This window comes from Carassius auratus, chromosome 16, assembly GCF_003368295.1.
Source record: "Carassius auratus strain Wakin chromosome 16, ASM336829v1, whole genome shotgun sequence".
Taxonomy (NCBI): domain Eukaryota; kingdom Metazoa; phylum Chordata; class Actinopteri; order Cypriniformes; family Cyprinidae; genus Carassius; species Carassius auratus.
The window spans coordinates 16,656,457-16,717,404 of record NC_039258.1 but is presented as its reverse complement, the minus strand read 5'-3'; the positions used below and the strand labels follow the sequence as shown (position 1 = coordinate 16,717,404).

Genomic DNA, 60,948 nt, shown 5'->3' with positions numbered 1-60,948 from the left:
AAAAGTATACAATCATCAAATGTCAAACAGGGGGAGACCCTGTATGGTTGTAACATGGGGAAAGTTGTCACAACACCATTTCCACCTATCAGGGATAATCTCATTTCATTATTTACGCCCTTCCACCCAATCTTATATGATTGTTTGTCAAGGCTGTAAATATGTATATGGATATTTTATAAAGAAAAAAAAAATGATTTTGAATTTTATTTCCTGTCCAAAACTATATTTTACTTAATACTTAAACAGTTGCAGATAAAATAATTTACCTTATTACAATAAATAGTTGATTCTCAGGCAAAATGTGATGCATTTTTAAACTGCTAATTTGCTAAACTGCTAATGCAGCTAATTAAACATTGGATGACAGGTGTGGGGAAAGTTGTGACACATTTTAGCATTTCCTAACAGAGATCTTTCATGTTGTCAATATGGAACTTTTTTTTTTGTTTTTTTGTTTTTTTTGCAGCTCAAAGCCAAAGGAAGTGTGTGTAGAATGTGCCATATGCAGTTTCTGGATCCACCAAGTCACCACCATTGTGACTGACTGAGAAAATTCATAGATATAGTCACAATCTCAAACACAATTTTACCCAGTTTTTTGTTAGATCTACATATTCTTTACTTGGTAGATTGGAGTTGAGTGTTCAGTTAGCATAAATACGGTTAAGGAGGTTTGTTCTTGTAGTAGGATACACACACACACACACACACACAAACACACACGTTTGTTTTTGTGAAAAGTGGGTTCATCCCATAGGCGTAATGGTTTTTATACTGTACAAACTGTATATTAAGGCCTACACCAACCCTACACCTAACCCTAACCCTTACAGGAAACTTTGTACATTTTTACTTTCTCAAAAAAACTCATTCTGTATGATTTATAAGTGTTTTGAAAAATGGGGACATGGGTAATGTCCTCATAAGTCACCCTCTCCTTGTAATACCTGTGTCATACCCATGTCATTATACAGAGTTGTGTCCTGATATGTCACAAAAACAAGAGCGCACACACACACACACACACACACACACACACACACATACACCTGCATCAAACAGAAAGTGGATTGGAGATGTGGTCATTCGTAGAAAGTGCGAGTTTGTTTTGTATTGTTCTTTTAGATGCTTTCAATAAACCTGATTTTGAAGCAAACTTTATGAGGTGGCTGTTGTTTTTACTTCTTTTGTCTGACTTTTACAATTTACCCCTTTATGTGTTACAACGGTAGTGGGGTAGATTGTAACAGAGGCACTCGATGTATTTGACATCAACGTATAAGGGCTTTTAATTTGTGCCTTTTGTAGAAAACATAAAGTATATGGATACTTGTATAATTTTGAGCACTCCAGCTCAAAAATTCAGCGAGTCACAGATGTTGAAATAAAAAGTTTTACAACCATACCCGGCCTCCCCTAGTAGCCTTGTCACTGTTTTTTCTTTCTTTCTTATTAAGACTAAACTTACTCTTACAAATTACACCAACTAGTGTTACAACTGCAAAAAGATATGTTACAGTAGTCCTTAATCCCATAATAATGTCATCTTATGAAAGATCATGACCCAATACAATTACTAATGTTCTGTGTCACCCAGTACCACAACATAGCCTCACTTCTGCATTTTAAAATGGACGTCTTGGTTATGGTTTCAACCTAAACTTCCTAACACCGAACCACCTGTTTCACAGAAACATTGGAAAACAAATTAGAGCCATGGAGCAAATCTACACCAATTTTTTTTAGAGGGAATTTGCTCATTAATCAAACATGGCCCAAATAAAATAAGGTAGGTGCATGTATTGTTATGCCATTAAATAATTCAGTTGTTGCGGTAACATCTTTCCAATATGCCCATTTATTTGTATGCACAGATATTAACACACCTTATATGTTTAAAATGGTTTTATTGTAACAAATATTAAAAGCAAACAATTACGAACACAACAAACAAGTACATGCTTTTTAAGAAGTAGCATTACAAATATAGCTTTGACTATTACAAAATGTAAACCATCACTACCGAAGTCAACAGGAAAGCAAACACATTTATCACAGTAGTTTTAGTCCCCGAGCTCCCCTTAGAGCCGCAGTCCAGCTGGTTATTGCTTGGTGCTGTGTTTTCAGGGTTTCCTTCGAAATGAACAGGTTGACAGGCATCTCCTATCTGCTCACAGGCGAGGATGATGTGTTTGGTCTCATTGCGGATGTTTTTGATCCCACACAAGCCTTCATTGACATCGATCCGCACCGTTACGAAGGAGAATTTCTCTTTACTGATACACAGGTTACCGGACAGGGTCTTACCCCCGGCTTTAGTACACACATTTTCCACTCGCTGTTTCTCGCTGGCACGGAAGAACGACTGCGTCGGTCTGCTACACGTATGAATTTTCCTCAGGAAAGTTTCCCAAGCGTTATTGTCCCACGTTTTAGGGACGTCCTCGGGAATATGGCGCTTGAGGAAAACATTATGAGCGTTGTTGTACTTCGCTGGCATACAAGGCTTAGAGTTCGGATCCACTGAGAGACTTTGAGGCAAAACAAAAGCCACAAGTAGCAAAAAAGCATTCATTTTGAAGACCTGTTGTGAAGAAAGAGAAAAGGCAGAAATTCCTCAAAAATATCCTGCTTTGGAGACGCAGTTCCAAAGCTCAGGTCCTCTCAAAGTCATTTAAAAATAGCATGCTATATGGGCTTAACCACAGCTCTGCTGGCGTCTGTGGCATGCGTGTGGTTCTCTTTCTGAAATCATGCCACTCTAGATATGTTAATATGAAAGATGACATTGGGTGACACTTACCGACATGCTGAGCTGCAGACCTACGTGCTGGTGTCTATGTTTGTGAAGTTCTTCTTTTGAACAGTAGGCTATATTTTCGCTTCCTTTAGCTAAACGAAGTCGTGTTTTTTTTCTTTCTGTCTGGTGTGTATTTCTCTCTTTGAGTTTCAATCTTCAATTCTATGACCAAAATACTGTGACTTGTTATGACACGTCAGCCTTTTTAGCTCCCTCAGTTTTGCTGGTGAGCCAATATTACAACCAGAGGATTATGACTCATATGGTCCTGTTGGAAGACATTTAGAGCAATTAGCTTATCCTACTATCTTTACTGATGTCTTAAGAAAACATTGAATCTACTGGGCTATTTGATAGAAAGTTTGATTTTACAATTACTGTATATGTATAATAAAATGTCATTTTATTTAATCGTAACATAAGTTCACATCATGAACTGTCTTCGTTTTTTATTTCTCTGAGGTCCACTTATTACGTTATCAAGTTTTTACATAAAAAACATAGCTAATGTAATTTAGAAGTAATAAACTATCTTCTGTCCTATTTTAACCCCCCTTTATCAAAATGCTGTTTGAATAGGTGTGGCAGATTGTACTTAAACACCCACTGTGAATAGTTGTGTATGTTTGAGAGTGTGCATTTCAATATATTAGAATGTTGTGTAAAAGTTCATTTATGTTAGTAATTCAACTCAAATTGTGAAACTTGTGTATTAAATCAATTCAGTGCACAGACTGAGGTAGTTTAAGTCTTTGGTTCTTTTTGTGATTGTGATGATTTTTTCTCACATTTAACAAAAACCCACTAATTCAATCTCAACAAATTTGAGTACTTCATAAGACCAATAATAATGATAATAATAATAAAAAATTTAGTGAATTGTTGGCCTTCTGGAAAGTATGTTCATTTACTGTACATGTACTCAATATTTGGTAGGGGCTCCTTTTGCATTATTTACTGCCTCAAATTGGCGTGGCATGGAGGTGATCAGTTTGAGGTTTCTTTGACAGTGGCCTTCAACTCATCTGCATTTTTTGGTCTCTTGTTTCTCATTTTCCTCTTGACAATACCCCATAGATTCTTTGAGAGATTGCTGGCCAGTCAAGCACACCAACACCATGGTCATTTACCAACTTTTGGTGCTTTTGGTAGTGTGGGTAGGAAAAATCCAAATCCTGCTGGAAAATTAAATCAGCATCTTCAAAAAGCTGGTCAGCAGAAGGAAGCATGAAGTGCTCCAAACATTTCTTGGTAAACGGGTGCAGTGACATAATGGACCAACACTAGCAGATGACACTGCACCCTAAATCATCATAGACTGTAGAAACTTAACACCTGACTTCAAGCAACTTGGGCTATGAGCTTCTCCACCCTTCCTCCAGACTCTAGGACCTTGTTATCCAAATGAAATACAAAACTTTCTCTCATCTGAAAAGAGGACTTTGGACCACTGGGAAACAGTCCAGTCCAAAGATAAACTGCAGTGCTTTACAACCATAGGACAGGAAGAACTAAATAAACTTATCACTGTATCTAAACCAACAACATGTTTATTAGATCCTGTACCCAGTAAATTACTGAAAGAGCTGTTATCTGTAGCCGAAGAACCGCTTCTCAATATCATTAACTCGTCGTTATCTTTAGGTCACGTCCCAAAACCATTCAAGCTGGCGGTTATCAAACCTCTTATTAAGAAACCAAAACTAGATCCTAGTGTACTGGCAAATTATAGGCCTATTTCAAATCTTCCATTTATGTCTAAAATTTTAGAAAAAGTTGTGTCTGCTCAATTGAGCACCTTCCTGCATAAAAATGATCTGTATGAAGAATTTCAGTCAGGTTTTAGACCCCACCATAGCACAGAAACTGCACTTGTTAAAATTACAAATGACCTGCTCCTTGCGTCAGACCAAGGCTGCATCTCATTTCTAGTCTTACTTGATCTTAGTGCTGCGTTCGACACCATAGATCATGACATACTCATAGATTGATTACAAAACTATACAGGTATTCAAGGGCAGGCTCTAAGATGGTTTAGATCCTACCTGTCCGATTGCTACCATTTTGTTTACTTAAATGGGGAGTCATCTTATTTATCATCAGTAAAATATGGAGTGCCACAAGGATCCGTCCTAGGTCCTAAATCCTAAAATCCTGTCAAATGTGCACAAACTACTAGCTACTACTAAATATTGTAGAAACATAATTTTCTGTAAAGTTGCTTTGTAACGATTTGTTTTGTAAAAAGCGCTATACAAATAAACTTGAATAAACTTGAATTCTTAGCTCAGGTAAGACGCCTCTGACATTGTCAGTGGTTCAGCAAATTCCTTGACACTTCTGTGTGTGGTGGCTCTTGATGCCTTGACCCCTGCCTCAGTGAAGGCATTCCATTCCTTGTGAAGTTCACTCAAATTTTTTAATCAAGTTTGCTTGACTATCCTCATAAGGCTGCTGTTCTCTCAGTTGGTTGAGCATCTTTTTTTCCACACTTTTTCCTTCCACTCAACTTTCTGTTAACATGCTTGGATACAGCACTCTGTGAACAGCCAGCTTCTTTGGCAATGAATGTTTGTGGCTTACCCTCCTTGTGAAGAGTGTCAATGATTGTCTTCTGGACAACTGTCAGATCAGCAGTCTTTCCCATGATTGTGTAGCCTAGTGAACCAAACTGAGAGACCATTTTTAAAGGCTCAGGAAACCTTTGCAGGTGTTTTGAGTTGATTAGCTGATTGACATGTCACCATATTCTAATTTGCTGAAATTTTTAGTTGTGGGTTTTTGTTAAATGTGAGCCAAAATCATCACAATAAAAAGAACCATAGACTTAAACTACCTCAGTCTGTGTGCATTGAATTTATTTAATACACCAATTTCACAATTTGAGTTGAATTATTGAAATAAATGAACTTTTCCATGACATTCTAATTTATTGAATGCAAACACTGTGTTTCCACAACTTGGCACTGCACTTTACTTTAGAGCCATTTTTATCATTTGGTTTGTGCTTGATCTGCTTGTTCCCCTCTCGTAAACAATGCATGCAGATCTGTGGGCAGGGCTAAACAGACAGCGATATCAGAGTAGGCATTGATCTTCTTTTGCGGAGGCGGTGTTATCCACACTACTAATAGATCATAGAGTAGAACATTCCTAAAGCTGTAGTTTTGGCAGAGTGCCTTAAATATAAGCTGTTTTAAGACTAACAACAAAGTTTTGAAACTTACTGGATGTTTTTATGTTACAATGACCTCTTATTATGTCAAAAGATCAATGGAATTTTGGTTTCTCAGTTCATGACCCCTTTAAATCCATAACTGCGTATTTTCTAACTTATTTCATTGTAAAATCTAAGTATTGCAAATAAATCCTAAATCTTTGTGGAGTATCAGTTTAGATGTGTAAGATGTGCTCGCTTCTCTCTCCTGACACTAGTGTAGTGTTGCTGCTAATTGGTGGCACTTTATACTGCATGTCCTGTGAAACTTACAAGGTGCGATCAGGATTTAGAAATACAAAAATAAAAGTAAAATATACCAGACAAATAATTTGACTTAACAGCTCAAAGTCATCAAAACCATAAAGTTGGGTTTCTTATTAGAATATATCCATTTATGAATGTGAAGTTGTAACAAATAATCAAAGAAAAATTTTATTGTGTTCTGAATAAGAAAGCTTGCTGCTGAAACATGATAGTAAGAAAGTTGTTTAATGTATATGATATTTATTCATATTTTCAACATCAGCAATTTCATCAACCCACAGAATAAGAAAAAAAAAAAAAGAATATATAAAACTTCTGCAGGTCATTTGTCTACTGTTACATTACAGCCAGGGAAACACTTCCTCATAAAACAAATTGCTATTCAGTTTACTGCAGTCTGGTTTGTTGTTATCTGGTTTATCTTTTTTTGTATTTGCCTCAAAATGATCAGGGAGACATTTGTTGGCAAATTTATCACAGGCAAGAATGACATGCTGTTTTTGAAGGTTGACATTTTTGATTATTTTCTTCTTACTGTCAAGCTTAACAGTGATGAAGGAAAAAGGCTTCTTGCTGATGCAAAGGTTGTCCTTAAACATCTTTCCTCCTGACGAACACACAGCTTCCACATTGTCTTTCTCACTGAAGGGAAAGAATGACTGAATCGTTCTGTTCCAGGTGTTGATTCTATTAATAAACTTCTTCCAGTTTTCTTTTTTCAGATCGGTTGGTGTGTCATTGCGTACATGCCTTTTAAGGAAAGTGTTGTAACTAAACTTGTTTTCTGCTTTAGTGCAGGGTCGAGGTGGGTGCAGCATGTCTGGTTCACTCACACAGGCGTGGAGTGTGAGAGTCAAGATGACCAAGAATGACAGCAAGGTCTGACGACGCTTGTATAAATGCAAAAAAAAAGCTCAATCAATCAATCAATCAGTCAATAAATAGTTATGCATTGTAGAAATTACAAATGTCCACTAACTTCCAAGCCAGCTTTGATCATTTAACTTATAAAAATTATCTTATGACACACAGCCTACAGATCCATTCAATGCATAATAAGAAACAGCACATTACCATATTGTGAGAGGTGACAGTCCCAGCAGATGCAGACAGAGCTTCACTTCTGCTAGATTATATGATCGCTTATATAGCTGGTGGTCTTGCATGAGACAGAGCAGATCAACAGGAAGTGGGACACCACCTTTCCTTTTTATTAAGCATCTGTCTTTCATTAACTCTCTCAGTTCAATTCATTTGATATGTAATATAGCCATATGCACATTACACATACAGTAACCTGAGACCTCATGTGATTCAAGATTGCTTTAAAAATAAACCATTAGCCTTTTGCATTGCATTGAGCAAGCATTAAGATGCATTGAACTTTCAGATCTCACTATCAATATTTTGACATTAGTGAAAGTTCTTCATTCATTCTGATACGTATTGAAAGCTACAACATGACAACAATAGTATTTGACATAGGGGATTACATATTTCATATCTGATGTAGTACACATGTATAACAGCTAATGTATTTAGGTTTTTGACTTCTTTGCTGATTTACAACTGTCTGTGGTTTGGGTAGTTAAATGGTAATAAGGGCATCAGGAAGTGGGCAATTATTATTCAACTGTGAAGCATCTTGTTTATTATACACTCTTAATTAATTTAAAATGTCATCTTGATATTTATTTTTGACAAATATAAAGTGTGTGCAGACTTTATACAAAATAAATGGAAGTGATCAATGAGTTTTATAAATCATGGAAAGTTATGACCGACCAATTTTATAATACAAATCATGAAACAAGTACCTAGTAACATGTCTGTGGCCGATGGAAATACGTGACCAGACACTTTTTTTTTTTTTTTTTTTCCTTTTTAGAACCACAACCAGGTGTCAAAACGTAAAGGTGCATACTGCATGAGGTGTTTCTCCACTGAGTCAAAGTAAAACTAAGCTCAGTCAGGATAACCACAATGTGAGATGAACAATTGGTGCCATCAGTCAAAATGTGGTTAGAAACTTGCAGCCCCACAGTTTCTTTTTTTTTCAACTAAATTATAATTCTTTCCTCCTAGTTCATATTTATATTATATTTATTATGCATTATTTCTTATTTTGCTCAGTTTTATCCCTGGTGTTCAAAGTTCTGTAAAAATGTAAGTCACAAACTGAACATTTTCTGTGCTTGTCTAATCTACAATTCAGTCTGCAACTGCATCAGTTCAAGCTCTGCTGCATAAATTTAAATAACTGGTGATAAAGCTTAGAAAAGAAACATCTTTATGCTTTGTTTTGTGCTATATGGGTTTATATTTCAAACTGGTTAAATATTAGTTTTAACATGTTTTACCACTTCTTTTAAAAACAAAAGCCACAATGCTTCATTTTAAAGTGTGAAAAGAAGCTTAGCCACATCCTTCTGGACAAACGGCAAACATTATTTTCCCACAGCACACCTACCTATATAAACCCGAACCTGAGTCAAAGCACTGACAAACATCTGACCGGACACAAGGACGTTTCAAATTATGGTAATATGTTTTTCATAATTGTCTTATATGTATGTTGTTTTTATGGTATGATTATTATTATTATTATTGCTGGTAAATATTGGTAGAACGAGTCTCTCCATTGTTGTTGAATTGTCATTTAGTAGTCATTAAAATAGCTTTGAACTTTTTAATGATGACAAAATCTGTCAAATCTGCATTAAACATTATTTTTTTTTGCATTTACACAAACATCCTCAGATCCTAAAAATGCTGTCATTTGTGATCATCTTGACTGTGGTGCTCCACACTAGTCTGAGTGAGCTGGACATGTGGTACCCATCTAAGCCCTGCACTGAAGCAGAGAACCAGAATGCGTATGACACTTTTCTGAAGCGCCACCTACGTAAGGACGCACCAAATGATCCGCGCAAACTAAGAGAATGGCAGAAGTTCATTACCAAAATCAACACCTGGAACAGGCCGATTCAGTCATTCTTTCCCTTCAGAGAAGCAAGAAAGGTGTTAGCTGTGTGTTCGTCAGGAGGAAAAATGTATGAAGGGAACCTCTGCATCAGCAAGAACCGTTTCACCTTCTTCACTGCTGAGATCACAGATAAGAAGCAAGTCAAGAGAGTCAAGGTTCAGGAAAAACATGTTATTATTGGCTGTGGTAAAATTCAAAATAAATGTCTACCTATTCATTTTGAGGCAAATGTAAATGATGATTTACCAGATAATAACAAACCTGACTGCAGCAGAGAAATGGCAAATTCAACCTTTACTACTTTTGAGGAGCTGTTTCACATCTAGACGCATGACCTGCAGAATTCAGGTCTCTGGTGTGACTTTGTAGCATTGTTCTTTTATTTCTTTGTAACCAATGTTGAAACTACAGTAATGCAAGGATGTCTGCTGACATATAGAATGCATTCTGTATGTATACACACAAACACCTATATTGCTTTCTATGCTGTTGCTTCATTATTTCTTTCATTTAAATAAAAATTGAAATGCATAATAAACACGTGTCCTTCATGTTTTCTCACATATTATACTATATTTTATTTAACCTCATTTAAATTCTTATATGGGTTACTATCCGTTTTAAAATTGAACCACAAGAAAAAAAAATTACAATAAGAAAAGTGATACAATGTAACATGCATTTTAAAATGGTATTAATTTGCTTTGCAAAAACATTTTTGATTACTTTTCTGACCCGTATGTGTCATATTTCTTATTCATATTCTGTAGTTTTTAGTGGAAAATTGCACAACATAATTTAATCATACATCAAAAAAATTAGATTTTATTTTTATAACCTGAAGGGAACGTTCCCTGTAGGTTATTTTTAGTTGTCATAACCATGTAGACCACTGATGAGCCAGTTCCCCAGCCAGTGATGAGCGGGTGTCTGCGGTCACCCGCGGTTACGAGTCATCCAAAAATATTTTTTATGATAATCGGGTTGCGGTCGGTCGGGTCGTTTGAAATAAAGTGGTCAATTAAACCTTTGTAATTTATATAGTACTATACAATTTTGAAATACATAGGCCTAAACTTTATTGGCTGAATAACTGGCGCGGTTATAGAGTGACCACCTGTCCGTGAAAAGGGCAATGAGGTGGGTGCTATGGCACATGTGTTCTGGACCCTGGCGGATGGTATGGGATATAATGATGTGGCCCTTAAAGACATTTTCAGCACCGGTCTGGATGACCCGGTACCTCGTATAGAAATGGATCAGTTAGAACCATTTGGTTTCTGGGAATTTGTGTTCTACTTGCAGCATTGGCTTCCATGGGATGCCCCAGCCACTCCTGTGTCTCCCGGTGGGATGGCCGATTCTGAACCGGGGTCTGCAAACAGGAGGACCACCAGCCCAGCACCACTGCACAGTATGGTCGCCAGCCCAGCACCACAGCACAAGGTGGTCGCCAGCCGAGCGCCACAGCACAAGGTGGTCGCCAGCCGAGCGCCACAGCACAAGTTGACCGCCAGGCCAACGCCATGGTGCAAGATGGTCGCCAGCCCAGCGCCACTGCACAGTATGGTCACCAGCCCAGCTCCACAGCACAAGATGGTCGCTGGCCCAGTGCCACAGCACAAGTTGACCGCCGGCCCAGCGCCACTGAACAAGATGGCTGCCTGCCCAGCGCCACAGAACAAGGTGGTCACCATCCCAACGCCATGGTGCAAGATGGCCGCCAGCCCAGCACCACAGTACAAGGTAGTCGCCAGTCCAGCGTCATGGCGCAAGATGGTCACCAGTCCAGCGCCACTGCCCAAGGTGGCCGCCGGCCCAGCGCCACTGCCCAAGATGGCCGCCGGCCCAACGCCACTGCCCAAGATGGCCACCGGCCCAACACCACTGCCCAAGATGACAGCCACGGTTGACCCTCCAGAGTCGAGTCAGGTTCCCGTTGACCCTCCAGAGTGAACCTCCAGAGTCAGGTCAGGTCACCGTTGACACTCCAGAGTCAGGTCAGGTCACCGTTGACACTCCAGAGTCAAGTCAAGTCACCGGTGATCTTCATGGGCAAAATCAAGTCACTAGTGTTCTTCATGGGCAAAGTCAAGTCACCATTGATCTTCCTGAATCCAGTCTAAACACCACGGAACTACCAGAGTCTCTCCACGTCTCGGCCGAACTCTCTGAGCACACGACTGATCCTGTTGTGGCCACGGCGGCCACCCTTAACTTGTTCCTGTTCTCTGTTTCAGACTTTCCTAACCAGACTTGCTCTCCTGTGTCATCAATCCCACTGTGGTGGTCTTCTGCGCCACCTTGGTGGGCTTCTGCCTCGACTGCACGGATGTGGTGGTCTGCTGTGCGTGCCCGGGTGGGCTTCTGTCCCGACTGCACGAATGTGGTGGTCTTCTGCGCCGCCCTGGTGGGCTTCTGTCTCGACCGCACAGATGTGGTGGTCTTCTGCGCCACCTTGGTGGGCTTCTGTCTCAACCGCATGGATGTGGTGGTCTTCTGCGCCGCCCTGGTAGGCTTCTGTCTCAACCGCATGGATGTGGTGGTCTTCTGCGCCGCCCTGGTGGGCTTCTGTCTCAACCGCATGGATGTGGTGGTCTTCTGCGCAGCCCTGGTGGGCTTATGTCTTGACCGCACGGATGTGGTGGTCTTCTGCGCCGCCCTGGTGGGCTTCTGTCTCGACCGCACGGATGTGGTGGTCTTCTGCGCCACCCGGGTGGGCTTCTGTCTCGACCATTAATTACTCTCTATAGCTCCTTTTACACTGCACGTCGGACCCGCAATATTTCCGGAACATTGCCGGGTCGCCTTCTTTGTGAAAGCAACCACGTCCCGGAATTGATTACCGAATTGAACCCGGGTCGGGGACCTAGTAACATTGGGGGTTTCGACCCGGGACGAGCGCTGTGTGAACAAAAGCCAGATCTAATTCCATGTCGAAGTGATGACGCGCGTTATCGCGCAACTCTTTTACCGGCTGTTTTGAAGGAAGATCAACATTCGCGACGAAAACATATGTGCAAACTGTAATGAAGCTCAGTCACTCACTTTCCGCGTTGACGCCGAGACCGTTTCTGACCAGTCACAGCTGTTCCATCACTTGTATTGCTCTTTCATAACGGGTAACAGCATAACCAATTTCAACTCAGCTTGTTTCAGTGACAAGTGACCGTTTGATAGATCAATAAAAAAAATTCACAGAGGAATCCTATTAGAATGTTTATAGTGGTGTGGTGGAAATTCTAAAATCTAAAATTTTCTTGTTGAGAAGAGAACAGCATAACAGCAGATTATACATGCCTACAGTATATCAGAAAAATAGCATAGCTGATTGAAACCTTTTAGTTTCCTTTCAACTACAAAGTTCATCAAGTTTTATTCTCATTTTCACACTTCTTAGTTCATGTAATTTGCACTGCCCTAAAGTTCTTTTACTTCTTAACTCACTTTGTTCTGAAACATTGTTTTTCACATTTCTTCTAAATTTTCTTCCTCTGTACTTCAATTAAACCAAAACTTAAAGGGGTCATGTCGTGAGATATTTTGAAAGCGTGCAATATAATTGAAAAATGAAGTCATTTTCAATTTGCAAAAAAATACTCCCCACTTTACAGTTATACCGTAATGGAGATTTTAATAAAAATTACATTTTCCACATTAAGCAATAGTATAACAACATTTAATGTTTTTTTTATATTTCCAATCGAACAACATACAAGGCAGCAACCAATGGCTTTACAGTGATTCGTTTTAAAGTTAAGTTGCAATGGGTCTTCTTGAATTGTAGACCTTCACACCATTTTGCACAGATGAACGTGCATGTTTGGTCAGGAGAGCTCCAGTGGTCTGCTTCTCTCCACAGAGATCTCTGTTCAGGAAACAACAATCAGTTGGGGGTCATGCCTATAAATTTATTTATTTACTTTTTTCTCTCAAAACTGAATATATGGTCTATGTCAGCAAAACAAAAAAGCAGATTCAAATAGTTCCATTGTCAATATACTTACTGTATGTAGGGTTCAATGTCATCTTGTGTCCATTTTTCTCTCAGGCTGAAGAGGCTGTTGAATCGCTCCAGTGTATCCTCAGGCAGATCTTCTATCCGCAGCAGTGAGATGGTCTCTGGTTTAGAGCTTCGGTCTAACAGAGCTAAACCCTGAATATAACATGAATATAATATTGCATTCTAGGAGTGTGAAACAGTGCCAAAAATATCAATGTTTTCAAAGATTTTGTTGAATTAAATGATATTTTGCTGAGTATGTTTTTTGTGCAGGTACCATGGCTGGTTAAAGCCTGTCAGCTGATCCCTGAAGCTCTTAATATTCTATGCGGTGATTAGTTCACAGCAGTGATGGAAAGGAGCAATATTTACCAACTTAAATTTATTTCCAGGGCCATTTTGATCTATATAAGGATGGTTTTATCTATATAAGGCCAAGGTAACACAGAAGCTGCATCAGAAGTGGCATTAATACATTTACAAAGTTTTAAATATGAAATTACTTTTTTCTTTAAATACGAAACTAAAAAGTACAGTAGGTGGCGGCAAGTTACTGTCTCAATGAGTTAGTTGAGAGAGGGAGTCATTCATTCAAACAGCTCCTTCAAATGGCTGATCCATTCAGGAATGAAGCATGTGACTGTCTTTACTGAATGGGTTAATTAATTAAAAATCATTAGGGCAAAATTGCCTGTGCACATCTTGAATACGATGAACTGGGTTACTAAACTAAACTCACCCGTAGCTGATCAAGTCTAGCGCTCATTCCCTCAGGAACGCTCTGCTGCCAAACCTCCTGGAACTCTGACAGATTGAACTTTACAGCGTTTTGCAAGAGTAGCTGAGCTGTGGCTCTACATACTTTGTCCTCATCCAGTGCATACATCACCTGGTCATCTAAAAGGAATGAATACATACAAACATGTGAAAGAAAAAAAATGTCTCTATTATGTATGGTAACCCTTGTTCCGTGAAGGAGGGAACAGAGACGTCACATCAGATGACCGACGAATTGGGATCCCTTTCAGTCGGTCACTCTCAACGTCACATCGGATGATTGCATTAGGGCTGTCAAAAATTTACTTAAAAATTTTTTTTCACTAAAGAGCAGAGCCTGTGACCAGAGGCTGCTCAGAGGTGGTAGGAGCTGTGGTGATGAGACGCAGAGATGTATAGTAACGAAGTAGAACTACTTCACTACTGTACTTAAGTACTAAAAGGCGGTATCTGTACTTTACTAGAGTATTATTGTTTTCTCCTACTTCCACTTTTACTTTTTAGTACATATTATCGCTGAGTTTAATACTTTTACTCCGATATTTTTTTTTATCATTACTCGTTACAATTATAAAAATTTTACGAATCATTCCATTACAAACCCACATTACCACTGCCAGAACTTTAGATGGCAGGTTTGATGAAGCTGGCACATCATTGAGCGAATCAAGCGAGACTGCGCGTGCTGACTGAACTGCTGTGAAGAGAAAGATGAACACCGAGCCGAGCCAGATAATGACTCGTTCACGAGTCAAGAACCGGTTGCATCGGTTTTCGGATCACCAGTAGTTCTTTCTGACAGTTCGATTCAATAAACCGGTTCAAGAAAACAGTTCACCAGTTCTTTTGCGCTCGAAGTAATGGCGTCATTGGCGTTGACTGCAAGCCTTCGGTTTACTGTTGAGAGATTACTTCTGGCAGCTGATGGAGGACATGGTGCCAGCACTGGAGACTCTCAAATGTGAAAAGTTACTGTCATGTCTGCAGATACTGAAGTATCCATATCCAACACGTACCCAATCACATTCAGTCTGATCAACACGCATCTCAAGACAGCAGATGGAGACAGCAGCAGAGTGGCGGAAGTCAAATCTAAAGTGCCCACATCATTGGGTGAACAGCTGAAGGTAAGCTATGGTCATTATTTAATTAAACTCTTAATTGACATCTCATTTGAGCTATATATACAGACACAACACAAATGGCACCAATGGAACTACAAGCGTACCCGCAGTGGGGCAGCGAGGAAGAAAACAGGGACCCAGCCCAGGTGTCACATTGGCGGTCATGCCTCCATCTCCATTCCACACATGACCGTAAGGCCAGTCCGGGGAGTGACAGAAGTAGGGTGCCGCCAGAGGGAACCCTAGAGCTTTTTCGCATTTGGCTCCCAAACTCTGGAATAGCCTTCCTGATAATGTTTTGCGTTCAGAGACACTCGCTTGGTTTAAATCTAAATCAAAAAGGAAATGGAGTCTGGTTCGCAACTCTCACAATAGGAGAATGACTCGTCTATGAAAGCCACCTCAGCGTGCTTAATGCCCAGACACGAGGAAGCGATCGTGACCATCACCCCGTGCCAAATAACGACCACATCCAGAAACGCATCTTTAAAAAGACATTCCACCTGTGAATGCGGTTTTAGAAATGCTCTTTTAATGTGTTAAAGCGCACAGGGGAGACGGCTGCCCACAACACACACACGGGGTAGTGCAGCCTGCTGTGTACGACCCACTTTGGGTGAGTGACGTCAAGAGTGACCAACTGAAAGGGACCTCAATTCATCGGTCATCCAATGTGACATTGAGTGTGAATGACTGAAAGGCAACAGGGTCCATTATCAATCAAATTTATAATGCACAGTCAGTATAAAAAAACCTAACCTTCATTACTGTAGCGTCTTCCGTAACAGTTCAGACAGTGTTCTATCATGGCTCTGATTGAAGAAGTAAAATGTAGAGCGTTGATCAATGAACTGCTGTTTTTTTAATCAATAATTCTCTAATATTTCATCATAACTCACACTGGCTCAAGGGATCCTAGTTCTTCTAAACAAACACTGAGAGGAACTTTGCTGAAAGACCAAGACTCGGAGTCCACCAGCTGGGTCACGTGACCCAGGAGCTTCATCTCATAATCAAAATCCAGGATCCTCCAAAAACCTACAAACACAGGTCTGAGTTTAACAACTCACTTCACCTATAGCAAAATAAAATATCCTCATAATAGAATATTAATTAATATTAAGAATATTATGCATTTATTAATCATTTGAAATACATTAGAACATTTTGCATTAACTTGATCTTCCAATATATTCTAATGAATAAACTGAAACATTTGCTTATTTAGTTTTCATAAAAGAAAACTGAAAATTATGAAACCATTCGCTACTAATTACTCAGTAAAAATGTCTGATTTCAACAGAAGTACATCTGAAATAATTTAAGTAATATTGTATTTATTCTATTGTCAAATATTTTTTATTAATAGAAAATTGTACATCAGATTATAAAAATAATAGTAAAAATATTTATTAATAAACAGCAACATTTTTTATAATTAAATTTTAATTCTAGAAATAAAATAATTAAAAATATAAAAACTTTAAAACAATGACTAGGTTAAACAACAATAATAATATTAATAACAATAACATCCAGCAACAACAATTCTCTAGGACCCAATTCTGAAGATCAAATTTAAATTAATTTCTGAATTGACAAATTCCCCAAAAGTTTTCACATCCAATACATATTTTAAAAAATATAGAGAATAATACACTGTTTTAGGGGTCACTCTTCCAAATATTTTATTTATACGTTTAAAAAACAACAACAACAAGATAAGCTCACCGTCAATTTCACAAGCATGGACATTTTGAAGATGCGCCTCGATTTCTTCTCTGCTTGCTTGTATTCTTTCAAGAAGGTCACCCATAGTGTACTAACAAATAAAAAAAGAAAAACATTTGATGTGACTTTTGGGCAAGATGAATAAGCTCCATTACATATTTCAAAGCTTTAAAAGTACAAGCACTGTTAACATTTTGGTAAAGTAAACATACACCCAACACAACTAAATCGCACATATTTTGAGTGCAGGCTAATAACCACTAACTCTTTCTTAACAGCAGTGCTATACCTTCGGTCCTGGCGCCTCCTCCTGCATGCCCACCGCTGGACCATCATATGGATTCTCCATCAGAAGTTTCTTCAGCTTCTTTAACCTTGGCCTCTGCCTTCTCAGCTCCCAGTAACAATTTGAAAGACCCCAAATCTGGAAAATAAAAATATGATTTGACAAATGCACATAATCGGCATTAAACTATTCAGCAATACAAATCCCATCTTCAGGAATGACTTCTCCTGTGACCTGTGCGTGCATGAGTTGAGGAGACGCCGAGATGTCAGGCAGCTGATCTGGAGTTTTACATCCCGGTAAAAACAGCAGCAGATTCGACGTGTCTGCAATTTTCAAGTCGTAGGTCTTGTCTTCACTGCACAGAACTGCATGCTCGTCTTTATCACCTCTGATTATTAAACTAATGAGAAACACAGACATTACGATGAATGATTCCAAAAGACCATGCACTACAACGTTTTATTTAAAAAATAAAATGCAGTTCGTTTCGGGATAAATTAATACTGAGATGGTAAGTTGCTCTTTCAGCTTAAAATAAAGTTATAATAGCTACCTCTTGCCTGCTTCGATGTGTTTGCAAAGCGTATCATCCAGCTCCATGAGACAATAATCGCCAGACGACACATTGTCTCCGAAAGAAAGACAGTAAGTGACGGGCTGCAGGTCTTCTTCCTTTACTTTAGCGATTTGTAGTGTGGCTTGAGCCTCTTCTAATGTCCTCATGCTGTCAAAAGTAGTTTTATCCAAGTCTACTCAACATAAAGGCGTATGCTGTTGTCAGCGCTCAACTTTCCCGCGGTATTTTTGCCGGAAGATAAGGTTGATTGACAGTAGTAAGAGCCAATGAAAGTTACACTGTTATAATAGTGTGTAAACGTTACTTGTCCACTAGATGGCGCTTCATGACATGATTTCATTTACTGGCCTGTTCTTTTCTGTTATTGTATTGATGCCCACAAAAATGTGCGGTGCTCTTCACAAGTCACATGTGTCATGTCCTCAAGAGGCGTTTCTGTTTTCTTAAAACATAATGTCCCATATTTTATTTCAAGAATGTTGTCCTTGGTAAACGTACACTTACTTTAGAAAAGCTTTAATTGTGCACTTTTTTTGTTGTTGTTGTGGTGAACATGACCACAGCTGTGGACTGTTTTGTAATTTTTAGTAATAAAATAAAATAAAAAGAAAACAATTAAAGAAACAAATACGTCAGCAATTAAATAAATAAAACCACACACAAATTATCACACAATAAACACGCAGCATAATAAAATGGTTTATGCTTATCTCACTCACTTTTCATAAAAGAAATGCAACAATTTATATTCTTATCTCTGCATAAACAATTGTAGAGTTTTAGATTTCAGAATTAAAAAAAGTATACTAATACACAATTAAATATATTTTTTATTTGTTTTACATATAAAATTAAACCATTTACTGTATTTTTATTGTTAATTGTATTTCTCATGCATCTGTTATACAATGTTATACAATTATTTTAAAAGCAAAAAAATCCTTATTTTAAAATGCTAAAATATGCAAAGCACTTTGAATTACCACTGTGTATGAAATGTGCTATATAAAATGTATTTATATTTCTATTTATTAATATATGCATATGTTTTAATGTCTTTCACATAACACAACGTACAAGGTGTATAAACCCATGTTTTGAAGAAACATCAGCATATTTTGTTGCATTTTAATCTTAGATGAAAACAGGTTTGCTGGGTGTTTAAAGTGAATATTTAGGAGTACAGTCATGGGCTCCAGGCTCCGCCCCTCGTGGTGAACTCCCCCTATGAGGATGGTCAAGTTGACTCGCCCTGCAACATGGACAGTAAGTAACGTGCTTTCAGAGGAATGGTAAACAATTCACAATTGCATGAAGAAAACGAAGTCTGTCTTAACGAACAATCTGCTGTTTGAAGCTTCGGTGTGATTTATTGTAAGGCTTTGCGGTTCATGCATTTAAACACATGCCTGGATGTAGGCTACTGAGGGCACTTGATGGCACACAAAGACTCAAGTTATTTCGAGTGGTTTTGATCTGTGATCAACTAAACAGTGATGCTCTGTAAGCATCATTTCGGATCAGTCTGACGTTTCTGCATCGATACAAATAAGGTAAACAATGTTTTCTCCCTGTGTGTTTATTTCGATGTTCTTACATCATGGAGACTGATTTGAATCTTTTGAATAACATTTTGCATGTGTAACCATTTAACATGCCATTGTGTTGTTTTCACTCATTTCATTCAACTGGGCAGTTCTTCTACCTTAAGTTAAATATTAATGCTGTCATAACAGTCATCACGCCTATCCCGATCTGCGATATGAGAGGAGGGCGTGTTCAATACACCCAATACAAACTCAAGCACGCTGTGCGTGTCAGTTCATTTCACCAACAGAGCGTTTTTCTCCTCCGAGCGCTGATTTAACACATTTGTTTTTATATTTAGCTCGGCTGTCAGAGATGGACGGGATCGGGAACACCATGCAGAAGAAGGCTGCCGAGCTGGAGCGCATGGCCGAAGTCCTCGTTACAGGAGAACAGTTACGGTAGGTGTGGCTTCTTGACACCCCAATTTCACCGACGCGACTCGTCAAAACCAGAAGGCTCTTATTTAAATGAATGGAACTGCAAGCGCGTTGTCGCGTCGCCATCAAATGTGCCACTGTGGCTATTTAAACAATGAATCCAGAATAGAGTGCCATGTGTACATTTTACTTCTTTATTACACATTTGGGATTGGAATATAGGTTTAGTACTTAAAGACGGGCGTTTGGCACAGCTATTTGTGACATTGGACCACAAAACCAGTCATCAGAGTAATTTAAATAAATATATAAGCTTTTCATTGATGTATGGTTTGTTAGGATAGGACAAAATATGGCTGAGATACAATTATTTGAAAATCTGGAATTTGAGGTTGCAAAAAATAAAAATTAATAAAAATACTGAGAAAATCGCTTTTAAAATAGTCAAAATTAACCTCTTAGCAAAGCATATTACCAAGCAAAATTATGTTTTGATATATTTACGGTAGGAAATTTACAACATATTTTCATGGAACGTGATGTTTACTTTATATCCTAATGATTTTTGGCATAAAAGAAAAATCTATAACTTTGACCCATACAGTGTATTGTTGGCTATTGCTACAAAAATACCCGTACTACTTATGACTGGTTTTGTGCCCCAGGGTCACATTTATTTGTCATTGCACAATATTTCAATTTTATTATTATTATTATTTTGTATGTTTTATTTATTTTGTAAATGCGTGATACAGATTGTGAATTATTCATATATGAAAAAATTGATTAAGGATTCTGACATTCATTTTGTAAAATTCAAATGTACACGGATAAATAATTTATGACAAACACTGTACTTCTTCCCAGTGGCATGTGGTGGACTTCTTCAGTCATTTAGATGGTTTAATCAAAAAAGAAAATTTAAGAAGATATTTTGAAGAATGTTGGTAACCAAACAGTTGCTATTAGCCATTGACTTCTAGTATGGAAAAAATCTTGAAGTCAGTAGCTACCAACAACTGTCTGATTACCTGCATTCATCTTCTACTTTTTTCCTTCAAAAAAAAAAAGAAAAAAAAAGAATTGCATATATATATATATATATATATATATATATATATATATATATATATATATACACACACCACATGCATAATTATTAGACAAATTGATATTCTGATCAGATTTTTTTCCAAGCATATTTCACCAGTTTCAAACCACAATCTTAATAACTAATATTTATTCTGTATTTAATAATTTATACAGTAAGTGATATATAATTCTCCATGAAGACTGGAAGTGGAAAACTCCATATATTCAGGTGTGCAGAATTATTAGGCATATTTTCTTTTACAGTTAAAACGAGCCAAAAAAAGATACAATATTATTAAATCCCCATGAGAAATATGCAAAACTAATGAAATACAGAAATTGCAAAGTGGTGACCATTGGACAGCCAAATGCTTACTGGGTCAGCGAGATCAAAAAAACAAGTGGAGAAGAAAAGACAGGTTAACTGCAAAAATAAATTGCATTTAGGAGCTCATTTTTAGTCAATCCTGCAAAACAGATTTTTCTGGATAGGAAATGGAATGAAAATGTTCACTTAAAACTCACTGCCAGATTCTGGAAGATCAATTCTTCAAACAGTGGTACAAGAGGATGTGGTGCTGGAACTTCAAGAGTCACTTACTTAAGGCATTTTTGCAGGTAACAGGTGTCTTTTCTTCTCAACCTGTTTTTTCTGACCCCGCTGTCCCAGTGAGCATTTTGTAGTCCCAATAGTCATGTGTTGACTTTGAATATACTTTCTGTATTGCATTAGTTTAGAATATTTCTCATGGGGATTTAATAATTTTTGAAATCTCAGTCTGAGTTAAACCTTTTTTTTTGGCTCATTTTATCAGTAAAAGAAAATTATAATGTGCCTAATAATTCTGCACACCTGAATAGAAGGAGTTTCTCACTCCCAGCCTTAATGGACAATGATTAAATACCAAATCAATAGTAGTTATTAAGATCAATGTGGTTTGGAACTGGTAAAATGTGCTTGGCGCAAAAAAATTTGAATCAACGTGCTTAATAATTAAGCATGCTATGTATATTTTGTGTTCAACAGAAGAAAGAAATTCATACAGATCTGGAACTACATGAGAGTAAGTAAACGATGGCTTTGTGGGTCAACTATACCTTTAAGAAGAATACAGACCAAAAGTACTGGCCATCCAGCCTCAGGGCATTTCTGTGAAATAGGACAAACTGTTTGGAAAATATATGGATGGGGATGGATAGTGAATATGTTTTTCTTTGTTTAAGTATTGGTTGTGAGAATGAACTCTATAAATCTGCTGGGGAGAGTCATATATACCATTAAAAAAATGTATTTTTGTTTGCAGTTGATCACAATCATGGTGACTTTTTATGCATTATGTGACTGATTGGTGAAAATGCTTGTGCCTCTGTCCTTTTCCAGACAACTTCTCTGTTCGCAGTGAACTGTGACAGTGATAGTGAATGAAGCAGAAAGGTGTCATTGAAGCACAAAGTCAATACATCTGATTAATGATTTCTGTACAAGACAAGATGCAGTATTTCACAGTAACGCTTATTATTTGAGCCTTATTTATGAGGTGTTTTATTGTGTCTTGTACAGGATTTCAGCTTTAGTTTCAGGTGCGTATTATAATAATAATAATAATACCGTAATAATAATAGTAATAATAATGTTAAGGGATCTCTAACAGACCTCCTGGAGGTAAAGATTTAAAAAAGATTTTATTTCCTAGTTGTGTGGGAATATCAGTATCACAGGACTGGTTCTGTTGTCGTAAGTCACAGTGAACCAGTTTTATCTCTCGATTGCTGGTATCGCTTCCATCTTGCTATGTAAAGGTGCCTCAGGTTTGTATAATCAGTAATCAGGCAGTGACAGCAGCTGTTCCCAGCTCAGGTGTGCTGGATTCAGCCGTCAGGTTAGCTCTGCTCTGGTTTGTTGTTCGTAATCAAAACAGAACTGAGTTCAGTTTGCAAACAGGTTTAAATGAGAATACATTTAGAGGGTTTTTATCTGGAGAGGTAGTGACATAATAATCAGAAGCATTACAAAAAAAGTAATATATTGTAAATTAAGATATAATAGTGAAAAAACACTTAATGATTGTCCAACAGCATAAAAAGTTTATCACTCCCTTAGTTATTATTGTAGTTTTATATTTTTAAGGTAGTTTTATTTATTTTATTTTCAGTTTATTTTTATTTAATTTTTTAGTTTAGTTTTCATTTGTTTTCACTGTAATGCTGTTTGGTTTAGTTTAATTATGTTTTAGTATTTAAGGGTACCAAGATACTAATTTAAAATGGCAAATTACACATTTATTCTTAATTAATTAAAAAAAAGGTGTAATGGTATAATTAAAAAAAAACATTTTTTTATGGCATTTTCATTATTAATGCAGGTGAGGTGTAAAGGCAGCTTCGCATTAAGATCGATAAATATGAAGATAGCATCTATATCAGTATCTATGCCAACACACAATATTTTTCGGTTTACTATGAGCGCACGCTGCAGTTTTGTCGCCTGTCACTTTAAATACACAAGCTCTTTAAAACATGATAGATTCTGACTGGCTGTTGAATATTTTTATAACCATATTGTTCCTTTGAGTCATCATGGTTAGTCATAGTGTGGACCAATGCTATTCTTTTTCATTTAGAACAATTCTGAAAACTATATATTTATTCTTATAGTTATCGGCCTTGGTGTGAACTAGCCTTAAATTGATACATTTTTATAGTATATCATGTGTCAAAAATTTTATTTGGGACTGTTTTTGTTTTATTTTATCATGTAAATCTATAAGTTATGTTAGTCTTTATTTTTATTACTATGTTTTATTTTCATTCATGATAATAACGCTGTATCCCAATCAAATTACATGGATATGACTTCATATAAAACATGAAAGGATAATTAATTTGAACCAGTTAGTCCATTAGTTCCACATGACTGCAAACCACATAAACATTAATTTGCTTCCTCATTTTAGTCGTCCCCCACATGCCACTGGAATACACCAGGCGTAGCTGACATTTCGCTCAGGCAATTATATGGTAATGTTGTACCACATGTCTCCCATTGCTCTATTGTTTGGTGTCAAAAAGTGCCAAAGTGCACTTTAATGGTATGAACTAGTGGCTGCACACTGCTACAGTCATGTGAGTCTTCAGTCGCTCGTCAGCCCCGTGCTGTTGTGTCAACTGCTGCATGACTGCTTGCAACTGATACTATAATCCAGAATATGTAGCTATCAGTGTTAGGACAAGATATGATGGACACAGTTATGGGGTGCATAAGCTTTGCCTGCACACTCTGAGCACTTTTTATGGTTTACTGTAGTTTCTGTTCTTGTGGTTTCGAACTAATTGTTTCTACAACTCTTAAAGAGACAGTTCACCACAAATGAACGATCTCTCATTGTCTGCTTATCCTCATGTTGTTCCAAAGCTGTATGACAAAAAAAAAAAAAGAAGATATTTGAACTTTTTTTTATCTGTGTAATGAAAAGCCAGCACGTCTGAATACATTTCAAAGCCCTTTGACATTCATTGTATGGACAAAAACTGTTCTTCTGTATGTGATTCACAGAAGAAAGTAAGTCTTGAGGTTGTAAAAAATACATATCTTTTTTTGATTGAAATGAACAAATAAAACTCTTGCAGGTTTTAAGTGGAGGTGTGCTGTTCTATGAAGAGAAGAAATGAAAGTGGCCAAGGTTTGGCCGGGTTGTCATAAATTCCTTAATCTAAGTCAGAGGATTAAGTGAAAGGTGCAGTAAAACTATTGCATAAGTTTAGATGACATAATAAAGATAAATACAATTAGGCAAATCCAATCCAGTTATGATAATAACCAATAATAAAGCCGCATGTTGGATCTTGAATTTGGACAAACTCAAGGTTAGTCTAAACACATTACACATTTGAGGTGAGGTGAACTGAAATATGAATATCCATTTTATATTTGGCTCATTCTATATCAGTTGTAGGTTTTCCTATCCTGAACTTTTCTACTTTTTAAGACGAATCATAAAGTTATTTTAGGCTAGATGGATTGACCCAGGAAAGATAAAGCTCTGTAAATGTAGGTATGGAGGTCAGCTTTAAAAACGGTGTCAGGAAGTTTCAGGTTTATCTGTTGCTGGTTATTTAATGCTGGTTGCTAAATGGAGATTTCACACCAAAATGTGGGAAGACGGTGGTTGATCTGATTTATTTCCTGTTTTCCAGGCTACGGCTCCATGAGGCTAAGGTGATTAAAGACAGGAGGCATCATCTCCGCACCTATCCAAATTGCTTTGTGGCCAAGGAGATCGTTGATTGGCTAATTGAGCACAAAGAAGCGTCTGACAGAGATACGTCCATCAAGATCATGCAGAAACTTCTTGACCAGAGCATCATTCATCATGGTGGGTTTGTCCACCACATACTGTATTTATTCCACTATATTAAAGGGAATGTTCACCGGAAAAGGAACATTATATCATTATTTACTCGTGTTATTACATACCTGTATAAAGATTATCCTGGCTGCTGTTTTCGATGCAATCAAAGTGAATGAGGACTGAGGCTATTAAGCTCCAAAAAATGAAAAATAAAGTCTGTAGAAGTATCATAAAAGTGCTCCATTAGAATTGTGCACTGCATTATAAGTGTTCTGAAGCTGTTCAATAGCTAAGTTGATGAACAGACTGAAATTTAAGTCATTCTTCACATCATTTGGCGACAATGTACCAGTTTCGTCCATTTTTGATCTTTGGCAAAGGGGGAATGTCAATGAATAACTGCTTAAATTTCCATCGGTATTAGAGTTTCAAAGTAATATTGACTGCTTTTAGGATATTTTTAGGGTATTTGTTGTTCTCATTTCTGAGCCTATACAGGCCAGGTCCCCATTCACTTATATGGAAAATATAACATTATATGGAAAAGAGCAGCAAGGATAAATGACACAAACGGAATTTTCATTTTTGAGTTCATTTTATGTGCAAAAGTATGACATCGCTGTTACAGTGTCGATGAAGCCAGTTTGATCTTTCAATCATTGCTTGTAGCAGTGTGTATTGTTAACTTTTCAGCTGCACTGAACTTACACCAAACCTGTTTTGAATCTGTTTGTCCTCACAGTTTGTGATGAGCACAAGGAGTTCAAAGATATGAAGCTGTTCTACCGTTTCAGGAAGGACGACGGAACCTTTCCACTGGACAGCGAAGCCAAAGTCTTTATGAGAGGCCAGCGGATATATGAGAAGTAAGCGCTTTAATGCGTGATTGCCATTCTGAGAGGTTATTGAATTATTAATAGTTTACTATTTGTTCTGATGTCCATTTGTTAAACGTTAACATTATCATGTTTTACCTCTGATTCTTATTCATTATTGAGGTAGAGGTTGTTAAAAACCAGGCAAGGTAGTTGCATTTCTACTCTTCCTCTCTAGGATGTGACTGGTGTTGTTGTTCATGTGTGACACAAGTCTGTACAGATTGATTTTGAGCATTTGGAGTCTGTCCGGTAAATGAACAGTGTCCATAGAAACACAGGTTTCAAGCAGATCGAGCATGCTGTGTTCCAGCTGGTCACATTAAGAAGTAGCTGCTTAACCTGCAAGTTGTTGCTTTTGCTGATGTAGCTCAGCACAAAACCACACTCTCTATGTTTACTGTAAAGAGAGAAAATACTTCCTTTTGGTTTATTGTTTACTGAACTTTTTTTTTTTTAGTTGATTTAATATTCATTTTATTTGATTAGTTTTCCAGTCTTGTTTTTGTCTTGAACTAGTCTTGTCTTGAGCTAAGTATTATTATTATTTTTTTATATATTGTAAAAAGAATTTGCATGTTATGTACACTCAAAATAATTGACAGTAAAACAGTTTTCATTCAAAAATTTTATAAATAGTAAAAAAAGGCAAATAACACATTGGATTAAACATGACATTTTAAGGTGAAACAAATTAAATAGTATTTAATTGCAACACATACTTCAATAATCTTTGTTATATTTACAGCATCATTTTTTTTTTACAATGTACTGTTATCCACTGTACATGACTCAACAGTTAGACAGTTATTTGTTTAACTGTTTATTAAATTAAATTAATTTCTAGTAATTTAGTCATTAATAACATATGTAAGTAATAAGTAATTCCTCAAAGATAAGGAGGAACTTCATAACATTTATTTTGTAAATATAGAAGCTGCATTTCATAGTTTTTTTTGGGTCGGATCTTAAAAAAACTGATTGAGGGTCTCAGCCCTGTAGAACATTATTTTGTTTCTGCATTGTCATGATTGGATTTTGAAATGTTACTTAGATTTTATTAAAACTGATCATGGGAGTCCTGACGTTTAAAAAAAGTCATTATGTTTTAAAATGAATTTTTTTTAGGCATGTAAAATAACGTCTGTTTAACCACTATTGAAGGTTTCTTTGAAAGATGATTATAATATCATTTCATTTCAGGTCTTAATTTCACTTTACAATGGATCAAACAAAAGGCAAGTGTTTTTTTGGGTTGCATCATGTAGTGAAATATTAAAGTAGTGAACTGTTGAAGCAAGGTTAATCTGAGCAATGAATGGTTTAACCATCTTGCAACAGCAGCTTGTGTTTGCTCTGCGATTATGACCAGGACGAGGTCGAGTTAGCAGCATGTGGTCTCTCTGTCCTGCTGCACTGTAGACGTTCCTCTGCAGGCCGTCCTGCTCTTGCATAACAGGAAGATGAAGTCCAGCGGGAGACATCTGCCACACAAACCACCAGTGTGCTTTTATATAATCACCATAGACACATTTGTGCTTGCGGTCAGTATTTGCAGACTTTGCTCTTAGGGAAGCTTGTTTGGTTCGCTTCTCATTATTGCTGAAGAGCTTAGTCTGTTGATGGAGCATAAATATAAAATGTTTTTCAGAGTATATGGAGTACTCTGACTAATTACGGGTCAGGAAACACATAGGAAAATGGCCAGGAATGTTTTGCGATCTGTTTCTAAGCAACCGTGATTGGCCTTTGTCAACTACCTTAGTATTTTTTATGCCTTCCTGGTGTTTTAAAAGGATTGTTTGCCAGTGTTCTTAGTATATCTATTCTGTTGGCTTGGGTTACTAAAGCCAAATGTAAAAAGAGGCATATGGTCCTTTAAATAGCTTCAAGAACTTCCTGATTCGATGTTTATTCAGATTGTTCCCTTTTGTCCTAATGGAGGTCTTATCTTATTATAGATGTTGAAAATATCTATAAGCATCTGGATCCCTTTACTCCTAGATGTCCACCTAGAATTCCACTACTATAGAAATGCATGCTGGAAGAATAAAAAACAAAGATTGTCTGTATTTACTCTTTTTATAGGGTTAATAGTGCTAGAGGGAACTCCTGTATAGCACATCCACTGATAGACTATAAGGATTTTTTTTCACTTCCACTTCCACTTTAACCAGCAGTTCAGATTTTAACTTGCTGTGTCAATCTTTTACCTGACTCTAACCTTCAAAATTATACATTTACATATCTTTCAACAACTTAGTATCATGAAAAAAATGCATATTATTTATTTTAATTTTTATTATATATTATAAAATAATTTATTATATTATTTTTATATATTTTATAAAACATTTTCAGGTAAATGTAATATATGATAAATGTAATAATATGATTATTCAGTGTGTTATGAAATTTTTCAATATTTTACAGTTATAAAAATCTCAGCAACATCTGGATAAATATTTTTCCCTATTAGTCGATCACTCCTGAGTCATATCGTTGACTGACGAATTGGGAACTTGCTTAGAGACCAATCTACTTAGAGTGTAAACTAAATGAGCCAATGCACTTTGGCATGCGATGATTGCATCCAGTTGCCGCCGATGACAGCGTGAGCATAAATAGGCAGCAGGTGCAATGCATACCAGCTTTTCACTTCAGAGCCGATAAACAACATTGTTCTGCTTGGGCAAAATCAATGGTCGTTCCAGTGTCGAGTGGGTTGTGCACTTCAGGCTGCACTACCGCCTGTTGTGCTGCAAGCGGCTATCTCCCCTGTGTGTCTCAGCACCTCAAAGAGCATTTTACTGAAAGAGCGTATTTTCCTTAAAGGTGACATATCATGAAAATCTGACTTTTCCAGGTTCTAAGTGCTATAATCAGGTCCACTGTGCATCTACCAACCAAGGAAACATGAAAATTATTAACCCAGTCACTTTGCTTTGGTAAGCCTTTTTCAGCAAGTGCACGTCTGATTTCACTCCTCTAGTGACATTGCAAAGGTATCTCATTATAATATTACCACCCCTTAATCTGTATGTTTCCACCCAAGACACAAGCGACAATGGTGTACCAGTTCTAATGCCACGGCGAAAGTTTGAGCTCAACATGCTAACTGTTCTGCCTTTGGCTGCACTGACATGCACAGAACACCATTTAGAGTCCCAGCCTCAGAGGAGACAAGAGAGCAGTGGATTTATTAATTTACTGTATATTGCTGCTGCCACACATATCTAAAATATACATGCAATTTATTTCCCAGTTGTTTGTCTTAACAGACATAACTAACTGTTCTTGGAATTTTTTTTTTTTTTTTACATAAACTTGTGTGTGAGTGAGAACTTAGTTTAGTACCCACATGCTGTGCCAGCCGTGGATGTGTGCACTCAGAAAAATGTAGGGAGTGCTTCTAAAAGCTCCTTCGTGAAGGATGGGGCTTCCATAACATTCTTCTTCCAGGTGGAACGGGTACATTTTCCCAGTGTTATCGAATTTCACTGATTGGCTAGTGCTACGATAACATTGGCTGGCCTCCTTGTTGTGAGCCCCTTCCGCACTGGATACCTGTTAGGGGCAGCACCTATGGCACTTTGGTAGGGATTCCAATTTGTCGGTCACCGTCATGGATTGGAGTGACTGACTGAAAGAGAACGTCTCGATTACGTATGTTACCCTTGTTCCCGGAAGGAGGGAAAGGAGACATCACATTCCCTCGCCATGGCTGCTGTGCCACCCCTGGGTGACCGGATAACCAGCTCGGCTCCTCAGCAAAAACATGGTATTCTTTGCACCTACTGCCTATTTATGGTCGCACTGTCATCAGTGGCAGCTGGATGCAATCATCGCATGCCAATGTGCATTGGCTCGATTCGTTTACACTCAAAGTAGATTGGTCTCTGGAAGTGAGATCCCAATCTGTTGGTAACCAAAGTGACAACTCCATTCCCTGCTGCAGGGGACACGGGTTACATACGTTACCAAGAAGTTGCTTATTTACAGTAGTATTCTATTCAAACGTTTGGGCTCAACAAGACATTGTTTTAAAAACGGTAAAGTATTAGTGTTTTAAAATTATTAACGAATTTGGTCCCAATTCCAAACCCATTTTGGCCTTCAGCGCTTACCAGTGGTTTCACCTATAAATATTTACCCTTTATTCTCCCCTTCACTTAATGACAAGGCATTTAATATTTGGCAGAGAGCAGGGATTTCAGTTGTGAATGATATTTACATTGATAATGTTTTTCCCCATGCTTTTCTCAATTGAAACCCAAATTTGTGATCAATTATATTTGCAGCTCCAAATTTGTGTTAACTCATTTGTTAACTCATTCCCTGATTTACCGAATCTTCTGCCAAAATCTATGCTTGATCAGATTATTAAAGTATAAAAGGATAAAATGGGTGTGTTGTCAACACTATACAGGCTGATTTCCTCCATTTCAACTTCATCTCTCTCTTTTATTAAACAATGATGGGAGTCGGATCTCTGCCTCACATTTGATGACAAGACTTGGAACCAGATCCTGTCCCATGTTCATACCTGCTCTATTTGTGCACGTCATAGTCTTATCCAATTAAAAGGTATTCATCGAATTTACTGGAAAAAATTGTGGTTGGCAAAAATCAAGCCTGGTATTGATCCTCTCTGTGATCGTTGCCATCAATCCCCTGCGGATTAAATACATATGTTTTGGTTATGTCCATCCATAACTTATTTTTTGCTATCAATCTTTAATTGTTTTTCTTTAGTGACAAAGAAACAGACCGAGCCTTGCCCTTTGATTGCACTTTTTGGACTTCCTTCAAATGCCATTGGCTTCCTGGAAATACTGCACAGACTTTTGGCTTCTTAACATTATTAGCTAGACGGTGCATTCTCCTTCTTTCGATGACCGGATGAGAGATGTCATGAGCTTCATTCATTTGGAATTAATTAGGATTACGTTAAAAGGGCAACACTGGTATATTTTCTGAGATCTGGGATCCCTTCGTTATTTTTCTTTCTGAATATGTCCGTACTTCTTCTTAGAGTGTGTCAACCTAAGCATTAAGATGTTTATGTTTTGACAATATTTTGTCATGATTCTCCTGTATCTGTATCCGGTTATTATTGTAAAAGTTAAAAAAAAAGTTTTAAAAAAAAGTTCAAAAAAAAAGTTCAAAAAAAAAGTTCAAAACAAATAAAATAATAATATATATATAAAAAATGTATTCATGTGATGGAAAAATTTCTATTATCACTGCTGAAAACAGTTGGGAGTGGATTTTTATGAATAGTTTTATGAAATGGAACTTCTTTCAATTTGTATCAATTTAAGGCATTCTTGCTGAATAAAAGCATTAATTTCTTAAAAAAAAAAACTCTGATCCCACTTTTTATTAAGTGTGAAGGTACAATGCACTTACTGTGTACATGTTTTTTACATTGTACTTAAATAAAAAAAATACCTGCATGTAATTACATCTGTGATTAATTTCTGTAATTACATTTATAATTATACTGTTAATCCATCACTTACTCCTTAACCCACCCTTAAACCTACCCATACCACCTAACATGTTCCTAACCTTACCTGTATCCTACCTCAATAGCAGCAAAAGTGTTTTGCAATACAATATGAACACAATAAATACAATGTATTTATTTTGTACTACAAGTACTTAGTAGTTAAGGCCACTTAATATAAAGTGTGACCAAATATCTTACAGAGCCCAAACTTTTAAATGATAGTGTTGTAGTATTGTACTATTTACTATTGTATTCAACAGAATTTGCAAAAGAAACAGTTCATAACCTTATATTGCCTAATGAGGCAAATGAGAGTTTCAACAGCTGGCCAAAAACTCTCTTACCCTGGGACTGGGCCATCAGGCCACCCTTATTTTTGAGCTCTGACATTGTTTCTCAAGACTGCGGCACTAAGCAATATTTAGAGAGAGCAGCGTTGCATACTAAGTGTACTATGCAACCAGATCTGTGGGTTTCAGTGTTAGTTGAGCATTCAGGATATGGTTAAAATGATGAACTGCTAACAGAATAGCTAGATATAAAAGAATGATGACAAAAAACGACAAGGGGCTTGAAACTAGGTCATTGTCACATTTCTTTTCTCGCAAAAGTCAGTCATTAATATATGGTTGCTCAACTGCAAGTAGTTTGAAATCGCAGTTTACCTTGAAAGGCACAAGAATAGACTCTATGTACATAGCAAACATTTAATACGAAGGCTCATATTGCTGTCACAGCATGTTGACCGACAGGGAGTCATTTGTGCCCTTGTTTGGCCCATTGGGATGTTTGCTCAAGCTGTTTCAGCTGCATCACACTCTCTTTCTTGAAGATATTGACCCACGGCCTGCAAGTCTAATATCTACTATGCAAATGCTTCTATTATAAATGATCAGTTGTTAAATGGTGGAAGAGCCAGCGAAAGTTTTATTTTCCTCAGTTTTCTCTAAAGACTTGTATCTCTCAAGGCAATCTTTATTTAGCTATGGTCGTGTGCTGACAGCTAAACAGCATGCCTTTGTGAAAGCGTTTGGTTTTGACCCGTCAGCACCTGCCTTTGAATGGCGGAGAATGTTGCATTTCTTGAAAGTTCTGTTGCTCTTCTTTTGTTGTTGAAATTCAGCAGCATTAAAAACTTTGACCTTGTTTTGATGAAATGTGAAAACCAGTTCAGGAATCATGCTGTTGTGGTGAATGATCTCTTAATGCTATACGCAGTGAGTTTGACATGTTAATAAGGACGCTGTCTCTCTCTCTCGCAGGTTGATGAACACTGAAAACCCCCTGCTGCAGACCCGTGAAGAGGAGGGAGTGACTTATGAGCGGACTCTGGTGGCCTCAGAGTTTATAGACTGGCTCCTGCAGGAGGGTGAAATGCCCACCAGAGAGGAGACGGAGCAGTTGGGACGCAGACTGCTGGAGCATGGCATCATTCAGCATGGTGAGCAAAGCAGATCCATAAAACTGATTCCAGCAGGATACACCTTGTTCTTTGAAAAAGGCACCCCCCCCCCCCCCACATACACAAAATTTTAGTCATTTGGTCTGAATCCCTGCAGACCCTCATGATTGTGTTTCAAGTTCAGTGTTTGGAATAACGTCATTTAAAAGAACGGCGTTAGGTAATGATGTTATTTTTTCAGTAACGGGGTAATCTAACTAATTACTTTTCCCGTTGTTAGAAAGCCATTAACATTACTGAACGTTAAATGCGGTTCATTACTATGCATTGATTTAATAAACTATGTAATCCGAACGCACCCGTGTCTCACACAGCGAGTGAGGAGGTGGGTTAAAAACGAGATAAGCGATTATGATTGGCTAGGGCAGAGTACTGTGTTTCATGGTAGCCAATCAGAGCCAGTGTTTTTACACACATGCCGGCACACACACACGCAACAGCTAAACAGAGATTCACAGCAGCAGCAGAAATGGCGAGTCAGGAGCAATCTGATAAAAAATTGGCATTTTCAAGGAGGAGATATAAGCACTACTTCAAATTCATTGTGGTCAAAGGCAAGAACGTACATGTAATGTGTGACACACGCATCCAAAGCTAGTGACCAAAAACACTTTTCTTACAAAAATAATAACTTACTTGAAGTGCAGGATAAAACTCTTGCTGTCTGTTGACGTGCAATAAATATCAAAAGTTATGTACGAACACCTGTCTGTTCTACTCATTTCAACTGACTTGTGAAAACTGCTAAAAAAAATAAAATAATTATTTGACATATAGCAACTTTTTTTTTTACAGTAACGCAAATAGTTACTTTCCCTGGTAACGAGTTACTTTTATTATAGAGTAATTCAGTTGCTAACTCAGTTACTTTTTGGAATAAGTAGTGAGTAACTATAACTAATTACTTTTTTAAAGTAACGTTCCCAACATGTATGTATGTATGTAAGTATCTGTGTGTGTGTGTATATATATGCATGGAGTCATGATTCAACAAGAGGAAAGACTCTTTGATGGTCAGCAACAGATGGACATACCTCTGACCAGGCAACAGTTAAACACAGTGTGACACACTAGAACACATCTACACAAAAGGATTTACATGCATAATACACAGCTGTATACACACACCCAATACAAACCTGCGCACTCACACACACACACACAAATAGTGGCTACAACACAACAGAGCTATACCCTTCAGTTTAGTCAGACACAATCAAGAGTCACAAGCACAGCAGCACAATCAGAGGCCTGTTGAGTCTGATACAATGACTTTATTTGACAGCACCTTTTCCTGTCTGATTTCTGCTGACTTTCAGAAATCTGCCAAAGGCATCACAGGCCACCTCCTCTGACCTCTCTCATAGCACATCATTTTTTTGGTTTTACATTAAATTAAATTGAGACAAATTTTCAACACAATGAAGTCAAGCCTTAAACAACAACAACAACAAAAAACATTTAACATACTATACCTTAAATCTAAATAGTTAGGCATACTAGATGTTCTTTTCCCCAACCAATTAAATGCTTTTAATTTTATACATAATGCATATAATGTATAATATAACCCCATCCCTTTATTTATTTATTTATGATTTTTTTGCCAGCTGATACATATTTTTAGATGTGCAACAAGAAATAAATGCACTCTTTTTAATTGTATTTATTTAATACATAACATCAATTATTATTTAAATTTTTATTTATTTATTAAATATTCATATTTTTTAAATAAGTCACTGTTTACTCATTTATATAATTAGTTTAAGCGAGAAAAGCACAGACAAAAACCTGCCAAATAAGTTATCAGTCCTTATTCCTAAGCTCCTCAACAACATGCTTATTTCTCAGCTTAAATAAACTCACACTTGCCTAGATTCAGCAGTTGTGTTTTCTTGTTTCATTACTACCTCATAACTGAATCAGTGTCTCTCTCTATATTATATTCCTAGACGTGCAGATATTACCAAAACCACACCATTACTGAACAAATATTTGTGCCCTGACTTGAATTTAGCTGACACACATTTTAAACCAACAAATCAGTAAAAAAAACTTGGAGATGAACACTTTTTTTTTTTTTTTGCCCAGGGGGGTAGGGCAAAGGATACGGTTAGAGATGAAAGGAGGAAAGAAAAGTAGACTTGTAGCCTTTTGCTATTTTGTGACTTCTGGCCCCTCTCAGGCTCTTGCTGTCGGCAGAGAGAGGCCCCCTGACATGAAGTTGCGTAACTGTAAGTGTTGAGCTTGATTGTGAGTCACATTGGACTGTCGAGAAGCATGTGTAAATCTTTTTTTATCAGTGTTTCACAGCCAGTGAAAGTTGCACTGCACAGCTGTACGATGAATAAACATGAAAAATTACACAAATTAACTCATTCCCCCTCTGTTAGTTTGGAGACGACAACCAGAAATCATGTTCTCTGCTTTTTTCTGGTTTTGCTTGTGGGTTGAATTCGGATGTACAGTATGTGCTCAGCTGTATGTGTGGGAGTTTTGTTCAAGAGGACACAGTGAGTGGAGAGTTTAGTTTAGTGAAAATACCATTAATGCTAACGTTTCTAATGTTAATTTAATTTTACAACAGTGCTTGTTCTGCTTCAGATTAACCCAATGTTGAAAGTTTTATCATTTTCTCATCCATATGTCATAAGTATCAAAGGTATATTTGTGGCAATAGCCAGCAATACATTGTATGGGTCAAAATTATAGATTTTTCTTTTATGCCAAAAATCATTAGGATATTAAGTAAAGATCATGTTGCATGAAGAGATTTTGTAAATTTCCTGCCTTAAATATATCAGAGCTTAATTTTTGATTAGTAATGTGCATTACTAAAGGCTGGTTTATACTTCTGCGTCTGACATACGACATAGCCTCTATGCCATAGGATGTGCAGCTTGTCGGAGAAGCATCAGCCATGACGGAAGCAAATAAATATCAAAGAACAGATCATTTCTTTAAAACTACAAAAAAGAGACGACAACAGAACACCCATAGATGGCATTCTTTCAGTCTCCACAAGGACTTGTACCATGGCAGAACAACTGTTATTTGTGGACAACAAAGTGATATAATGCTACATTTTATAATAAATGATAAGGCACTTGTTCTTTGCTTGGTTTGATTTTGTAACATTAAAATATATTCTAAGTGCAAAACACACACAAAACTCAAATACATACGGAGGGAGGGGTACTTTTTTTGGAGAGGTGCATGTCAGGCTACGCCATAGCCAGCATGTACTACGCACAACCTGCGCCGTAGTTTTGATGCAGAAGTATAAATCAGCCTTAAGGACTTAATTTGGACAACCCTCTAAAAGCGATTTTCTAAATATTTAGATTTTTTTGGGCAGGCTTTTTGCATACAGGCAAAACACTTGTTCTGCTAGACTAGCCGTGTAGTGATAGTTAGACAATGAGTAAGTGTTTAGCTCTTTTAGCTCCGCTCTCTCCCACACACATTTATCTGCATTCCTCTGCACCACAAATCAAATGCATCCACTATGGTTCACTGTCCACAACATATATGATTGATTTTGCTTGTTTTAAAGGAATAATTGACCCAAAAGTGAGAATTTTGTCATCATTTACTCACCCTCATGTCGTTCCAAACCTGTATGGTAAGATTCTTTCTTATGCTGAACACAAAATAAAACATTTAGGAGAATTTTGAAGAACCAAACATTTGTTAGTCCCCATTGACTTCCATAGTAGGGAAAGAAATACTGTGGAAGTCAATGGGAGTCAAACAGCTGTGGGATTACCAGCATTCTTCAAAATATTTTCTTGTATGTTTAACAAAGGAACGAAACTCCTACAGGTTTCCCTTACGAAAGGAAAATATATTTACCAATATATTTCTTAAAATATATTGTGATATATTGTAATATATTATTTTCCCTTTTTATTTTCTAATATTTTATATATTTGAATACATTAAATAATATATTGATGATACATATATTATATAATATATTGCTAAATATACAAATGATTTCCGCTTTCAATATATATATTCAATATATTGGAAAAAATAAATATATATAAGAATATATGCCTAATATATTACATGATATTTTCCAATATACTGCAATATATTTTTGTTTCATAAGGGTTGGAACAACATGAGGGTGAGCTATTCCTTTAAATCCTTTTTCCAGTTTTTTTTTTTTTTTTATCTCAATATTTAATAAGTATTGATAGCATAGTTACTCAATATTTTATATTGGTTAAAGATAGAAAGTAATAATGAATTTTTCCTGCCACATGTCTGAGATATTGACATGGCGGAATAATAACACATGGTAACAACAATGGAAAGTTAAAGCTGTCATGTAAAATGAAATACTGTGTTTGAAACAAGATGACTCATAGGATATTATGCAAAGAATGTCGTTTAGGATTGCTCTGTTACTCCTACATAGGAATATGGGATTCTAAGATGGCATGTGCACCTCTTACACAAACACTCAATCTCGCATACTGCACTTAAGACTTAGTTAAACTTGGTTTTTCTTCAATTAAATAAAAAAGCCTTGAAGGTAAAATCCAAAATATGAATATTGTGTTGAGTTTTGTATTGTTTTTGTCTTTCACTTCTAGATTTTAGACCATTGTGGCTTGACTGGTCACGTCTTTAATCACAGTAAACTGACATATGACCTCCTCTCTTTGTGCATTTCTCATTTTTCCCCTTAGTTTCTAATAAGCACCATTTTGTGGATGGCGGACTGCTTTACCAGTTCAGGATGAATTTCCGGCGGCGACGGCGGCTGATGGAGCTTTTGAACGAGCGTTGTCGCAGCATACCGGAGAACCACGACAGCCCTTTCTGTCTACGCAAACAGGGCTCTGAGGGGGGAAACACCAGCTTCCTTTCAGGTTAGTCCACCATCATAAAGGAAATCTGCAGAATGCATGCACAACTGCGTTCATTACACCGATTATGTGTGATATTGATTTCTAGATTTAGCAGACACAGTTGTGGTCATTAACTGTGGCAGGTAGACAGTGAACTTCTGGATGTGGTCTCATGCATTTTAATTTGCTGCTGATGCAGTGCACGGGTAGATAATGAAGATAGCACAACCAAAATCAATGTCAGCTTAATAAGGAAGTTGCTGAAAGGATAAATCTTGAGCACACATGTTGTGAATGAGTGTAAAACATCAGATTTAGTTTGAGGTGTCATATTTGTGTACAAAATAAGCTAAAATGAGATTTACTTTTGTCAGCTGATTTAAATAATCAATACTTAATAATAAATATTAATTATATTTGCATTTTTTTTTTTTCAAATATTTAACTGATTTATTGTATGGTATATAAGCAAATACATTACAGTGAATTGCATATATCGATATTTCCTAATAAATAAAAAAAACCTTAAACGAAGATTATTCATAGACATTACATTACTGTGACAGGCAGTTACAGCAATGAATATACATTACTAAATGCTTTACTGGCTAGCATTTTGATTGAGAGTTTGGATGTTTGGATGTTCTCACATCCTGTGTATGCCTGTTGGAGCTTTCAGGTGAGAGTTCACAGAGTTCGTGTACTGAAAGTACTAAATGCGTTCAAATAGGGAAGGTTGTATTTTCTGATTGCCACAGATTTTTCTAGAGCACTTTGGGAGAGTTAGTGCACTGGATCCGACATATCTTTGTGATAAGTGTTGTATGTTAAAGGTAAACATGTAAGGACAAGCAAGCTTAACATGCCCCTTACACCAAATTGTCTTAACTGGTTATATTACATTTGAGCTATTTCATCAGTATATTACTCAGCATTAGTCAGTATTATTTATGTAACCTCAGTTTTTCAAACTGCTAATGTTCTCTTAACTTTTGTTAAGATTTACAAAAGTTTGATTCATGCTTGCATTATACTAGACAAAGCTATTATGTAGCCTTAATCATGTTGAATAATGATAACAATAAATGTAAACTCCGATTCAGTTTCAGATCAAGTGTTTTTTCACATTGTTGGCCTGTAACAATTCAGTATCACGCCGTCATGAGTCAGTAGAGGAAGTTAACTCAGTGTGTCTTGGGACTGGGCCTCTCTGGTTCCTCTTCTCAGAGCTGAATAAAATATGAACTGTAATTTTTTGTGCGCCTGTGCCTTGCTGTGTGTACTATATGTATGGTCTGCCTTTTTTAAACATAGGCAAGTTAATCCGAGTTTTAGCACACTACACTTTTTCTTTTTTGTTCCATGTTTTGAAGGCAATATTTTGATATAATAATAATTTATTTTCTGACAATAGTGAAGATGTTACTCAAAATAAATAAAATAATGAAAAACAAATGATAAATAAAAATTATGATTGAATTATTTATTTATTTTATCATTTATATTTATTTATTTAATTAGTTATATACTGAAATAAAATAAATAAATAATGAATTTTCAGTTGACCAGATATTAGCCATTTGTTTAATTAATATTTAAAAGGACTTACATTTCTAAGAATAAATAAACAAAGAATAAATAAACCATTTGAAAAGCTGATGATTTATATATATATTATATTATATGATATTATATATATAGACATTTTATAGACATTTAATTGTATTCATATATTATTATTTGTATTAACATTAACTTTTTCGTTTTGTGTAGTAGCATTCCAAGTTAATCAAATACAATTTTTTAATTATAAAAATGTGAAGAGTGGTAGGGTTAGCGTTTATCTATAATTTGCTCTATACACTAAAAAAGTTACAAAATCTGTCACTGGGGCCATACCTTTTCAGGAAATTTTTTTTTGTACTTTTTATGTCTAAATATGTACACTTTAGGTACTGATATGCACCTTTAAAACACCAATATGGACCCTTCAGGTACAAAGATATATCTTTTAATAGGTACCATCTCAGTGGCATCTTTTAAACCTTTTTTTTCTGAGTGTGTTTATAGCTCGAAATCTAATGTGTGTCTATTTTGATAGCTAGCTAAACATGTATGTGTGTTCGTGCATGATGCTGTTTGCATGTGCAATACATTTATGCTAAAAGGAGAACACTAACAGATGTTAGGCCTCTGAACTGTTATTTCAGTTAGTAAATGCATACAAAACTGATGTTGACATACCACGACACTATCACCACTGCACAAGCATTATTGGAATGATGTTTTGAGCTGGCAGAAGTGTTGTGTGTGTATTTTAACTGATTTCTATTCTCTCTCTCACTTCCTCTTGTATAGACTTTATCTAACCTTATTTCTGTCTTTCTCAATCTCCTTCCCCATAGTGAGCCCCACTAAAGAGATAAAGGTGGTGTCAGCAGTACGGCGGAGCAGTATGAGCAGTAGCTGTGGCAGCAGCGGTTATTATAGCAGCAGCCCCACACTCAGCAGCAGCCCCCCAGTGCTGTGCAACCCAAAGTCTGGTAAGAAAAGCCCCCTTCTGTGCTCAAACATCCCACATACTTCAACTAATTTGGTCATTTCAGCATTAAAAATAACACACGTCATCTTTAAGTAAGCAAATCGGGTCAGTTTTGTCTTAACATTTCTTAACCTTCACGTTTACATTAGCAAACCAGTTAGCGTTAGCTTTAGCACTTATTTTTAAACCGTCTCTGCTCTCTTTTTATGGTTAGATAAAATGGCCTGTCTTTATATAGCACCAAAACCCCGTGCATTTCTCAAGCCGCAGACGACTTACTGAGATTCTGTAAACCATGTAACGCTCTTTGTGGGTTTTTAGGTTTTCGAATTGCTAAGGATGAATTGCTATAATTTCTCTAAATTTGTTTGTGGTGTGTTACTGTTCCTTTAACAGAACATGCTGTGTAGAGCGTGTCGTGTATCTGCAGCAGATACAGTAGATGTCTACTATGTTTCTAAAGAGCTCTGGGGGTGGGTCAGAAGGTTGTGTGTTTGTGTGCTTTCGGGCCATAAAGCCACATCAGTCAGTTCTCCCTCTGTCCCGTTTGGCCTTCTTCCACTGTAATTGTGCTTGTTGACAGTAATTCTAAGAGGCGTCGGCCGTGTAGTTCCCATGAACTTTCTCGCCCCTCTGACAGAGATTCTCCTAGTTAACTTGTACCAGCAGAATGAGTTAACAAGATTATATTTAATGTAGTAGTTCACATGGTAGATAAAGAGTTCAGAATGACATTGGTATTATAACAGTGTGGTCCCATTTACCATTGCTCTGTGAAATTTTATGGGTGAAATCCAGTCATTTCAATAGAAATCTGCGGGAGTTTCATGTGAGGGCCAAAAGGTTCCCTTAGACAGATTTTGCTTGTTAGTCATGCACATTCGACACTTTGACCAATAGAAAGCTGGTTTGTTTTAAAAAGTGACTACTGACTACACTACTGCTATTCAACAATGGACCTTTTTTCCTGAAAAATATTACAAGAATTTCTCTAACATGGCCATGCCTTAACTGTAAATTTACACATTAAAGCATCACATTTACATACACATTTACTTAATTTTTTTTAATGTTTGTACCTCAGGGGATACGTTGCCCTTTTAGGAGTATGAATCAAGATATAAATACATATAGATTCTGTGATTTTGTGTCTTGTGTTTTAGAAAATCAAATCTTTTTGTAATCTTGACTAAACGCATATCGTTGGAAATGTTAGACAGTCAAGGTTTCATATTTGGTAACTGTTTTGTAATAGAAGTGATATTGTGACAGAAACTGATTGATTTGTGACAGAAAACTGCATCAAATTAATTTTATAGCGTTTGGGCGGTTATTTTTGGCATCTCACAAGAACCAAATTATTTTGTGATATCAACTTCAAATTTGGAACATTACTTGATTAGACATATGGCTTTGATTTTGTAGCTATGTTAGAATGCAACATATTTTATAAAGAACTTAATTAATATTAAAAAAAAAAAATGTTTTTAATGTAAATTTAAAATTCAATAACTTTTTGTACTTTCTTTTTTCTGCTATGTGTCTTCTTTATAAAAAAAACCAACAATAGGTCCGTATTCCAAAGTGTTTCAGGAATTACAACCATGTTGTTACAAGCATTGATAAAACTGTTTTCAGTTAATTTATACCCCCAAAGAGTTGATTTCTTGGGGGATAAAAACATTAAAAGAAAAAATAAGAATCAAGTTAAAAAAAAATAAAAAAATCATGAAATTCTATTATTGGAGTCCCAATAAGAGGACTAATTTTACGGTTTTGCCATTTTCAGGGTTAATAGCAGCATTAGTTTGCTATCAATGGCTGAAGCCTAAAAGCGTAATAATTTACTCTGGTCCATTGAATTGTTAGTTGTGGCCACATTACCACCTCTTTTGTGCATTATTTTCGAATAATTCAAGAGCCTATGGTCAGTTACTCCTTACATCATGTTTCCCTCCACTAAAGCTTTAAAATGTACTTTCAAAGTGGTATGGGGGTTCAATTATGGTATGACAATGCCATTTGACACGAAACATGAGCGTGTCGATTGTATGGCTTCAGTAGGCTTCTATTTATTATATTTGTAATGGAAAATTTCTCCTTTTGTGCTCATCAAGATAAAAAGTCTTACAACTTAAGAACGAGTAAATGATGACAGACTTTTTCAGTTTTGGATGAGCAGTCCCTTTTTCTCTCATTATATTCATCTCCTCTCAGGGCGAGTGAATGCGTTAATCTTGATTACTTGATGATGCTTTCTATCACCACCCAGTGTCTAATAACAAATAAGTCTAAGAAAAATAACCAGAACAGATAATAACAAGCATTTTCTCTTTACCCTTATTTTACTATACTGTATCTCGATCTGTTTTATCCAGCTGTAGCTCCCCCAGCTGAGTGTTTGTGTGTGGTGTAGTAAACTCTCTGACCCATAAAAACTCTCGGGCTGAGATCTTTGAACAGTAGTAGTACATGAGTAGTGTGTGTGTATGAGAGAGTATGGCAAGAACACATCGTCCCCTTCAGGAAAGGCAAGGAGCACAGCCAGCAGGCAGAGAGAGAGACAGAAGAACATTTTATACATGCACAAACCCAGCGTTCTCCTCCTCCACCAACAAATTAGAGCATTGGCCTCTGTGGCGATTCAAGGCGGGCCTGAAGCATGCCTGCAATGAAGCATTCCACACCTACCACATGACTCAGCTTTCACTTTACCACAGCACAGCTCCCGCTCCGGTATAGTGAGGCCCACCGTTAAAACCAGACCTGCTTTTTGTCCAACAACAACGCGGTCCAAAACGCAATCTGTCATCAGAGCATTTAACGTTATAACATGTTGTACATTTTGAATTTATGAGGAAATTCAAAGATGTTGTGCTTTTCCAGATGTTGTGCTTAATTCTTGTGTGTTTTACATGAAACACCGGTGTGTAAGGAGACGAGAATGTTCTGGGTTTGGCAGGGCTGTTGCATGCCTCTGATTGGTCAATTTGCCCATCCAATCCTGGGATTACTGAGCTCTCCTCCCAAAATTGGATGAGAACAAAATGAAAAAAATGAATAAAGAGAGAAACAGTGAGGTCTGATTCATCTGCTTGGTATCTCTCATAGTTCATAGTTAAGAAAAGACATGGCCTTGCGTTCCCTATATGCACACGTAAAGATTATATTATGAAGCAATGAAGGATAGTTCACTCTAAACCAAACACTTTATATCACCTTAATATCATTTTAGTTTGCATGCAAGTTTGGAATGATAATTTTTTTTTTTTAGAACTATTTGTTATAGACACTACCTTATTTGTTATTTGCAATGTATTTCTTATTACTATAAATTGGGATCTGATCAGGCAATCAGGATCCAGTCAATAGCAGTGCAGGATCTTGGATTGTGACTAAGGGTTTGGCTCACTCATTACATTACTGATGAAGACATCAGGCTGATTTGAACCTCTTGTGCTAAATTAGACCATCATTGTCAACCTCATTATTTCATTTAACACAAACCTTCAGTGCTCCATTACAGCTTAATTGCTCTCTTTCTCCCCCCCCCCTCTCTCTCTCCCTCTCTCTGTGTGTCTCTGAAGCAGCACATGTTGTGTTTCAGGATGTCTTTGTGTTGACTTTTGAAATGAGGGATTATGGACAGCAGTATACTGTACATAATGTGAGGAATAAAGTAATAAACCAGTAGTGAATCAAACAGTGTTGTTACAGTGAACAGATAAACATGATTCTTTTATACCATGAGTTAAATAGTCACATGATTTACTGTCTAGAGTTCGTGACTGAGGGACATTGGGTCTCATTCATGAAACATTCGTAAATATACGAGTAAATATCTGAGTGATTTGCGCGTAAAGAGAACTTCCCGAAAACTCTTCTCCTGATTCACAAAAACTTCGTAAACGTCAGATGTGATAGTGAAATGTGTGTGTGTGTTAATGAATTCCAATCAGTCGTAAATGGGACGCGCGTGCACGCTCACTCTCAATTACCATAAATCCCGCCTATTAAATCCGATTGACAACTATATATGATATATATATGCATCATATTATGACACCAAACGAAGGATTTCAACATGTCTTCTCAAAAGCGACTGAAAAAGAAACATTTCTCAGCTGCAGAAATTGAAGTTTTATAATCAGAAGTTCATTCAAAACGCCACATTTTATTTTCAAGCGTAGGCTACTAGTGGCATATCAGGTCCTAAAAAAGGAAGTTTGGCAGCATATTACAGATCCTCCCTTACGAAAAATTACCATGGTTTTATTATAGTAAAACTGTGGTTTTTTGGCGTATTGACTCCCATTTGTCTAACCACAGATTTACTACATATAGCCTACCGTTGTTAAACTGGTTAATATAGCAAAACCATGGTTAATTTTTGGTTACCATGGTTTAACTATAGTAACCATGGTTTTTTGGTTTCATTTGTAGTAAAACCATGGTTAATTTCCGTAAGGGCTATTACTGGCTCTCATAATAAAAGTTAAAAGAAAAACCGTATCTAATTAATATATATAATATTTTTTTCAAAATGCTGTGTAAATATGTACCCGATTATGAATTAAAATGCAGCCGTATTAATGAGCAAAACGTTCAGACGTTAAACGCACTATTTACGCGTGGCTGGGAGCAGGTGTAAATTTCTTTCGTACCAACTAACATTTGGAAAATACGAACGTTTTAATGAATCCGAAAATTTACGCCAAAACCACTTTACACGCGATTTACACAAAAATTCGTTCTGCTCGTGTTTCATGAATGAGACCCATTGTGTGTATATTATTTACAGTGCTGAAGAGACAAGTGAGCCCAGAGGAACTTCAGACTCCTGGTGGACCTTACATAAAGAAGACATTCACGGTAAGTCACTAACACACGCATACGCACACGCACACACACACACAAACACACACGCACACACATTTCTCAGTGTATGACCTAGAAATAAATAAGTTGGATGTATGTATGTGTTTGCAGATTGTGGGAGATGCAGTGGGCTGGGGATTCGTGGTGAGAGGAAGTAAACCCTGCCACATCCAGGCAGTAGACCCCGGCGGACCTGCTGCAGCAGCGGGAATGAAGGTACAGTAGTCATACTGCAAAATGACATTTGTTATAGTGAAAAAACTCTCATTCTACAGGGATGCACTAATATTGAAATTTTGACCAAATCAATGAGCCAATAATTATTTTCAGTTTCTGGTCAATAACCAATAAATGGACACAACCCAATGTAATAGCTCTTAAAGGGATAGTTCACGCAAAAATGAAAATGTATTCACCCTTAGGTCTTTCAAGATGTGTATATATATATATATATATATATATATATATATATATATATATATATATATATATATATGCAATTAGCAGACACTTTTATCCCAAGCAACTTACAGTGTATTCAGGCTAACAATTTGTACCTATTATGTGTTCCCGGGAACTGACTTTCTTCAGTAAAACAGAAAATTATGGTTTGTTTGGTGAACCCACGGTCCTTGTTGATTCCTAATATGCAAGTCAATGGGTGCCGTCACTTTGAGAGTCGTGGAAATAGGTTTAGGTATAACACAAAATGAACGCCTGTAGCTTCTGGCAATATATTGAGGTACATATGACAATATATACGATGCTTGAGGCTGTGGATTACAGATAATAATGTTTTTGGCAAATTTTGTGAAAAAAGCGAGAAAAAAGTCATTTTAATAGCAATCCATGTGATTTTCACACAGATTTTGCAACAAGGTCATGCAAATACGTCATGTTGGCCACCAGAAAGCTGCTTGGTTTTGAAGTTGACTTCTGTATGAGCTTTGTTTCCTAGACTGCAGCACTATTGACAGTAAACCATATACTGTTTTCCACCCAAGTTTGACTAATGTGACCACACCTTCAGAGGGCAAGTGTTCTTGACAAAAATAATGCTTGTGAATTATTACGTTTTGCTATATTACATTGCTACCCTTTTAAGGTAGTGCTAGATTATGATCTAAGCGATACAGAGATGGAGATGATAGAGATTACGAAATACTGAAACTGAACTACACTAACCCACCCACAGTCATTTAGAGTTGACCTTAAGCACAGTACACTGAGCGGAGCAATCATAATGTACTTTGGTTACCGACCTGAGTGCATTCTCCTCAAGAGCACTCAAAATATAGTCTGTATTCCAGATGTTTCTTTAAGCGCATCCAGTCTAAAACACCTAATAACTGTATGTGTGTGTGTGTGTCTAATTTACTGTAATGACAGATGGAATAATACATGCCCTTTGTCCTTTTTAAACAGTAACCCTAATTTACAGCAATAATGAACCATAACACTTATGCAACATAAAAAAAAAAAACACTACTCCCTCAGCGTCACTTCTGAATGCTCATTACATAAGGTGATGTTTGCATACTGAGCGAACACACTTAGTCTGTTTTTGAGGTAAAGGCATTGTGCTATTTAAAGACAACCTTTTGAGCAGAGGCTGTAATGCTGCACCTGCCCTGCTTCCAGCGACATCTTTTTGTTGTAATGAAAAAATGGAGAGAAAAAAACAGTAGTTGGTGACAGATAAATCATAAAAGCTGTGAAAATGATTTCTAAAATACATGTCAGTAAAATCACCAATAACCTCCAGAAAGCTGGGGTGATGCTCTGAAAATCGACTGTCCTCAGGGGACTTTCACACAGAATTGAACAGCAACAGCTACACAGCAAGATGCAAACCTCTGGCCAGCACCAAAAATAGAAAGGCGAGATTAGAGCTAAAACGCACAAAGGTGAGCCGGTAGATTTTTGGAACAGAGTTTTATGGACAGATGAGACAAAGAATAAAGAAAAAGTTTGGAGAAAAAGGGAAGTGCAAATGATCCTAAGCATACAGCCTCAGCGGTAAAGCATGGTGCATGGTTGTCTTTGGAACAGTTCCTCTTAAAGTTAATGATGACTTAATGTATGATGACAGTGGCAGAATGAATTTGCAAGGGTACAAAACCATCTTGGCGACCAATATTCAAGCAAATGCCACCAGAATCATCAGAAAGTGCTTCATATTGCATCAGGAAAGTGACCCAAAACACCCTGCCAGTTCAGTCAAGGAGTTTATCAGGGCATAGAAATGGAAAGTCTTAGATTGCCCAAATCAATCTCCAGATTTAAATCTGATTGAACATGAATTTGACAAGCTAAAGAGGAGACTAAAGGCAGAAACTCCCCAGAACAAGCAACAGTTGGAAATGGCTGCATTAAAGGCTGGGGAAAAGCATATATATATATGTGTATGTACTATACACATACACACACACACACACAAACACAAGAGGACAGGAGAGATTGTAATTGAGGAATGTCATTACTCATCATTATATTTTTCGTATTAATCAATGTTATTATATTATATTATATTATATTATATTATATTATATTATATTATATTATATTATATTATATTATATTATATTATATTATATTGCATTACATTATATTATACATTGCGAGATTGTAATTTATTGATTTAATTAAACCTTTTAAAACATTATTTTGTCGGGTTTTGCTCGCAGCGTTATAGTGATTATCTTTAAATTAAATTGTATTAACTTAATGAAATCCTCTTGCTAAGTTCTCAGCATGCTTTGCACGGAACTGGATAAGTTTTTTTTTTCCTGATTTTAAAAAAGGGAAAGAATTGTTAGTTTTTATTCCTGTTATGTCTCACATTTTAAATAGTTTCTCTTATATTCTGTGAAGTTTTTGTGGTTACCATTGTGCTGAACAATAAGAATACAGCTTTTGGTTAAGTTGCATAAAGGTATAGTCTCTATATTGACTATAAAAATGGTGTTTATGCAATAAATGATTAAGTTTCTGTTAGTTGAACATAGTTCTATTAAAAAGTGTCATAACTAAGAAAGATTGATGTAAACTGAGCCAAACATTTGTACCTCTTAGTTGCCACCTAGTGTACAAATGCTGCCAAAACAGATGTTTTGAACACGTGCTGATAATTAAGCAAAATGGCATGCTTTCACGTGTTGTTTATTTATCATTTGATGCTGATAAAGTAATTGTCTGACTCATTTCTGATGGCAGTGCCATTATGGGTCTACCAGGAAGGACATAAAGGCCATTACATTATTAATTTGCAAACCTCTGAGGATTAATATAACCGATTTTTAAAAAGCACTCCTTTACTGTTAGGTGTAATTATGCCATGTTGCTGTACTGACAAAAATTACGATCCGTTTATTGTGTCATACACGTGGTTTATATGCTCTATAATCATTATGTTGTGTTTCAGCACTTTTATGTCTTTATCAAAGTACAAAAAGGGTGTACCAAGTGTAACCGAACATAAAACGGATGTTGTTTTTTCATCTCATTTTCATCTCTGCAGGTGTGTCAGTTTGTGGTGGCGGTCAATGGAATGAATGTGCTGAATCTGGACTACAGGACTGTCAGCAGCCTCATCCTTACTGGCCCCAGAACAGTGGTCATGGAGGTTATGGAGGAAGCAGATTACTGAAGACAGCCGCGCTTTAGTGTTTCTGTCCTTCTCTCTTTCTCTTTTTCTCTTAGGACTTTCTTCAGCGAGTCAACGTTCTGTTTAAAGGAAGTGAGCTCTTGATTCCGTTCCTCATTTTGATTCAAACCATTAGCATGACACTAATCCATGCTTTGGAATCCGTGCCTCCCATTGGCTCCTCATTGACTGTTACCGGTCCATGTCAGCTAAGGCTGTACCTGGACAGATTATATATATATATATATATAAAAAAAAAAAAAAGCAGCTGCCAAATATCATTTTTAGCAGAACTGTAGCATTTAAAACACTCTTGGTAGGTTTGCAAAACCGATGCCAAACTAATATATGTGTGCCATTCAGGTGAGAGCATAATTCATGGCTCCTTTTCGACTGTTTCATCATTTATAGGTTAGGCTGTGAGATTTGTAGAATATGGGTATACATTATATCATGCATTTCATGACCTTAGTGTGATTAGTTTAAAATAGCTATTTTATAATTCCTGTCATGCTTGCTGGGAGTTAGTATAATAATCCATATTGATATATACATCCGAATGCAGGGGACAACCAACAACAGCACTTACAGACTTCAGGTGAAACTTGAGAGTGAATGTTTCAAACGCTACGCACATCTGAAAGACGCTGTTGTACTGTAACTCATGTCTTGTTTTAGAAATGTCTTGTGAAAGTAGTTTAAAGTATCTGTATTTTGTCAAAATGCCATCAAAAAGGCAAGTAGTTACCTGTCAATTGCTAATGTTATATGACGATATTGAAAATATCACTTTATAAGAGTTACGGCAGAAACATACTTTACACAAGTTTGTAAACGCAGGTGATTGAATAATAGCATGCATTATTATTATTCTGGATGTGTTTTCATTCAGGAATGTTGTTAGCTAGCTTAGCAATTATCCACTTTGACAGGTTGATATGAAAGAGGAAAGTGGTCATAAAAAATGCTGATTATAAATTGCAGTCACGGTCAGAGACATTTCGGAACAGAGTTTGTGTGTCTATACGAGTGCTTTCACATACTTGCGTAGAGTGTTTTTCACTTTCTTAACTTTAAAACTTACTGCCATGAAAAATTTAGCATAGTCATGTAGTGTGTTTATAGAGTAAATCAGTCAATAAGACAAGTCTATGGATTCACTCAACAAATTATGTAACTAATGCATTTGTAATTCTATCTAAGGATTTATTAGACAAATTGGAAATATACAGTAGTGCTGTAAATGAAAACTCCTATGTGCATGTGTATTGTACAAAGCAGGCATCTGTGTAAGAATGAAGACATGTCATGACACAACATGATATATTGTGCTAATCGTCCACACATTCTTCTCTGTGGATGAGTTTTTTTTCTTTGTAATTGTTGCAGGTTGCTTATTGTGCAATTGTACTCATTTGTATCGATGAGAATGACAAATAACAGTCACATGATGATATTTTTGTTCTTAATTGAAGTAAGCTTGAATCTTCTGCCTTAATGACCTGTATTGTGCTGCTAATTCTCACGGCTGGTCACATAACATCTTTTGGGGGTGATCATGACAATCAGCATCAGGGTAGTCTGCTAAATACTGGGCCAGATATGTGCCACATCTTGTTCACTGCCGGGAAGTCTAAGCTAATCTTATAATCGTATAGTTCTTCTGTCTTCTGTTCTGAGATAGAATGAAAAGGAAAGTTTCATTAAAACTCAAGTTCAGTGCAGCTGAGTTCAGTACACAGGTGTCTGTTGAAAGAGATAATTGACTCCAAAATAAAAATGATGTCCTCATTTACTCACCCTGAAACTGTTCCAAACCTGTATAGGTTTCTTTCTTCTGTTGCACACAGACTAAGACATTTTGAAGAATGCTGGGAACCAGACAGCTGATAGAAGCCAGTGACTATGTAATTCAATGGCTGTTCATGTTATTTATACAGGTTTTGAACAAATTAAGGGTGAGTAAATGAGAACAGAATTGAGATTTTTGGGCAAACTATCCCAAGGAGTAAGCTCATGGTACCAGAGTATTTCTTTGTGCAGCTCTAATTAAATGATTAATATGTGTTTTGATTAATGTTTTATTAAACTTCTTAATTCCATTTAAAATTCTGTGTCTTAAAACCACATCATTGGCAACCTCTCTCTCTCTCTCTTAAATTTTATAACAAATTACATTTACATTAATATAGCTACGATTAGCAATCTGTGACATTTTCAAGCAAACATTTGGACTCCACAGGTTAGTGATAAAATTTAAATTACTCTGTATATTCCTCATTTAAATAAACATTTTGATTCCAGATTTTCAATGTGGCCTCTGACTGTATTAATGTATCAAATTATATTCATAACCAGTCCATAGAGACGATAAAAACTGAGACGTATCTTCCCACATGCACTTTGTGTTCAGCGATGACGTAATGCTGTTGACGTCCTGAATTATTTAGGTTTACTAGTGCCACCTGTTGGTTGACGACACTTCGCATATTTTATTGATTTCCAAACTCCAAACGTTTAGGTAAATATAAATTTTTACTGGTTACGGGTAGATTTTCGTTTCTTTTTCTTCTTTTATTGTCCTTTTTTTGCGTGGCTCACAGTGGTTTTAGCCTCAAGGATATTTTTTTTCTGAGTAACAGTAGATCCATGAATGATTTTCTAAATCTTTGTCATATCGCTAGAGGGCAGTGTTACTCTTTGTCTGATACAACATTCACTTCACTTTAATTCTTTTATTTTAAAACTGAAAGTGAAAATATTGACCGTCAGCAGCCGAAATAATGTCTAGATGACATTTCGTTAACACCGCGTTATAAATGTTACACGTTTTTCATTTCCTGCCTACATGCTTCCTACTGAGGCAGTGTCGTTCCAATCTATATTATAGTGCTCTTCTGTTTTTGTATATTACCTGTTGTCTTAATGAAACATAATGTAACCACATTAATTAGTCCTCCCTTTCCCTCCAAGCACAGCTTAAATGTGCTCTGGCTGTAGGAGTAGAGTTGTGAGTGTTGATAGCAGTTGGTCTTTTAAGGAAAAGAGGATCTTGGGTAATTCCCTTCACACTATATGAGATAAGAGCAGACAAACAGACATTTAACCTCTGTCTTAAGGCAGCCATCCCCAACTGAGGCTGTTACCTGGGTTTAATAAGTAATACTGAGCTCGTTTTTTCATGGTCAAGGATCACAATTTCTTCACCCACTTTAATCGAATCTGACAAGATAAGAGCTGAAAGATTTACAAGATGTGATTAGAACAGATCAAATAAACCGTGATTATTGCAACTTAATTTAATGGGTCACTATGTGTATGTGACAGATCGAAAGTGCAACAAGTGCATCATTAAGCTGCAGAAATTTAGCTGAAGTGAATCGGGTGCTTCAGAACAGCCGCAGTTGTCTATGTAAGTGACCATGCAGAGGCTTATGTCCTAAAGCTATGCTCTGCTGCTCATTCCCAGAAGTGGGAGGGCAAGGGAGTCTAGATGCTTTTTTAGTTCAATAGGCCACACAGTTCAGTGACAACTGATGGATGAACATTATCAGATGCCAGCTGCTCCTTCCTTGATAATCCCTCAGTCCCACTCCAAAGCTCTGCCCAACATGTTTCCTATATATATATTTAAAAAAAAATCCATGTATACCTTTATGCAGTTAACACACTGACTTTTTATCAGTTCTAGCTTTCCCGGGGAATTTAATCCATGACCTTGACGTTGCTTTACTGTTTAAGCTACAAGAAAGCATGTGTATATATATTTATATGTAAACATTTCTACATTTTTTTTTACATGCATACATTTCCATTCTACAGACACATTTTTAGGCCACATACCCCTTGCACTTTTATGAGCATAGAACCTTGCACAGCACATTTATGCAAGATGTCACTGTTCAACAAAGCAGTTATGTGCACTGATTACCTTCAAAGACGGCCTGTGGAAAATATTAACCTTTTGTGTTAATGATGAATCTTTCGTGAAACCCCCTCATGGGCAAATCGCACTAAGATGAGAGGACTGGCCAAATCTTAAAAATAAGTCTAACAATTGCATGGCTCATCAGCCCCTCCATCCTATTCAAAAGAGTTGGGAAATCTGCCAGATTTATATGAATATGCAAACTCGAGCCATTCCATGTCCTACCCACTTTGCTATGGGATGCCATATTCAATCAACACTGAGACAGGCATACTCACTTTATGGAGATCGATGTGCACTGGAATAGTCAATGCACGGCCGTGACCCCCATGCGAAGCCTCTAATAATGTTTGCGTTTTTTATTCCTAAAGACCTTTGATCATCATTGATAGGTGTGTCCATTTTGTCCATTCTCAAGGTATCTCTACAATGCAATCCATCCGAACACCATGTGTGTGTTTTTGTGAAAACATTTGTGCCTTTATGTGCAAGCATGCATCTGCTTGTCTGCGTTGTGAACTGCTCTTTCCTGTATCCCCGGGGTCTTGGAGACTCCTCCACACCATCATCTTTTGCCGTATCCCATGGTTAATTAGAAGTCGCTGAGTAATATAAGGTTCCTTTAGAGCATGCTGAATGAACCCGCTGATTAGCCCACAATGCCTCATTACGCTCGGCCTTGTCATTTGGGAATAAGCCATTCAGAGTTAAAGAGTTTACTGCCACTGCATCTCGGCATCCAGGTGTCACCATTCCAGTCCCGCGCTGACTGTACATTGAAGTTGATAAATGCTGTATACGCTGCAAGCTGAGCAGCTTTCAATGAGCCATTTATTCTGTGAAGAAGTTTTTGAAAGTCTATAAGATTCTTTTTCGAAATTGAAGGATGAGTTTGTGATAAAGTGCTGTACCCTTTCCTGCACTTCAATGCTCGGCAGTAAGCAAGAGCACAAGACTTGTCCTCAGGAGAGATTCAGAGAAGTTTAAAACACTTCATGCACTTTTCAACCATATTTACATATTGTAATTGGCTGTAAATCGATATTTGGCAGTCATATTTGTTAGCACTGAAATCAAAAATGTGAACATAAACATTTGCATACTCTTATAACCTTCAAAAGCATGGTGAATGATCATATGGTGGGGTGTTATTAAGCCATGATGATTTCTGTAATATTATTTACTCATCAGATGAGTCATGCAAATGAAGCGGTTCATTCAGACTGCAAATCTGCGGTCTCGTGGGAAGTAACGCCAGTGTGATGGCCCATGGCAATCAAATAATTAATAACAACAGTCAAATATTCTTTCAACCCCATAACCAAGCAGAATATGGATAACAAGAATGTGGTTACACACAGGTTTTTATAACTCTGGCAAACATTGGCCAAGGGAACACCTGTTTAGTGCTCCTTGTGGATAAGTGTGAATTTGGTAGATTTCTACAAGTGTTGGGTCATGCAGAGAACTTCCAAAATTACATTGCACTCTGGATTCTGTCCAATCAGCAACCTGCACACAGTAAGGAACATCTCACGCACAATCTCGCATATCTTTCACATCTTTCTTTTCAACACGTCTTGTGTACATTCAGATAGCTTTGTTCCCTGCTCAACTTGAAAGTGCAGGTGTTACTGAAAAGATAAAAAGTTCTTCTCAGTGTGCTAGGAGAGAACAAAACACAAAGAAATACAATATGATGATCAATCTAAAACATAAGTACTTCCAAAGAGAATGGAAGTGTATTGTTTTGAGATATTGAGGCTTTTTACAAGTTGGCTGAACCCAATGGAGTATTGGAGGGTTCTGACTCTTCAAATTAAGATGTGAAAACCCTAACAAAAAGTTTTAAGAGTATATGTATTATTTTACACTTAAAACAGGCTACATATATAACTATGCTAGTCTATTTTCTGAAATTAGACGAATTCACGTTTAACGGTGACAGATAATACTGACAACAATTATTTTCAAATTTCAAAAGTTACTGAATAATTGCGCACACTGACTGATTCAATTAATTTCAGTTAGCAAAATATAATTAGGCAGTGCCATAACAGTCAATTTAATCATCCATCACCCTGGTGTAGGCGTTATGATTGTTCATTACAGTTGCATTCCCTTGAAATGTAATGAAAACGGCTTTTCTTCCCCGCGCTGAACAGTAGTACATGTAGGCAGGATCAAGTATTTGAGAAGGGCTCTTGATTGTCGTGAGATCATTCGTCGTCTGTCCAGTGGCTGCAATTGGTCGCATGAACGTTTTTTTCCCGCGGACTCGAGACTGAAGGATGAAATGAGGTGCAGAGCTGAAGAGCTGAGGGAATGGGCGAATAAAGACAGACGAAGCACGCACACCGAGAGCGCCGTGAGCCATCTGAGATCTGACTGACGCTGCGAGAAGATACGAGTGAAGTCTGACCATCACGAGACGCGGGAATTCGGATCACATTTCGATCAAGCGGATTTCACTAAAGCGAATGGTGTGAAAGGTAAGACTGCTGTCGGATTTCATCTGGCACAATCTCTACTCATTATCTGATGTGCGTTTGTTAAAACAATAGCCTACAGTGAGAATTACTTAAGATGCAGAATAGAAAATATATGCAATATATTTTTCACTGTTTTGCCACTTTTCTTTATGTTGTTATGCAAATCCTTGAATATATTTCAGATAATTGAATGTATACTTTTTGAAAACATTTTTAGTTAAAGTCATCTCTTACACAATCAACTTAAAAGTCTGGTTAATTACATATATAGCAATAGCACAAATTTATATAACCTATATTTTTTACCTGTAAAATATTTCCCCAACTGACGTAAACAGAAACTTTCAAATGTTCTTAAAACAGTTTTATAATATAGTTTGTATAATGAAGTAGGTTTTCTGTTATTATTATTTTTGCTAGTTTAATATTCTCTCTAACTGAGAGAGAGAGAGAGAGAGAGAGAGAGAGAGAGAAAGAGAGAGAATCATTGGGATGTCCCAGACACCTCCATTGCTCAAAGAATTGACTTGATGTATCCTACATCTATTTTTAAATTTAGCGCTCTTCATCTTTACTCTGCTGTTGAGAATAGAAATGAAGCCAAGGTGAGCGCTTGATGTTTATTTCAGGATTCATCATTCAGTAGCAGGTGAACACACACACACACACACACACACACAGAGAGAGAGAGAGAGAAAGAGAGAGAGGGACAAAGACAAGCAAGTGAAATTAACCATGCATTGTGGGCTTGTTAAAAAGGCTTCTCTTGTAATCCGAATATTTGACTGAAATGAAATGCTCGGAGCCTTGATAGCATGCTTTTTATCCAAATTTACATAATAAAAAGCATGCTTTGAGATAAATTAATAGTGAAATGCTGATGGGCAACCATGTGCCATCCAAACAAGGACAGGAGCCGTAGTGGCCTGCTTGTTCTCAGGAACAACAATGGTCCTCAGGAAGCACTTCTTCTGGCTGTCCATCAAAACTCAACAAAGTCTTTACTGTTCTTGACCCGCAGAGACTTTCCCTCCTCCCTCTCTGTGTTTCTGAAATCCCCCTGAGGCGACACAGCTTCACTGAATTCCTCCGCTCACTCTCTGCTTCTCTGCCTCCGTAGGTGCAGGGCAAGCATCACTCACACGGCTATAAGGATGCGGGTGTCGGGATCGAGGATTAAGCTGTGGTGTCTGCTTATCTCGCTGGCACTGATTCAGTTTCTCGCCCCTGTTTCGGCTCAAGGTAATTGCTGTCTTCATGGTTCTGAATTGGTATTTGCTCTGGTTTATTGGCTTTTGTGTGGCTGCATAAAGTATGAAATGTTCTCCTAATCATTTAATGCATAATTTAGTCACAATTGCCGGGTTACATTTGAATTTGACCCTTCATGCACCTTCAAATCTCCTAAGGGGACTCATATTAGTATAACTTCTCTCAGTAAGAAAGTAAAAGAGCTTAAGTGAGTCTTGAGGATTTTAGATGGGATAGAGATGTGGAAGAGCATTTAGTCTAACATCACAGGGGACCACAATGATAATATCCCTCAAGGCAGCTTAAAGGCTTAATTGGTTGCTTTGCTTGGAAGGAGTTTCACATTGCTCTCAGGCCCGGGAGTGAAAGGTGGAGCCTGGATCATCATCCGGAGTGGGAGGTTCTGTTCGGAAGATAAAATTTGGATTACTCTTTGAATTTTACTTCTTCCCAGACCAGCACTTGTGTGATGGGCATGAGTAGTCTTTAAATTTATGCCGCCTAGACAGGTTCTTTTCATCCCTCAAATCACTGAAAGCTTTTGGTGTCATTTTAAACTGCTCGTTGGTGCAGCGGAATGGGAATAAACAAACCAAAGTCTTTTAGTTAAAGGAATATTCTGGGTTTAATACAAGTTAAGATGAATCGACAGCACTTGCGGCTTAATGTTGATTACCATGAAAAAATGTTTGCCTTGTTGCTGCTTTTAAAAAAGCAAAAATCTGGGTTGTAACAAGGCACTTACAATAGAAGTGAATGGGGCCAATACATAAACCTTAAAATACATGGTAACACTTTAGTATGGGGATCAATTCTTACTATAAACTATTTCCTTATTAGCATGTCTATTATTAGCATATTTGTAAAGAATACATTTTGGTGTTTGAATCACATAACTAGCTTCATATGTATGGCTTTTCGGATATAGTAAGCTTGCTCTGTAGCTCGCCCGGTATAGTGTTGGAATTGCAAAATGTACAGTGCTTAAAAAAAGTCTGAATAAAGACTTAAAGACTTGTAGAAGCAAGCTAAAATTACATGGTTGCTTCAGCAAATTTGTTTTATCTTTTGTTGGATATCAGTTGGGTTAAGTGTAGGGTTTCATGTAGGTGGTTTGTTATTTTCAGAAGTGATAGAGCATTAATTAACCTGTTAGTGCCACTCCCAAGATATTCAATTTCTGAAAGTCTGTGATACATAAAATTACCACTTTTACGTTAATCTGTTCTGGAGAAAACTGAATGTGGCTTTTAGTGCACATTTAGGACATTTCAATTTGAAAATGTGAAAAGCATGCAAAACATTATAAGCCTTAAAGTTCTACTTTTATATCCTCCAAACATTTGTCCCAAATTCCCTATTTGCATTTTTTAAAGACAAAGGATTGAGTTGAAATTACTATTTGTTGTAATTAACACTATGCCGTAAATGCTATCAATTGAGCTTAACTTACTGAAGCTTTCAAGCCTGCCATATTCCTATAAAAAATATGCAAAACCCACATTGCACTCTGTTTGTGGGTACTTGATGTGTTGGAGCAAAAATGATTGCAAATGCTGACAATGCCCTGCTGAGAATGAATGGGTAGAAGCAGGGAGTGATACAAAGCGGTATGATGAGACATTATGAAAGCGTTTTGGAATGGGCTGTATTGTGTGCATGATGAAGTTGTGGAAAAGTGAAACAAAAGAACTGAAGGTCAACCTTAAACAGTCTGTCTGAAAGCTTGTTAAATCCCTCAAGCAGTCACACGCACAAAATAACTCACATTCGCCGTTTTAACGTAATTGCTGTTTGGATTTACGCAGGCAGTACATCTCATTGCAAAACCTTTAACTAAGCAATTTGTCTGTGTTTTTAACATTGGAGAGATGAGAAATGTAGCCAAGTCTCACGGATTTTCCTGCTTCTCAGATCTGTGTATATTGACATCACATCCAACAGACTTAGACGATTGTAAAGTGCAGAATGTTTCTGACTGCTCCCGCTAAGTAGGCATTAATATTTTAATTCCTTCAACAGTGATTTTTGAGTTTGTAGAAAATAGATGTTCAAAACAAGTGCGGAGCCCTCTGACAGGTGAGTAATTGGAAGCACGATGATAAAAGGACGCAGTGGATTTTGGAGTAAGAACTCTGTGAGTGTCTCCAAAAGGATGAAAGATAACCACATCAAAGGCCTGCGGATTTGTGGGTGCGCGATTCTAACATACAGACAGATACGGGACCTCCTGCTTGTATTTCTCTCGTTTCAAGTTACAAGTCAGCACTTGTCACCCTTAAACCACCATGGCCGTTGTTCCTTACCTCCCCCTCAATCTCCACAGGAGTCTATTTGGCACAAAACCTTTAATCACCAAGAGCCAGGAGACGTGGATACTGTACCTGGGTGTGCTAAGACAGTTTTTCCAAGAAATATTCTATGAAACTGTCACGGTACTGCTTCCAGAAATCTGTTGTTTTTTTCACGCCGATGAATATATTATGTTCTTCTTCGTTATTCGTGGCTCGTGAGCAGAGTTTTAGCATTTCAACATTGTTGGAATTACTTTCTGAGTTGGGCGCAGACATTTTTCATTTCCGTCATGTTGTGCGGTACCGAGCTGGCACAACAACCTGCTTTTCCCCTCTAAATTCGTACTACCAGGGTGGTTACTTTACACGCAGATGATCTGTTGTGAGAAAATGTTCCAAATTCTCTGGATGGCTGGATTTATATCAGTGCTCATTTCATCCCACTCACATGACTAAGAACTTTCACTGACACTTTCTATGAATAGAGTACAGTTTGGTGTTCCGTAACTTTTTCAAAATTATAGAGGCACATATACAGTCTCATTTTTTTTTTTGTGAACTATAAGATATTACAATTAAATTACATTTATGCATTTAGCAGACACTTTTATCCAAAGCGACTTACATTGCATTCAAGCTAACAATTTTCTCCTAACGTGTTCCCTGGGATATAATAATATAGAATAATAGATATAATAATAATTAAGTTAGGTATGTTGTTTAATTATAGACAAATTAACTTTGACTCTATACTTTATTCTCTTTACCCAGAGAGTAATATTTAAACTGAATATTTATTTAATTAATTTTTATTTACTTATGTGATCACAAAAAAATTATTTCCAAATTATATTACTCCAGTTTCAACTGTCACATGATTCTTCAGAAATCATTCTAATATGTTGAGTTTATCCTCAGGAAATATTTTGTATTATTAGCAATGATTTTAATAGCACAAACAGTTGTGCTATTTAAAAAGAATGTGTAAATTACATTTTGATGCATTTTCCCCCCAAAAATCATTTGATGTAAAGTTTAAAAGTTTATAAGAACAGCATTTATTTATTTTAATACTTCCTTGCTGGAAAAAAGTAGGCCTATTGATTTCTTTAAAAAATGTACAAACCCCAGCTTTTTGAATGGTAATGCACATTTATACATTTAATCATTAATATTAGTGTTTGGTCATTTTAGCTGCTGTGAAAAAAATAAAAAGTGGGATCATGTCTATGGCATAGTGTAAAGATAAGTAAATAATATAATTTATTCACACAGAAAATATATGTTTATCAATAACCACTATCAAACATTTGGTCCCAAACCATCCAGCCCCTAGTGAAGAAACAGCTGAATTTAGGCTAATCTTTCAGCCCTTTCACTTGCTACCTTGTTACCAGTTGGGTAGTTTCCACTTTTGAAGGACAGAAATGTGTTTCTATATACATTTATTGATGGAAATAAGTCATAGCTCCCCATAGACACATACTGGACAGAGTGTGGTGTGAGTGTCTATGAGAAAGGAGATGTTCACCCCACAGGAAACCCAGCAGTGTTCGGTTCCTCAGGTTGGTGCACCTAGATCAGTTTGATGTTTTATCTCTGTCTCCTAAATGCCCTGTTTCCAATAGTATTGATCTCTGGGTTTTATTTTTTACTTATTTTCCTTTTCTGTTTGTGCCAACATGGTTTCTTCATATACCTTTCTTTCTCTGAGCAGAACTGTGGCATGTGAACAACATTAGCACAGAGAAACATTGATTAATCAATGTTTCATTACCTTACATGTGATGTTTGGTTGTGGTGATTTCTCATAGGTCTAACACTCAACAACTGATTATGGGTTAGAAGGGTTTATTTACTTTAGTAGAAAAATGTTAAGGATTGGATGATGAAAGACGACCTCTAATCAGTTGTTTATGGCTGTAGACACTCCTAAACTGAAGTAATATGCTTTTTTTTTTACTTTTTAAGACTTGTCTTCCTCTTCAGCCTCATTGGTATTTAGGATGCTTTAG

At 36.9% G+C, this 60,948-nt stretch overlaps 3 protein-coding genes and 1 long non-coding RNA gene across 10 annotated transcripts in view; 3 read left to right on the top strand and 1 right to left on the bottom strand.

Annotated features, from left to right (window-relative positions):
• Positions 1-2,593: 2,593 nt before the first annotated feature.
• On the top strand, positions 2,594-9,803 carry LOC113116323 (uncharacterized). 3 transcript variants are annotated; one of them, XR_003294007.1, is made up of 4 exons: positions 2,594-2,869; positions 6,830-7,166; positions 8,690-8,828; positions 9,048-9,803. It is a non-coding gene; the product is annotated as an uncharacterized LOC113116323 (long non-coding RNA). The 3 variants fall into 3 exon arrangements; XR_003294006.1 differs by lacking the exon at positions 2,594-2,869 and having other exon boundaries at positions 6,576-7,166; positions 8,749-8,828; XR_003294005.1 differs by lacking the exon at positions 2,594-2,869 and having other exon boundaries at positions 6,576-7,166.
• A 3,087-nt stretch (positions 9,804-12,890) lies between these two features.
• dscc1 (DNA replication and sister chromatid cohesion 1) lies at positions 12,891-18,008 on the bottom strand. Its single transcript, XM_026284413.1, has 9 exons — positions 17,751-18,008; positions 17,429-17,597; positions 17,198-17,332; positions 16,909-16,999; positions 16,077-16,215; positions 15,937-15,989; positions 14,016-14,173; positions 13,281-13,429; positions 12,891-13,141 (listed from the first exon to the last, which is right to left on the bottom strand). Exons 1-9 carry the CDS (start codon positions 17,918-17,920, stop codon positions 13,030-13,032), a joined length of 1,176 nt encoding a protein of 391 aa, XP_026140198.1. The 5' UTR covers positions 17,921-18,008; the 3' UTR covers positions 12,891-13,029.
• Positions 18,009-19,273: 1,265 nt separating this feature from the next.
• Positions 19,274-51,077, top strand: deptor (DEP domain containing MTOR-interacting protein). The gene is made up of 10 exons (XM_026284412.1): positions 19,274-19,327; positions 19,663-19,762; positions 25,028-25,206; positions 25,925-26,048; positions 32,835-33,013; positions 37,741-37,923; positions 40,308-40,445; positions 45,246-45,316; positions 45,434-45,538; positions 48,843-51,077. The coding sequence occupies exons 2-10, from the start codon at positions 19,677-19,679 to the stop codon at positions 48,969-48,971; spliced, it is 1,194 nt and encodes a 397-aa protein (XP_026140197.1). The 5' UTR covers positions 19,274-19,327; positions 19,663-19,676; the 3' UTR covers positions 48,972-51,077.
• Positions 51,078-54,795: 3,718 nt separating this feature from the next.
• LOC113116319 (collagen alpha-1(XIV) chain-like) overlaps positions 54,796-60,948 on the top strand; it is a 109,499-nt gene continuing 103,346 nt past the window's right edge. Inside the window, exons 1-2 of one of the 5 annotated variants that reach the window (XM_026284410.1) lie at positions 54,796-55,388; positions 56,509-56,630. In XM_026284410.1, the coding sequence (XP_026140195.1) occupies positions 56,543-56,630 (88 nt within the window). In that variant the 5' untranslated portion in view covers positions 54,796-55,388; positions 56,509-56,542. The remainder of the gene's footprint in view (positions 55,389-56,508; positions 56,631-60,948) is intronic. The other 4 variants (XM_026284408.1, XM_026284407.1, XM_026284411.1 and 1 more) reach the window with 4 other exon arrangements.

Coding starts and splice junctions, on each gene's coding strand:
- dscc1 (XM_026284413.1), bottom strand. CDS start 17,920: ATGAGGACATTAGAAGAGGCTCAAGCCACACTACAAATCGCTAAAGTA. Junction 17,598..17,750: donor CACATCGAAGCAGGCAAGAG/GTAGCTATTATA, acceptor GTTTCTCATTAG/TTTAATAATCAGAGGTGATA. Junction 17,333..17,428: donor CTCAACTCATGCACGCACAG/GTCACAGGAGAA, acceptor TTTATTTTCCAG/ATTTGGGGTCTTTCAAATTG.
- deptor (XM_026284412.1), top strand. CDS start 19,677: ATGGACGGGATCGGGAACACCATGCAGAAGAAGGCTGCCGAGCTGGAG. Junction 19,763..25,027: donor GTTACAGGAGAACAGTTACG/GTAGGTGTGGCT, acceptor CCTGTTTTCCAG/GCTACGGCTCCATGAGGCTA. Junction 25,207..25,924: donor CCAGAGCATCATTCATCATG/GTGGGTTTGTCC, acceptor TTGTCCTCACAG/TTTGTGATGAGCACAAGGAG.